At 37.5% G+C, this 72,089-nt stretch overlaps 4 protein-coding genes, 1 non-coding gene and 1 pseudogene across 6 annotated transcripts; 1 reads left to right on the top strand and 5 right to left on the bottom strand.

Moving 5' to 3' along the window:
• Positions 1-9,321: 9,321 nt before the first annotated feature.
• LOC145050945 (cyclin-dependent kinase F-4 pseudogene) lies at positions 9,322-10,266 on the bottom strand (annotated as a pseudogene).
• Positions 10,267-10,731: 465 nt separating this feature from the next.
• TRNAL-UAA (transfer RNA leucine (anticodon UAA)) lies at positions 10,732-10,814 on the bottom strand. The gene has a single exon. It is a non-coding gene; the product is annotated as a tRNA-Leu (tRNA).
• A 22,129-nt stretch (positions 10,815-32,943) lies between these two features.
• On the top strand, positions 32,944-34,260 carry NAGK (N-acetyl-l-glutamate kinase). Its single transcript, XM_079003454.1, has one exon. It carries the CDS (start codon positions 32,996-32,998, stop codon positions 34,001-34,003), a length of 1,008 nt encoding a protein of 335 aa, XP_078859580.1. The 5' UTR covers positions 32,944-32,995; the 3' UTR covers positions 34,004-34,260.
• Positions 34,261-34,378: 118 nt separating this feature from the next.
• LOC145055156 (beta-fructofuranosidase, insoluble isoenzyme 1-like) lies at positions 34,379-36,975 on the bottom strand. 2 transcript variants are annotated; one of them, XM_079003453.1, is made up of 6 exons: positions 36,631-36,975; positions 36,483-36,491; positions 35,521-36,383; positions 35,270-35,428; positions 34,869-35,131; positions 34,379-34,774 (listed from the first exon to the last, which is right to left on the bottom strand). In XM_079003453.1, the coding sequence occupies exons 1-6, from the start codon at positions 36,821-36,823 to the stop codon at positions 34,504-34,506; spliced, it is 1,758 nt and encodes a 585-aa protein (XP_078859579.1). In that variant the 5' UTR covers positions 36,824-36,975; the 3' UTR covers positions 34,379-34,503. The 2 variants fall into 2 exon arrangements, with proteins under 2 accessions (XP_078859579.1, XP_078859578.1); XM_079003452.1 differs by lacking the exon at positions 36,483-36,491.
• Positions 36,976-37,083: 108 nt separating this feature from the next.
• On the bottom strand, positions 37,084-39,964 carry LOC145055158 (beta-fructofuranosidase, insoluble isoenzyme 3-like). The gene is made up of 6 exons (XM_079003455.1): positions 39,585-39,964; positions 39,115-39,123; positions 38,156-39,021; positions 37,893-38,051; positions 37,563-37,825; positions 37,084-37,463 (listed from the first exon to the last, which is right to left on the bottom strand). Exons 1-6 carry the CDS (start codon positions 39,778-39,780, stop codon positions 37,193-37,195), a joined length of 1,764 nt encoding a protein of 587 aa, XP_078859581.1. The 5' UTR covers positions 39,781-39,964; the 3' UTR covers positions 37,084-37,192.
• A 2,329-nt stretch (positions 39,965-42,293) lies between these two features.
• On the bottom strand, positions 42,294-44,421 carry LOC145055159 (beta-fructofuranosidase, insoluble isoenzyme 1-like). Its single transcript, XM_079003456.1, has 4 exons — positions 43,550-44,421; positions 43,325-43,483; positions 42,994-43,253; positions 42,294-42,862 (listed from the first exon to the last, which is right to left on the bottom strand). Exons 1-4 carry the CDS (start codon positions 44,414-44,416, stop codon positions 42,592-42,594), a joined length of 1,557 nt encoding a protein of 518 aa, XP_078859582.1. The 5' UTR covers positions 44,417-44,421; the 3' UTR covers positions 42,294-42,591.
• Between the last annotated feature and the right edge of the window lie 27,668 nt (positions 44,422-72,089).

Genomic DNA, 72,089 nt, shown 5'->3' on the forward strand with positions numbered 1-72,089 from the left:
AAGTTGTCATATTTACCTAAGATATCTAAGAGATGGGAGAGTCAGAACGTATGGCTCTACTTTAGGTAAAATCCACTATCTAACTCCGTTAAGTTCCTATTCATTGATTCTTAATACATGCTGTGATAAGATTGCATTTGAATATTTTGCAGGATCGGTGAAAAGAAAGGAAGCTTGATGCGAGAGCAAGATGAATCTAATGGACTTGAAGATTAGATTTTGAGCTTAGATAGTTATGAAAGAGTTGTTAGAAATTTTCTTCATGAGATACATAGTTTTCAATGGATTTTGCATTGTAAGGACAAATGTTTTCCGCTGCTTTTATAAATAAAATAAATTTTGTTTGACTTATTTATTTATTTGTTTATTTCCTTGCACTGAAATCGTTATGAAAATTGATGTTTGCATATTTCTACAACGAATGGATATGATTCTTATTTATGTTATTTATGGAAATATCGAGAATTTACCAAATAGGGAGAGTTTCTCATCGCCCAAGTTTCAATTGGACAGAAATTTGGAATCACGCAACTTGGTTGCATGATGAATGAGAAATTTCATATTTGGAAATTAGACTAATTCGTTGACAAAGTGTCAAGTGAAGGACTAGGAGATCGAGTACACAAAGTTGTGTGTTGATCAAGTTCACCATAAGAGTAACAAAGATATTCGTCATGATTTACTAAGGTTTAGTAAATATGATTATACTTATAAGATTAAGTATAATTTGGAATTGATTAAAAAAGGTTTAAATCAATAGCAAAACGAATAAGAAGAATCAAGTAGGCAAAAGGATACAAGTTTCTCCATTCTCAGAAGAAGGGATAGTACCTTTTATGCTTTATGATAGGTCTTAATGATTAAGAACCATATATCAATTGATCATCTAAGTAAGTCTTAGTACAATTGTATGTTCAAGAAGAGGAATCAAGGATTGAAGAAATGGTTAAATCAAGAAGTCAATCAAACTTCATTACAATAACAAGTCTTAAAGTTAAGATTGTGACAATGAGTGACAAGTATTAAGAAGGTTTATAACATTCATCAAATGTGGAAAGTTGTGACGTCTTGGATAAGACAAAGACCAACTAGGTCCAATTTATGAAGTGTTTTGATAAAAGCTACACTAACTCTTGAATATTTGTTTGTCAAGAAATGGTTATTGACAAAAGAATATTATATGTCAAGGAGTCAGTGGGAGTTTTAATGGTCTTGAAAAGTTTCAAGAACAAATCAAATAAACCTTACCGATCATCACTAGCACACGAGTTGTGGTTTACAACATGTCGTGTTGACATTTTTTTATTTCTATGCCATTCCAATTGAGTTAATTATGCATGTGAGTTCTATGAGTTCTCATTTTGAACGCATAAAAGGGAAGGCATCTTAATCAATGAAAGGTACATGGACAGGAAAGGGTGAGCTGCTTAACTACTTGGAAGACGTGGTGGGCAGCTGTGCTACCATAAGGCAATAAATCAAGATTAAGAAAGTTCGGTCCATATGAGTTTGAATTTGTCGTAAACTTTGGTTTTAAAAAATTCACATGGATAGGAACACATACACCGCTCAAATCTAAGTGTCATAAGATTTCCTCCTTCATGAAAATGATTGTGAGGAAATGCTTTCACTAAGAAAGATTTTAAGAAGATAGTGATTGTAAAATTGCATTCTCAAATTCGATTATGGTTACGGTATCCCTTTCCATGATTTGAATTGTGAGGTTTGGCAATTAGTCTTAATTGTTTAGACACAAATATGAACTATCTAAGGCAAAGGTGTATAAGTTCAAGAAGCCTTGATAAAAGATTATCAAAGCATTAAGTATTAGAAACATGGATTTAAGAAATTCAATAGGTATTGTTAAGATGTTTATGAATACATGTCGAAGCTAGTGGGAGCATAAGTGTTATGTTTTATAATAATCATCATGATAGTGGGAGCATAAATGTTATGATTGTATGATTATTAAGGCACGTATTGCAAGTTAGCAATATTAATTATAGAAAACAAGAGTTATACCTTGCAAAGTTGTAAGGGTTGTAAAGTTGTTTTGCTATAATTAAGGGAGAGAATATTATGCTTGATTTCAAATCTAAAGGATTAGGTTGAGAAATGTTAATAAATTTAGTCAAGAGTACATAGTGTGTTCTTAAAATTTCGATTATGATTACGGCGTTCCTCTTCACAATTCGAATTTTGAGAACATAACAAATAAAACATTATGCGTCGTGTCCCATACGCTTCGGGTATAGGATCGATTGCTAATGTTTGACCATTCTAAAATTTTCCAAATGTCGAGCGCATTTAGAGGGAAAAGGGACTAGAATTGGTTTTGACTAAAATAATTAAACAACTATCAAAGGACAATCCAAAGTTCGACGAGGATTGGTTGCTTTTGAGTAGTTGGAAGTATAGTATTAGAAAATATGGAAATGTTTCCATATTGGATGGACCATATCGACTCTATTATGAATAGAAAAGATTCTATTAAGAATGAGTTGTCATATGGAACATATGGAAGTGTGTCCATATTGGGAATTGAATATTGAGAAATCTATGACTAGATTAGAAACTTCTATGCAAAAGGATGTTCAAAGAATGTACTTTGAGTGAGAGACATCATGTCTATGGAATTGTCATGTAACAATATTCGATAGAGGACTTTGTAATATCATTGGCAATAGTCTTTGTGACTTTGGTGCAGTGACATTACGAAAGGATAGTTGCATAGAATTTTAGAATCTAGCATATTCTATAAGTAGCAAGAATTTGATATTCTTTAACTTATGAAAAACGGATTTAGAGTTGTGAAATGAGAATGATTGGAAATGTGTTCAATTTGATCTATTTAACAAAGTGAGAACCATAGGTAAACATTGTGTGCATGCTAGGAGCATGGGACAAGTGTAATAATTCAAGTAAGAAGTTGATTACCCGAAACGAAAAATAATGAGTAATCGATATGGTGATAAATAAAAGGTGTTTTATTTATACTCAAAGGTTTGAGGCCATATGGGATTAATATTATTCTTGTGTTTCACATTTGCATGTTTTGACTTCCAGAATAATTGAATTTATTAAGAATAATCGAATTATTCGAACGGGCCACAGTCGTTCATATGTTGGAAGTAGGTATGAATGAAGATTGTCATGAATTGGTGTGTGGATTGTCTAAAAGAGTATTAGACATAAGCAAATGTTTGCTGCAACGTTCGTGAGTGCTTATGAATATGAATTTGAGCATTGGATTAAACCCACGCTCACTTGGATCATTCCATGAACTATATCACGAATGATTGGTGAGACGATAACATCTTATATTCTTGAAACCGAGATGTGTGAGTTGTATCTTGCAAATCGGTTACACATTGATAATATGTAAACGCACTAGTAACTTGGTGTTATAAAACATATTGTTGTGTGTGATTCGGTGAGTAAGTGCAAGCAAGCATTGTATCAAAGTTTATCCGTTCCTTTTATCCAAGTTAGGATAAAAGCGATATCTTTGGGCCCCTCGATGATTTAGTGATGACAAACGTAAATGCTCAGCCGGGCTAGGGCTAATTTGATTTGTTCAATTAGTCAGTCGTCGTAAATCGGAAATCGAGAAACAACACATAGACTGAGAGAATGATTTCAATCCATGTCTCGTGTCTATACGATATCTAGAATGGAGGAATATACGATCCCTTATCTAAAGGACAGCTTACTGATAAGATCAGAGTTCGACAGCGTCTTTGAGAGCTACGATTGCTAATCGGGTTGTACTTACTATTATAGTTACTGGACTTATCCAAGTGGGAGACTGTTGGATTAGTGTCTAAGCCCGTAACCATATTTGTCAAGTACTTGACCTGATTGTGTATGGTCCTTTTGGGTTGCCTTCACCAAAACAACCTGACTAGAGAAATAATAGAGAGAGAGAGAGGTTATTATGATTTATTAATATGTTATAAGAATAATATATTAAAGGAGAAATCATAATTGTTTAATTAATATTGGTCAATAATTAATTAGGAATTAATTTTGTGATCAAGTGTAATTAATTAAACTAGAGGGGATGAATTGTAATTATGTGATAGTTACAAAGTAGGGTAAGGATTATCCTAATATGGGTTGGACGAAATCTAAAGAATTTGTATCCTTGAAATCGTCCAAAGATATGGGTTGTCAAGGCTTATCTTATTGTTACTTGGTGGGCAAGCAACTAGATAAGGATAAGGACTGAAACCCTAATCTCACACCTATATAAAGACCCCTAAGGCTTATGAATTCGTCCATGCCTTGTCTAGGGTTCCTAGAAACGAATTTTATACCTCTTCTCTCTCTCTCTCTCTTGCTTCTCCATTTGCTCTTGGTGTTTGTGAGCCATTAGAGGCACTACACTTGTGGTGCTTGCTTTCAAGACTTTGGGTTTGAAGATTTATGTTGTTATTACAATATAACAACAAGAGGTATGTAATCTAACCTTCTTGGTTAATTTCGAAAATAGCAATCATGATTAGGATTTAATTATGTGTTCATAATGTTGTGTATCTAATAGTGAAAACATAGATCCAATGCTAGGGTTGCATGTACACATAGGATTGTTTGTATAAAACCCAACACTAACATATCACATAATCAAATAACTGTATGGTATTTTGGGGTCTACTTACTGGCTCCGACTGATCGTACGCCATGCATCCTCTGTTACTCATTTTGAAAACCATTTTAGAACTCATTTTGGAAACCTTTCCTTGATTTGAGACTGGATTCACACGAATGTTCCTCCAATTCACTCAAACCAAGGCTCTGATACCAACTTGTAACACCCATAAAAATCAAGCCAATTTTAAACTTTTAAAATGCATTCCAAATTTAATAGTTATTACAAAACAAGTTTCCAAAAGTATTTTATATCAGAGTATCCCAGAACAAATCATCCAAACGAGGAGCGGTACGATCATTTCTTTGCCTTGCCACGATCCCCTGATGTACCTAAAATAATAAACTGAAACTGTAAGCCCGAAAGGTTAGTGAGTTCCCCCAAAATACTGATACACATACAATCCACATACCAAGTAAGCAATATCATAACAAATTAAACATCATGTAATGGGTCCAGAGCTTTACAGATTGGATTACTCCTCCCTGGGCCCACAGTGTGAGTCTGGATTGCTTTCGGCCCACAACTCACATCTGGCTTGCCATCGAGCCCACAATACGAGTCTCCCTCAGCTCGTAACTGGAATGCTCCCGGGTATGTTGGTTTACCACACGAAGCAGTCTCACTTCAACCCATCCTACATAACATATCATCATATAACATAACCACTGAGTATGCAGATAATCATGAACAACACAGGTAGTCCTACAGATCTACCTAACTGGCATAATCATTGGCATGCAACACTAACTTCATAATCAACCTACTAACACTACTAGGATAACATACCCAATGGGCCGGCCTTGGTGCCTTAGACCCCTTAGTATAGTGAAGATAACTCATCTTGCAAATGTCGACTCGGTAGATAAACTCCAACTCTCGATTCACTGCCACGAACTCCACCACGTTTAAGAGAGTGCTTGCTGATGCAGAACTTGAATCCCACGAACTCTTGCTTCAACTATCATGTTTTCCCAAGTGATTCCTTCCCAAAATCCTTCCTCCAAGCTTAAACTCTCCAAAGAACACGCACACACTCGAGTTAGGGTTAAAGAGAGACAAGAGGTTGTAAAGGGGAGGCTGGGGGAGGTCAATGATCCTTTAAATAGGGTGAAATTCCCCGAAATTTAGGGTTTCATCTGCCAGATCCTACTCGTCGAGTCCCTTCTTGGACTCGGCGAGTAGGTCACTAAAACGTGTGGACGATCCCGCTACTACTCGACGAGTAGAGCGGCCAACTCGTCAAGTAGACCCAAAGACCAAAAAGATTCAACATAAATCAATACCTAAGAATCGGGGCGTTACATTGTATGTATGGTATGTGGTATGTTGGGGAACTCATTAAGCTTCATACTTATAATTTTTAGTTTTGGTTTCAGGTACTTTCGGTAGCAAAGGGAAGAGTTCGGGATGACTGCATTGAACACACCAAGATGTTTTAGCCTGTGATGTTTACTCTAATGTTTTGATTTGGAAACTCTGATAATAATGTTTTGAAATACTTTGACTTGTATTTTGATGGAATGGGTTGATAACTATGATTTTATTTAATGATTAAAAATGAAATTTTTGGACCGTATTTTTGGGATATTTCATTTGGTCCTTTTATAAATCCTTTTATACATAGTTTCTTTTCATTTGCTTGGTATATAGTATCTTGATCAATTATGATATCATAGATTTTATGGTAATCAACAGATATATCTTTCCTAATAACATTATTTGAAGCAAAATGTGTATCTGATTCTATGTTGTCAATGTGTATCTAAAACTCATGTTAACATGTTGTTGACGAAAATAGATACATAGAACAATTATAATAGCTTGTTGTTTTATTCATGGTTTGTTTGACTTTGATTTTCTGGTTTAATGAAAGTGATTATAGTTTTAATTCTTTGTAAGTAATACTTCAGTACGAGTCTCGGCTATAATCCCTTTAGAGGTACTTTCGGTAGTTTTTAGTATCTTGATCAATTATGGTATGTGGTATGTTAGGGAACTCATTAAGCTTCATGCTTATAGTTTTTAGTTTTGGTTTCAGGTACTTTCGGTAGCAAAGGGAAGAGTTCGGGACGACTGCATTGAACATACCAAGATGTTTTAGCCTGTGATGTTTACTCTAATGTTTTGATTTGGAAACTCTGATAATAATGTTTTGAAATACTTTGACTTGTATTTTGATGGAATGGTTTGATAACTATGATTTTATTTAATGATTAAAAATGAAATTTTTGGACCGTATTTTTGGGATATTTCATTTGGTCCTTTTATAAATCCTTTTATACATAGTTTCTTTTCATTTGCTTGGTATATAGTATCTTGATCAATTATGATATCATAGATTTTATGGTAATCAACAGATTTATCTTTCCTAATAACATTATTTGAAGCAAAATGTGTATCTGATTCTATATTGTCAATGTGTATCTAAAACTCATGTTAACATGTTGTTGACGAAAATAGATACATAGAACAATTATAATAGCTTGTTGTTTTATCCATGGTTTGTTTGACTTTAGTTTTCTGGTTTAATGAAAGTGATTATAGTTTTAATTCTTTGTAAGTAATACTTCAGTACGAGTCTCGGCTATAATCCCTTTAGAGGTAAACAGATTGGTCTACAACTCATTTCTTTTCTGCTCTTAAGCCTACTGGGTTGTTTATGGTTTGATTCACTTGAAGAAGTGGGTTGCGATTTAAATATTCACATAATCTGATGTTGTATTGGAATTTAGAATCAAGGACAAAATTGTTCATTAAAAATGTTTTTTAGTTTTAATGATTTTAAAATGATAAAAAAAAGATTATAAATCAATAAAAATTGTCTAAAAAAATAGATTTCGACATATATGATATTAAAAAACATTAAGAATGACAAATACAATATTTAAAGTTTAAGTCGGACAAATATGATATTTAGATGTTTAATAAGGATATATACGAAATTTTGCTTACTAAAAGTACAATAAATAATAGAACCAATAAAAAACTAGTTTCAAAAAAGTATAAAACAAAAAACAAAAAACCCAAAAAAATACTACTAGAAAATGAGATTATAATGATGATTTCGTCCTTTTTTAATTTCGCTAACCGACAAAACAACTAATTGAACTATTAAAAAGAAATTATGTAACTACGGTAGGGGGCAAACCTACGAATATACAAAACTCATGTGGTTAAAGTGTGAAAACAAAAAATTATAGATACGAAACATGGCAATATATTTGCGACCTGAGGGGGGAGGGAGTAATTTGTAAATTTTCTATTATATATGAACTATTTTGTAATTTTTTTAAACACATTGATCGTTTATGTAAAAAATAATGCATAAGGACCTTTTTGTAAATTACGGGAAAAATTTTATACTTTATTTTCTACACAGAAAACAAACTTGCCGACATATGAAAATCTTAAATATAGGGATTGTTTTCGTAAAAAAGATCTCACGCGGACCTTTTTGTATAAAAAATTATAGGGATTAAATGTGTCAATAGTGAAAAGATGTGTGACAAAAATCTAAAATGTATAAAATTCATTATTCCTAAGCTCATTTATATTTAATATATAGTATAATATAATTTGTTGTTCGGTAAAGTTACAAAAATATCAAAATTAATTTATAATAACTTATTAAAAACAAAACTTAAATGGGTTAAAACTTAACAGTGCCATAATTAATGAAGTGGGCCCAAAACTATATTTATAAAAAGAAAAATTAAATATTTTATTATATTTTATTCGTAGTTATGTTTCTATCCCATCAAATCTACTCTATCACAATAATGAAATTGATAACCATTTATCACCATTTAATGTGGATAGAAGGATAATAAAAATAAAATATAAAAGAATTTTTAATTTCTCTTGTAAAAAATAAAACTTAAAGGGGTTAAAAATAAAATGTGTAACTTAGGCCCAAAGCCATATTTGTATAAAACAAGTTCAAAATGCTTTATTTCTATAAATAGATTTAGAAACTTTTGCAAAAAAATAATCGAAGATTGTTCTAAGTGATATTATACCTAAATAGTTATTAAGAAATTCGATACTATTGGTTTTAGAATTATTGGTATTATTATATTTTTAAACAAATTATGATCACATTAGAACAGTTATTACTGATTTAAAATAAACAAATGTATTTTGGGTGACCTCCTTCGGGTCAAAATAGGATTAGTAAACGTTGTGAAATAAGTTGCTTGTTTATATCAGAAGCATTCACCATTGAAAAAAATGTAAATAAAATCCTGTTTAGCATGTTGATTTTGGCAACGAAACAAGAATATATATATTCATTTAAGAAAACATGATAAATTTATTAAAAGCCTTCAAATACAGTCATGATATAACAACTTGTATCGAATATAAGGACAATGATATATTATTATCGAAAGAAAAAAAAATGACGAACGATTTTAGATATTTGATAATTGCCAAGCTTTTAATTACCAACAACCATCTTTATGATTGATTAACGAAAAACAAATTGAATCCATGCAAACTAAAACCCATTAACCAAATTAACGCTAAATTTGCAATTAACTCGTCCGATTATCTAATTATATAGAATCTATGCATGCTGCAATTACCAAGTCAAAAACAATTACTTCTCCGATCTCAAAAATCAACTTAATTTTTTTTGGAGCATAAAAGTACGATCATATCTTCAACTAGATCTTCGAACTTCTTGCCGGCTTCAACAACGCTCGCTTCCATGGTAGATCGTTGTTCACGTGTATTGGAGGTGTGACATCATCGAAGAAAGGATGCTCAAGTGCCTCCATAGCAGTTGGCCTCAAACATGGATTCCAAGAAAGAAGTGTAGCAATCAGACACAATGCTTCGCTGCTTGCAGAAGGTAACAAGGACGCAAGAGGCACACCAGGAAGATCTGGGAACTGATAATTCATATTAACTGCAAGTTGAAGTCCCAATTTCCATTTGCTTTCTGTTGGACTTCCGATCACACTGCAAATATTATACAATACTTCTCCGCCATTATCACCTTTAAAAAGTGGTTGACGGGTGAATAACTCCGCCATGATTGCACCCATTGCCCACATATCAACCGCAGGATCATGTACAGAAGAACGGAGAAAAACCTCAGGGGCACGATACCTGCGCGTCGTGACATAATCGGTGTATGGAGGTTCCCCATCTGTCTCTCGAGCTTGACCAAGATCAGCAATCTTTATGATGCCATGATGTTTGGAAAGAAGAAGGTTATCTGGTTTCAGGTCACGATGAAAGTAGCCATTGCCATGCATGTGTGCAAGACCTTGAAAGAGCTGGAAGCACAAGCTTTTGATCTCACTTTCAGAAAAAGACACCATTCTGATATTTTTCAAACGATCGTAGAGACTGCATTCCATGCATTCGAATACCAAGAATACGTTACCGTTTTCTCCATTAATTTCTTTGAGCTTTACGATATTGGGATGCTTTATCCTCCGCAGTGCCTTGACTTCTATCAGATTTTTGCATTCTTCCTCCGAGGTACACTTTCTCTTCAGTTTCTTGATCGCCACTACTTCACCGGTTAGTTTATTCAATGCTTCGTAGACAATCCCATATGATCCTTCCCCAAGTTTCTTGATTTTGACATACTGTTCCATTATGTATGTCACTTTCTTTCTCACGAAAAAACACAAACGAGGAAGAAGAAGTGAAAGAATTTTTTCACTTCGAAAAGATCGAAAAAGAGGCTCAACAATGGGGATGGAAAACGAAGAGATGTGGAGGATATGTCCGGTAGTGCATTGTGATTTGTGAATGTGGATTGTGGAAGTAGATAGTATTATTTATACTAGTTTGTGAGAGATTTCAGATATGGAAAGATTCTGGGTTAATTAGGAGTTTGAGTTATCATAATTAGGATCTATCAATTAATCGATTTACTTTCCTATTATGAGAAGATTGATTGGGCTCCAAGGTAGCTCTTCCAGATATTCATATTCCCAGAAGTAGTTAAGCAATCGTATAAAAATGTACAAACAACGACACAAATTTGGAATTTAAAATTAACCAAATCCCTGAAAATCCTAGGGTTTTGAGATAACAATAAAAAATCATAAAATATTTGCTGGCTATGGGGTTCGAACCCATGCGCACTTATGTGCAGAAGATCTTAAGTCTTCCCCCTTAACCTCTCGGGCAAACCAGCTAATACGTGTTTTATATTGCACATTTGCTAAAGATTCGTTTTAGGAATCCAAATTCTCCGTTTGATACGCTTTAAAGTTCAACCCGGTTCGTTATTTTGTGCACCAGCCATTTTCAACTTAAATCAAGTAGTTTCAATTCCAAGAAAGCCCTTATTATTATTATTATTATTATTATTATTATTATTATTATTATTATTGAAAAACCTTTGATATATATTTATTTTTTGTGATAAAACATTATTATTCTCCAATAACGTTGTTTTAACTAATTATTATTTATGGAGCCACTTGAAATGTTGATATAGGAAAAGGGGAAAATTTTATAAGAAAACCCTATATATTATATATTAATGTTTTAAAAAACTTTTTAATAGTACATTTAACTATTATTTTTTGTGAAACCTCCCAAATTATCTATTTTATCCGGTAACCCTAGGTTAAACCGTTCTCATAAACCAATGTGGCTTGCCCCTTACCTTCAAGCTTCAAGCTTCAACCCCGTTCTTTTAACCTACAAGAGATAACACCTATAGAAAAGATTTTCTAATGTCAAGAAGGGAAAAGGTTTGTGGGATTAGACAGTAAAATCAGTCTAACATACTATCAACAGGAAATCAACTTGAAATTCAGGTTGTTGTCTTTTATAATATAGTTAGCAGGTCTTATTTTGTTGTTTGCATTGATTCTTTAACGAAGCTTTAATTGACACCAATGCCTTCAACATTAAATGTTGAAGTTGAAAGTTGATATGAATGGTTTGAATGGAACGAATGATGAGTCCAGTAAACTTCTGATGTATTTGGTTTTGATAGTTTATAGGTTGTCTTTAGATCCATATGAAGATGAGTATGTTGCTTCTCCAATGGAGAATATAATATGTGATCCTTTTTTAGATGAATGGGTATAATAATATATGAAAGTGCCTGAAATATCATCTAATGACGATGGTTAAGCCCTTCAGATGAAGAGTTTGACAAAACAAAGGACGAAGATCAAGAAATTAGGGTTCAATTCCTTGTATACAACCTTATGATATCTTGGAGTAAATTGGAATCATACTTGGGGAAAAAAGCACAAAATAGTTCAAGTTTTGTTTAACAAATTATATGTGGCTAATGGATACCAATTGAGGTTTTTCAAGTGTAATCATTGTAGGATATTAGTACGCAGTGGAAAAAGAATGATTATAATAAGTGTCTATTTCAATGTTATGCATCCTGAATGGGAAATGAACTAACTTGGCAAGTGACTCCTTGAAAAGTAAAAAAAATTGTGCACAAAATTACAACCTTAGGTCATTGATAACCCCTAGTTGGATTGATAACCATTATTTCAATGACCTAATTCACAAATCCCAAACAAAAATTAAGCAAATGAAAGCTAACTTTTATATAATTCTTTTTAAAGCGTAGTAGAGGTCGACGTCAAAGGGAAATGACATTAATATTTTATACTAACCGATGGCAATTGATTGATCACTATGCTCGAATATGTGACAATCTCGATGAAAATTTTAGATCAAACCTAGGAAGCATTGTCAAAGTTGGAGCCAATGTCAATCCGAATTAAACCCAAATATATATAACAATTTTACATTAACATAAGGGTAAATTACAACAAAGTCACTAAGTCAACTGAAAATTTTGATTTTGATACAACATTTTTTTCCCTCTTAATTAAGTCACTATATTTACATCTTTATTGCAATATAAACCAAATGACGAGTTTTCCTTGTTCTCTCAGTAACTGTTATTCCTAAACTACAATAAAGTCACTAAATTTATCAAATAAATGACATGACAATATTGTGATATAGAACTCACGTCGGATCTTATACGACATGAATGAGTTTAAAATATAGAGTGTACATCGTGTGACATCTCAAAAACCATGACAAAAATTTTCATTTTTAAAAGACATTTTCATAAAACCATAATATAATCAAACATTGTCTTCAAATCAAATCCATAGAAGTTAGAATATCAAATAATCTCTCAAAACATAAATTAGCAGGAGCATGTGTATGATAGGGGTGGAATTAGTACGGTACCGAGTTTTTTTTCTCCAAACCGGGTACCGTACCAACTATAGTTGGTATAAAATTTTTGCTACCAGTACCTACCAATTAATTTGGCTACCAACAATTTTGGTTGGTATATACCAAAGTTTTTAACTAATATGTACTATACATGAATATAAGTTGAATTTGTGAACATTTGGCCATTGCTTCACTCGCTTCTAGTAGTATTTTTTTTTGGAAACCACTAAAAGGATTAAAAGAGATCCACCCCTAGCAAGTTGCTAGAGGAAACAAATGGTAATAGTACAAGTAAAAAGAATGAGAAGTTAATATTCCTTTTTAAGTTTTAGTGTATGTATCACCGATCTCGTGCACATCAAACAATAAGTATCAAGAATTTTGTCGGTCAATGTGTTAGTTTAGTAATTCTAAGACTTGTTAGTTGTTATTCTAATTAAAACATGAAGATATGAGAACTCATATTTCTTTGTATTTATGAATATATATATATATATATATATATATATATATATATATATATATATATATTGGTTGATATGGTACAACCGTGGTATTCAAAATTTCATACCGTTACCGTACCAAGACAACTTAATTTGCATGGTATTACCAGCCAAACATATTGGCTACCAATTTAATTGGTTCGGTTGGTAATATGTTAGTTGGTTCTCTATGGTACATATTTGTCAGCCCTATTGTATGATCATGTCGTCGCCTTGCCCTGATCATCTGAAGTACCTGGAAACATTGAAATTCACAATTGTAAGCCAAATTTTAGTCAATTCCCCCAAAATACCCCACACAAAATATATATATAATGCATGCACACCAGATTCACAGTATAAAACTAGATTGTCCACGGACCCACTATCATAAGATTGGATTGCCCATAGTCATAAGACTGTATTTCCCCCGGTCCCACAACACAAGACTGAATTGTTCTCGGGTTTGTTGGCCTATAGCACAAAGTCGTACCGCCTCAACCCAACTGCATTATATTTAGGGTTGTAAACGAACCGAATGAACACGAACGAGGATTCTTCATGCTCTTTCATTTAAGTTAACCGAATAAATAAACGAACATGAACATATAAACGGATAAGTTTTTTTTATTCATGTTCGTTCATTTAACAAGTTACATTGTTCATGTTCGTGAACATGGTTAACAAACATAAACAAATGAACATAAATGAACAAAGATAAAAAAAAAAAAAAAAAACATAATTGAAGATATATGAACATAAATGAATATATAATACACTAATGTAATCAAACACAATTAAGCATACGTCACCATAAAATGAACTTATATGAACGAACGTAAACGAACAACATAAACAAACATTCATGAACATAATTGAACGAACGAGACCATTGTTCATCTTCGTTCGTTTAGCTAAACGAGCGATAATTTGTGTTCATGTTCATTCGTGTATCAAATAAACGAACATAAATGAACAATGAACAGTTCGCTGAACGTTCGGTTCGTTTACAACCCTAATTATATTAACATATTCACCAAAATAATAACAAGAAAACACATGTAATCATAACAAATCTACCATTATAATCGAACACTAAATGTAACATTCGGGCCTTGTAAGTTTCCTTTTTCAACCTTCCTTAAGCAAAATCTTTACAAAAATGGTCCTTTTGGCTAGTACACGAGGCGTACTAGCTGAATCGTGGTCGCCGACATCTCCCACGTATGCTAGGCATACGTGGGGTTACGCTAAGCATACTGATGGCAGGGGAAAACCCTAAGCCTCCCTCATGGTCTTCATCCTCTCAATCTCCTTTGTCCTTTTAGTGTCAAAATTGAAACCTAACCATGTTGCATGCCCTTTTAAGCTTACCTTGGTGATTTTTGGTGATCTTTGAAGGTTTTGAAGAAGAATGAAGTTTGAGAAGAAGCAAGGGAAAGGAAGGAGCTTGTAGATCCATAAGTTTGGCACCATTTCTAGCTCTTTAAATGTATAAAGTTTGAACCTTGACCATTTCATGCTTATATATACTTTTAGTGTAGAAAATGTCATCTTTTGGTCCCATAGTTTCAATTCTTGGAGTTAAGGAACATCAATCCATTTGAGATGTCCTTTTGAGCTCTTGGAGGTGTTTTGAGCCATAAAAATTGGATCTTTATGGTTAAGCCTTAACCATACAAGTGTTAGGGACCAACCAAGTGTGCTTATGGACTTGATTCATGTTTTGAGCCCCATTCATGCATGCAAAAGCATAAAGTTTGCAACTTTATGGATTAGGACGTTTCTAGGGGATTGGATCTAAGTTTTAGGCATTAGGTCTTAAAAAGAATAAGTCACGTAGGTGTTTTTGGGTTGGCTGACTAGTACGTTGGGCGTACTCCTATGTACGCTGCATGTACTAGGTCAACACCAGCGTATGCTAGGCGTACATGCTAAGTATACCGCGCGTACGTAATCAGTGGGAAAAATGAATTTTTAGGCTCTCGGTTTTGTTGGGCGTTGGACTTGTCTAGATTGGGCCTCAAGCCCGCTTGTTGTACTAATGCATTTGGGGCCTAGGACCATATTAGATGTTTTTGGGCCATATTGGGCCTTAGAAGCCTTTTTGGTTGGGCTTGGGTACTTTTGGGTTGTTAGGGATTTGGGCCTAGTAGGGAGGAGGCCCAATAAGTCAAAGGTAAATGAACCTTTTTTCCTTAAGTCAAAGATTGGGGTTTTGGACCTTCGGGTTAGAATATGACCAAATGGCTAATTTGGATTTTATGCTTGTGCGATAGGGAGTGGAGTGTATGAGTCATCCGTTGAGTACATTTTGACATCCACAGTTTGAGGTGAGTCTTCATACGCAGTAGCCGTGGGTCGAAGGCATGAAGGCCAGACCACTAGTTATGTTATACCATGATGATTATCTCTGTGATGATTGTCAGTCTTGTTTGTATCTGCATGATGACTCGGTGATGTATTGTTATGATAATATGTGGTAGTAGTAGTAGGGGTGAAATAGACCCGATATTCAGTTGAAATCGACCAAAGGGATAGGCTAGCACCCAAATATGTTTGGCAGTATCCGGTTGAGATAGACCAAATGGGTAGGCCATCACCCAGATTTGCTTAGTAGTATCCGGTTGAAATAAACCGAAGGGGCAGGCCAACACCTAAATATGTTTGGCACTATGTTGTTCAGTATGTTTGTGTAGTATGTTTGATTAATATGTGGTATGTTGGGGGAACTCACTAAGCTTTGTGCTTACAGTTTTCAGTTTCTGTTTCAGGTACTTCTAGCTTGAAAGGGAAGGGCCCCGACTTAATCGCACCGCATCACTCCAAATTTCTCCGCACTTACTGATTTTGGGATTTGTATTATGATGTTATGATACAACGCAACTTTTTTGAATATCTTGGTATTAGTTTCTTATGAATGGAATGAATTTAAAAACAAAATTTGTATCCATATTTTTGGGATGTTACACTACAACATAACAACATCCTACCCATAAGGACACATAGTGAAGTATAAATTATAGTGAGAAAACTCACATCATCAGGTATCAGATATCTACATAGTTCCCTAGAAGACAAGAACTGGTACTACGGGTCACCTATTCATCAAATATAGACAATTCCTCAATCTAGGATCCTAATTCCCCCAAGTTGGCCTAAAAGTCAACTTGGTCAAAAATTCAACGGCCAAAGTCAAAGTCAACAGTCAAAAGTCTTACAATTGTCCGTCATCAAGCTTCTGGCATGTTGTGGTGGCCTCAAGACAAAATACTCGTAGAAAACCAAAACACCACCCCTTAGAGGCTATGTCTCCATGTCGTGGGATCTATCATGACTAGCTTAATCCATTAAGCTCTTAATCATTTACTCCACTTATCCATAATTTCTAGAAGGCTTTCTTAATCCTAAAAGATCATAAAAATTAGTTTTATGTAGATGTAACGCCCCATTCTTGGTACGCATCAGTTCATTTAATATTAATTTTGTAAAATCTACTCGACGAGTTGGTATCCCTAACTCATCGAGTAGATGCCAGATTGGACACATGAATTTAAATGGTCTACTCGGCGAGTCAAAGCCTTGACTCGACAAGTAGGTATGTCAGGAGGAAACCCTAATTTCGGGGTTTTGCACCTTATTTAAGCCACTTACCCCCTTTTGGGCCCCCTTTACCAGCCTCCCTGTCCTCCAAAACCCTAATTCGTTGTGAGCTTCATCTTTGAGAGATTATTGAGGTTTTGAGTGTGGTTTTGTGATATAGAAAAGAGTTGGAAGAGCTTGGAGCCATCAAGCTTGTGGAGAAGATCAAGATCCAGGATTTCATCCATCTTTGGCAACCTTCGGAAGTAAAAAGCTCTTAGCTTGATAACCCAGAGCTTAGATCTCTTTTAGTGTTGATTTATTGGTCTTTTTGATCCCTTTGAGAAGGATAAGTTACTCTCCATGGGTTGTATGCCAAGCAATCCATTTTCCTGTGATATTTAGCCTCTAGAACCAAAAAAGAGGTTTTGAACCCGTTTTTGTCCAAGCAATGGTCATGTTTATGGAAGTAGGTTGCTATAACTTGAGTTTGGGTCCATTTGAGGTGTGCAAAGCCATCCAGTCTCCAACTTTAAAGAAATGAACCATGAAAACGATATGGATCTGTATTTTGGAGCCTTATAAGTGTGAAATCAGTTGTTTAGGTTAGATATGCAAGGGACTCGACGAGTTCATAAGGGAACTCGACGAGTCTGGTCAAGGATCCTCAATGATGTTCATGAAACTCGGCGAGTTGTCAAGGAACTCGATGAGTTGGATCATATTTTCCCTTTTCTAAATATGCTAAGACTCGGTGAGTCTGAGGACGACTCGACGAGTTAGTTCGTCTAGTCGTGATAATGGGTAGCCTAGGGACTCGACGAGTCATAGGGTGACTCGGCGAGCCGAGTCACGATTTTAGGGTTTCTGAGTTCTAGAACTCGAGGAGTCAATAGGCTAACTCGGAGAGTTAGGTCAACCTGGAAGGTTGACTTTGACAAAAATGTTGACTTTGACAATGGGTAAAATGGTCATTTTACCCTAAGTAAAATTGTCGGATTTCTGACTAAGTATTAATATATAGTGGTAGCCGAGGAGTTGTGAGAGTAGCCAACAGAGATTCCTCACACACGAGTTCATCATTCAGTTTGAGAGGTAAGTTTCCTTTTAGTAGGAATGGGTCAAAGGCACCAAGGCCGACCTGTATATGTGATATGTTAGTAGCTGAGTGTGGGTAGGGCCCAAATCTCGTAGCAGTCTAGTGTGGGCGGGGCCTGGATCTCATAGTGTTAATTGAGTATAGTTATGTGTTTGTTTGATAGATATACTTGTTGTCTGTATGATACTTGTATGCATGTAAGTAACGGAGTGTGGGCAGGGCCCGAATCTCCTAGAAAACGGAGTGTGGGCGGGGCCTGAATCTCCTTGACAGCGGAGTATGGGCGGGGCCCGAATCTCCTAGACAGCAGAGTGTGGAAGGGGCCCAAATCTCTTAGACAGCGGAGTGTGGACGAGGCCCGAATCTCCATGAGAATGGGTGGGGACCGTATCTCCTAGTTACATGATATTTGTATGGTATGTGGTAGTTTGAAACTCACTAAGCTTCATGTTTACAGTTTTTAGTTTTGGTTTTAGGTACTTCCACTAGCAAGGGGAAGGGCTCGGGATGATCACATGACACACACCGCATTTTTGGCCTGGGATGTCTTAGACTCTGATATTTATCTCACATGATTTTGACATAGTATTTGATATGATGTTTTGAGATACATGATACATGATTTTCTTTATGACTATGGTTGATTTGTGGGTTTACATAAATTTTCATAACAAAATTTTTGGGACCTTATTTTTGTGATGTTTCAGTAGACATGTATATCCAATGCATGTCCTGAACTCCAACTAAGTCAAAATGGAAGAAAATAAGGTCAAAACCTCATGCAAGGATTCAAAATTCAAATATTCTTCATATCCAAGACATATAACCACAACAGGACCTCGATGATCTATAAAGTTTCCAAATTTATGGATTTCTTGATGGGTTTTGGTCATAAGAACATCCTATGTGCTCATACAAACCCTAATGCTTGGATCTAGGTTTCTCTATTATACATGCAATTCATCCAAGACTATAAACCCTAATTCTAGCATACAAGTAATCATATTAACATAAGAATGGGTTTAAGATATTACCTTGATTGTTATGTAGCAATAACAATCCAATTCCTCCTTGTATTGACTTTAGAAAGCTTAGAGTCACAAATGTCACTCCTCTAATGGTTCACAAACACCAAGAGCAAGAGGATGAAGAGGAGAGAGGATGGAGGCTGCCCAAAACGTGTACTAACCCTAGAAGAAAGCTTAGCCATGTTTTTGGGTCATAAGGGATCTATATATATATATATATATATATATATATATATATATATATATATATATATATATATATATATATATAGGAGGCTATTAGGGTTATCTAACAAGGAAACCCTAATTTGGATGTTTAAGCCCTAAGCAACCCATGGATTCCTTTCCTTAAGGGCTTGGACGATTTCCCCATGGGTTTCCCCATAGAATTCGTCCACACCTTAATATAAGGCAATCCATAGCCTAAATTGCAATTATCTTATAATTACAATTTCAGTCCCTTAAGTTTAATTAATCTCTTTTAGTCACAAAACTAATTACCAATTAATTATTGACTAATATTAATTAAACAATATGATTTCTCCTTTAATATATTATTCCCATAATATATTAATAAATCATATTTAATCCTTTATCTCCATAATTCATCCTATTAAGTTGCTTTGGTGAAGGCAAGCCAAAAGGACCATGCACCATCGGGTCAAGTACATACCAAAATAGTTATGGACTTAGACACTAATCCAACAGTCTCCCACTTGGATAAGTCTAATAACTATTATGCGTATGACTTCAGATCCTGATATGCAGTCGTAGCTTTCCAAAGCCGCTGTCAATTCTGATCATATCAGATACGCGTGTCCTTTAGATAAGGGATCATATATTCCTCCATTCTAGATATCATATGAGACATGATTTCAAATCATTCTCTTTGTACTATTTCTCGAATTCTGATTTATGATGACTGACTAATTGAACAAATCAAATTAGCCCTAGTCCGGCCGAGCATTTACGTTTGTCACCACTAAATCATCGAGGGGCCCAAAGATATCGCTTTTATCCTACTTTGGATAAAAGGAACGGATAAACTTTGATTCAATGCTCTCTTGCACTCACTCACCGAATCACACACAACAATATGTTTTATGACACCAAGTTACTAGTGCGTTTACATATTATCAATGTGCAACCGATTTGCAAGATACAACTCACACATATCGGTTTCAAGAATATAAGATGTTATCGTCTCACCAATCACTCGTGATATAATCCATGGAGTGATCTAAGTGAGCGTAGGTTTAATCCAATGCTCAAATTCATATTCATAAGCACTCATGAACGTTGCAGCAAACATTTGCTTATGTCTAATACTCTTTTAGACATTCCACACACCAATTCATGACAGTCTTCATTCATACCTACTTCCAACATATGAACGACTGTGGCCCGTTCAAATAATTTGACTGTTCTTAACCAATTAAATTATTTAGGAAGTCAAAACATGCAAAGTGAAACACAAGAATAATACTAATCCCATATGGCCTCAACCCTTTGAGCATAAATAAAACACCTTTTATTTATCACCATATCGATTACTCATTATTTGTTGTTTCGGGTAATTAACTTCTTACTTGAATTATTACACTTGTCCCATGCTCCTAGCATGCACATAATGTTTACCTATGGTTCTTACTTTGTGAAATAGACCAAATTGAGCACATTTCCAATTATTCTCATTTCACAACTCCAAATCCTTTTTCCATAAGTGAAAGAATATCAAATTCTTGCTACTTATAGAATATGCTAGATTCTAACATTTTATGCAATGATCCTTTCGTAATATCATTGCACCAAAGTCACAAAGACTATTGCCAATGAAATTACAAAGTCCTCTATCGGAGATTGTTACAATACAATTCCTTATATATGATGTCTCTCACTCAAAGTACTTTCCTTTGAACATCCTTTTGCATAAAAGTTTCTAATCTAGACATATATTTTCAATATTCAATTCCCAATATGGACACGTTTCCATATCTTCCAAATGACAACTCATTCTTAATAGAATCTTATCTATTCATAATAATGTCGATATGGTTCATCCAATATCATACTTCTAACTACTCACAAGCGACCGATCCTCGGCGAACTTTGGATTGTCCTTTGATAGTTGTTTAATTATCTTAGTCAAAACCGATTCTCGTCCTTTTTCCCTCTAAATGCGCTAGACATTTGGAAAATTTTAGAATGGTCAAATATTATAGCATTTGCAATCAATCCTATACCCGAAGCGTATGGGACACGATGCATAATGTCTTACATAAAGATTTGATACTTTATCAATCTTTTGCCATAATGTTTTATTTGCTATGTTCTCAAAATTCGAATTCTGAAGAGGAATGCCGTAATCATAATCAAAATTTTAAGAACACACTATGTACCTTTGATTAAATTTATTAACATTTCTCAACCTAAGCCTTTAGATTTGAAATGAAGCATAATATTCTCTCCCTTAATTATAGCAAAACAACTTTACAACCCTTACGACTTTTCAAGGTATAACTCTTGTTTTCTATAATTAATATTGCCAATTTGCAATACGTGCCTTAATAATCATACAATCATAACATTTATGCTCCCACTATCATGATGATTATTATAAACATAACACTTATGCTCCCACTAGCTTTGACATGTATTCATACATCAACTTAACTTCCAGAAAACAATACATATTGAATTTCATAAGTTCATGTTTCTAATACTTAGTGCTTTGATAATCCTTTATCAAGGCTTCTTAAACTCATACACCTTTGCCTTAGATAGTTTATATGCATGTCTTAAACAATTCAGACAACTTGTCAAATCTCACAATTCAAATCATGGAAAGGGATACCGTAACCATAATCGAATTCGAGAATACAATTTCACAATCACTATCTTTTTAAAATCTTTCTTAGTGAAAGCATTTCCTCACAGTCATTTTCATGAAGGAGGGAATCTTATGACACTTAGATTTTAATGGTGTATGTGTTCCTATCCATGTGAATTTGTCAAAATCAAGGTTTACGACAAATTCAAACTCATATGGACCGAAATTTCTTAATCTTGATTTCTTTCCTTATGGTAGCACAGCTGCCCACCATGTCTTCCAAGTAGTCTAGCAGCTCACCTTTTTCTTATCAATGTACTTTCCATTGATCAAGGTCCTTGCCTTTTATGCATTCAAACGAGAACTCACATGCATAATTAACTCAATTGGAATGGCATAGAAACAAAATAGTGTCAACACGATAGGTTGTAAACCTCAACTCGTGTGCTAGTGATGATCGATAAGGTTTATTTGATTTGTTCTTGAAACCTTTCAAGACCATTAAGACTCCCACTGACTCCTTGACATATAAGATTCTCTTGTCAATATTTCTTGACAGACAAATATTCAAGAGTTAGTGTAGTTTTTATCAAAACACTTCATAAATTGGACCTAGTTGGTCTTTGTCTTATCCAAGACATCACAACTTTCCACATTTGATGAATGTTATAAACCTTGTTAATACTTATCACTCAATGTCACAATCTTAACTCTAAGACTTGTTTTGGAACAAAGTATGATTGACTTCTTGATTTAACCATTTCTTCAATTCTTGATTTCTCTTCTTAAACATACAATTGTACTAAGACTCACTTAGAGGATCAATTGAGATATGGTTCTTAATCATTAAGACCTATCATAAAGAATAAAAGGTACTCTCCCTTCTTATTAGAATGGAGAAACTTTTATCTTTCTGCCTACTTGATTCTTCTTATTCGTTCTGCTATTGATCTAAACTTTTTCAATCAATTCATAATTACACTTAATCTTGTAAGTATAATCATATTTACTAAACCTTTAGTAAATCATGACGAATATCATTGTTACTCTTATGGTGGACTTGATCAACACACAACTTTGTGTACTCGATCTCCTAGTCCTTCATTTGACACTTTGTCAATGAATTAGTCTAATTTCCAAACATGAAATTTCTCATTCATCGTGCAACCAATTTGCATGATTCCAAGTTTCTGTCCAATTGAAACTTGGGCGAGGAGAAACTCTCCCTATTTGGTAAATTCTCGACTTCCCATAAATAACATAATAAGAACCAAATCCATTATTGCTAATAATAGAAACATTCAAACATCAATTTTTCATATACGCCATTGCAAGGATAAATAAATAATATAAAATCAAAATTTATTTTATTGCGGACAAATTTGTCCTTACAATGCAATTCATTGAAAAACTATGCTAATACATCTTTCTTAGCAATCTAATTCTAACTCTAAGTAGTAGCTCAAGAATCTAATCTTCGAGAAATGCGATCGAAATCCATTCCTTCACGGTTAGATTCTGCTCACTTCTTCCCTTAAGCTTCCTTTCTTTTCTTCGATCCTACAAAACATCAATTGTGATCTTATCACATTATGTATTAAGAATCTAGAATAGAAGCTTAAAAGAGTTAGTTAATGGATTTTACCTATATTAGAGCCATACGTTTCGACTCTCCCATCTCTTAGATCTCTTAGGTAAATGGGGCAGCTTCGTCTCCAATGCCTTTTCTCTTGGCAATAAAAGCAAATTGACTCTTTTGGAACATGACATGGAACTACTTCAGACATTGCCTTTCTCTTATGATCAAACTTTTTTGATCATAGCATGTCTTTCGTTTCCATTGTCTATATCCATAAAGGTTTTGAAGGCAGATTCACCAATCAACTTTGCTTTTCTATTGCGCCAAACCATTGCTGATTCAACAACAATAAGCATATAGGTGAGATCTATAAGGGTCACGTCGCGGTTCATCATATAGTACTCTCTTACGAACTCACTATATAAGTTAGGAAGTGACTGAAGAACCCAATCAATAGCCATTTCCTCACAGACAACGGATCCCAACATTCTTAACCTATCAATGTGTGACTTCATCCCTAGGACGTGTGCACACACCGGCTTTCTTTCTTTTGTTTACTTGCCAAAAGGGCTTGAGTGAGTTTGAACTTTTCAAGCCTTCAAACTTGTGGGTTAGGGAGAACAATTGGAGGAGGTGGAGGAAGTGAAGCATGATTTCTTGTTCCTCGATCGAATCGTGGAATACCATCTTCATGTGGAATGCTTGTTCCATGGGATTTGGGAAGACCATAGTTGTCGAACTTTGACATCTACAAAACGGGAGAAAATGAATTCAAGTTAGTTGATTGATTGACTACTTAGTAAATCACCCAAATGAGATACTAAGTCTAGGACCCAACACAATATCCTACAACTCGGGAGAGGGATGCCGTAACCCAAATTGCAAAACATTTGAAGGTAAGTGAATGACGATTCACTAATTTCCACCATGAAAAACGAAAAAGAAATTTAAGTATTAAATCTATGAAAAATCCTAGATCCTATGAGATTCATTGAACATTTCAATGGCATGTTTAAATCTCGATATGCCCCTCTTGTTTGTGACTGGGATGCTGAGGATCACAAAGTGGGTGTGAATAACCATGCAAACTTACATGGTGCCCTCACATGTTACAGTCACCTATTCGATGTGCCGGTAAACCACACACGCTCCACCGAACTATGACAACATTGAGTCACCCTTTGCTACTTTTGCTTATAACCATTTAGTGTGTCGGTAAACCACACACGCTCCACTAACGTCTTCGCAAGGGCACAAAGTGTAATTTCATGGAATTGCATCAATTCACTTTTGCCTAAGTAACTAATATTGGGAATTTGTAAAACATTTAGTTACTTTTGTAATTCATTATACTTATAATGGAAGGTTTCGTCCTATCCTACCCATTCGGCTAACGACCCTCCACTAGTCAAGAGTGCGGTGGGTAAGAGTGGAAACCCATTCAATCGCCATTTTATAGGCAATTTCCTTAAACACCCCTTATAGACCAGCTTCGTGAATGAGGCATACTAACGGTAAGACTGACTTTTACTCATACATATATATAATGTTAGACTTTTAATGTTATATATAGTATAGGGTATATTTTGCACTTTTAAAATATTAGGTGGTCAAATTTAACAATTATACTTTTAATTCAATTAAATTGTAAACCAAAACTTTATGGATTTATTAAGCCTCTTTTAATTATACACCTTAATTAATTAATAAAACCATAAGGGTGTGATTTGAATTCTTTTCAAAACAATACTAGGGTTTTAGAATTTAACATTCCTAATTAAACTTTTAATCAACTTTTAAATTCCAAAACTTGAGGGCAAGTTTTGAAACATTTCAAAACATTAGAGTTTAGAATTTAAATATACATCAAAATTAAACAATTAATAAAAATTTAAATTTCAAAACTTGAGGGCAGGTTTTGAAACCTTTTTCAAAACATTAGGGTTTCAACTATTTAAATTTCAAAACAACAAAACTTTTGAGGTCAAATTTAAACTATAAAACCTAAAGGGGAAAATATGAAACATTTCATAACACAAGGATCAAATAACAAATAATCTAAATTAACATTTAATCACATAATTATCCATATTTGATTTATTTAATGATTTCTTGCAAAACAATTTACCAATTTAATCAAAATAATTAATCAATTATCACATAAGGAAACAAATATTTTATTAATTGATAAATATCTTCAATTAGATCAAGAATATAGTCATATATATCAAAAAAATCGGATTTATATTGATCTAATATGATAAGGCAAGTATTCTCAAGCAAAAACAACAAGAAATCCCAGTTTTCCCTCCTTCTGACCAACCGACTCGTCGAGTCAAGCATGGACTCGGCGAGTTCATCTATAGACTCGGCGAGTTCATCTATAGACTCGGCGAGTTCAACAAGCAGAACCACAAAAAACGAATTTTTTCAACATACAAGGCATCAATACAATAGAAACCAATCTAGGCTCTGATACCACTGATGGGTTTTGGTCATAAGAACATCCTATGTGCTCATACAAACCCTAATGTTTGGATCTAGGTTTCTCTATTGTACATGTAATTCATCCAAGACTATAAACCCTAATTCTAGCATACAAGTAATCATATTAACATAAGAATGGGTTTAAGATATTACCTTGATTGTTATGTAGCAATAACAATCCAATTCCTCCTTGTATTGACTTTAGAAAGCTTAGAGTCACAAATGTCACTCCTCTAATGGTTCACAAACACCAAGAGCAAGAGGATGAAGAGGAGATAAGATGGAGGCTTCCCAAAACGTGTACTAACCCTAGAAGAAAGCTTAGCCACGTTTTTGGGTCATAAGGGATCTATATATATAGGAGGCTATTAGGGTTATCTAACAAGGAAACCCTAATTTGGATGCTTAAGCCCTAAGCAACCCATGGATTCCTTTCCTTAAGGGCTTGGACGATTTCCCCATGGGTTTCCCCATAGAATTCGTCCACTCCTTAATATAAGGCAATCCATAGCGTAAATTACAATTATCTTATAATTACAATTTCAGTCCCTTAAGTTTAATTAATCTCTTTTAGTCACAAAACTAATTACCAATTAATTATCGACTAATATTAATTAAACAATATGATTTCTCCTTTAATATATTATTCCCATAATATATTAATAAATCATATTTAATCCTTTCTCTCCATAATTCATCCTATCAAGTTGCTTTGGTGAAGACAACCCAAAAGGACCATGCACCATCGGGTCAAGTACATACCAAAATAGTTATAGAGTTAGACACTAATCCAACATTTCTACCATACCAACCAATTCAAATTAAAAGAATAATAAGATTTTTCTAAGATTTTAGCGTAGCAGTGTGCACACAGAAATCGAGTTTTAGATCGATTGATTTTTGGCCAAAACAATGTAAACGAGAAAAGGAGATCTCGTTAATAGGATTCCAAAACTATAAAAAACCATCGAAAACGGACGCCGGATGCGAGATATATGCATTTTATACGGGCTTTAATAGGATAAGCATGTATAAATAAAATGAAGTCAAAACTAGCTGACAGAGTTTAAAGGAAAGTTGTAGATCTAGTCAGGAGCTTTCTATGGATATAAAGAACGTCGAAAATAGAGCTCGTATGAAGAAGATACGATTTTATTAATTTTTCCAAGAAGCATCATGCGCAGGTGGGTTGCACGGCGCGCACCTTCTAGAAGGTGCGGTGTGTACCACCATATTTGCAACACGTGGCAAAAAATGAGAGGAGCAACGTCTCAGGTGTGCACGACGCTCACACTAGGCGCAACACGCAGTTGTGCTATAAATAGACTTCGACTAATCATTTGCTTCCTCAAGACTTCGACTAATCATTTGTTTCCTCACTCCCCATCCTCCTCTATCTCGAAATTCTCTCGATTTTAACCCATTTCCCTTAGTTTTAGCCTTCCACGAAGCCATGTGATCCCTGCCTCTCAACTGTCCTGCCTGACTGATCCTTGCTTGTTAGATCTTGATGTAGACATTAGGATTAGTGAGGATCTAGACTATAGTTAAGTCACCAGGATCATTAGACTAAAACTTTATATTTATCATACTTAGGTCACGTCAAGGGAATATCTAGGGTGTTTACGAAGCGCTATCTTAATTTTGAGTCGCCTACCTCTGTCATGTGAGTGCATACTTTTAGCTTACATATAGATATCAAGTATTTAAATTGCCTAAATGTTATATGTTCTTATTATCTGAGTTCATGATATCCGTGTTATATGAGATAATGATTTTTTCCTAAAATATAATATATATGAATTTGTATTGTACTCATAATGTATTGGGTAGGACGGGTAGAAAGAGATAAAAGAAATTAGATATTAGTTAGGGTGTAACGTCCCGTTTTCACAACATTTTTTTTTAATTTTTATTAAGTTAAAACTTCCCGATTTATAAATCCATTATTAAGAAAACTGTCTATTCCAAATTACGTTTATTAAAAATATAAGTATCATAGAAAACGTGGAATCCTCGATGCTGCTAATGAGTGGGTACAGTCTCGCCTTCGCCTTCCCATCTACGTCCATGATACTTGAAACAATATACAATTGGATAAACATAAAGATTAGTGAGTTTCCCCCAAAATACCTCATACGATAAACATATAAGCATGCATAACTGTCACGACAATTTTATCGTGAGGCTACCATGATGTGGTCTATGCTTGGCCACAATGTGGTGGTCATCTGAGATTGACTTTGACCATTGAATTTTGACTAATTTAACCTTGGGTCTAACTTAAAGGCTTTGGGTTGATTGATTAAGTTTTGACCTTTTTTGGGTGATAGTCGGTTTGTGGGTTTGTCCAGTACGAGGAGTCGTGAATGTAGCAGTGTTTTCCAGTTCTGCGTATCAGGTGAGTTTCCTCACTATAATATGTGTTATGATGTATATCCTTGCATTGTAGGATATAAGGGGTAGTGATATGTTGGTTAAAGTATCAGTGGGTTGGTGGTCATCCAGTTGAGTGCCCTAGGGGTTATATGTAGTCATGTAGGATAGCTTGAGAACTCTTGATCTAGGCTTTCTTGCATGTTATTTGTTTGTTGTGGCTCTAGAGTGGGATCACATGTTTGACTATCTATCTCACTTCTGTTTATATACAACTATTCATTCATTTGGTGATCTATCAATTGTGGCGTAGTGTGCTGTATGAGACCTTGTATGATGTAGTGGGCTATTAGATAGGTAGACTAGTGTAGTTGCTTGTGTTGGTAGTTTGCTTATTTGTTTGTTTGTTATATATGCCAACATATCTTGTGGTGGATTGAGGCGATCCATATTTATATGGTAGGCCAAGATACCAGGGCGGGTCAGCAGTGTGCTGAAGGCCAGACACGTACCAACTATATGCTACATGCGATTGGGGCAGACTAGTCTTAGACTGAAGGCCATCATATGTATGCTTGTATGTATGTTGTGATATGTGGTATTTTGAGGGAACTCACCAAGATTTGACTTACAATTGTGGATTAAATGTTTCAGGTACTTTTGATAATCGTGGTAAGGCGAATGCGTAACTTTACACACTCATGAGCAATATTGGTGTTCTGCATTTTTGTGATACTCTAGTTCCCGTAAAATTGTATTTTGAACAAATGAGATTCTTGGCTTAACGTTTTTATAAAAAAGTAATTTATCTCAATTAAAAATGGATTTTTTTTGTGAAAAATGGGAGTTACATTTAAACCAAAATTTTCATTTCTAAAAGACATCCTTTATTACTCATAAATCATAAATCATAATATTAAAACATCTAAAACACATCCTTTAAATACACAACATAACAATCATTTGTTTTAGAATCATAAATCATAATGTTAAATTAGATTCAAATCATAAAAACTAGCGGAAGTCTCAAAACAATATCATAATATTAATGCGATTGTATAGTCACACCAAAACCTCCCCTTTATTACTCGAACAACCTAAAAAAATTTAAATACAACGAGTAAGTATAAAGCTTAGTGAGTTCCCAATATACCACATATTTCATCACATATACAATATATACCAATGGTAGGCTCATTATTCGTTGTGACATCATCCTCCTACTGGGTGTGTAGACTCATTATACATTATGACACTATCATCACATATGATTATACAGATTCTAGGCTCACTATACTTTGTGACATCATCATCCTACTGGCATGTAGGATCATTATACGTTTGTGACACATCATCCTATAAGATCTACACCACATCTAGGCTTATTATTCGTGGTGACATCATCCTCATCCTAGGCTTGTAGGCTCACTATACATCGTGACACTATCATCTTATAAGACTTACCAATTACTGTAATATTAGATTATTATAGGCTAATCACACATATATACACTAATAGTAAACAAAAACCATAACATACAAAGGACATATAATGTCACACATAGTATAGTGAGAAAATTCACATGAATTTGACAATCACAAACTCAATAATAGTCTCCTCAAACTAACAACCAACACGAAGCACATAATACCAAACAAAGATCAAACCTCAGTCTAATACCCAAATCCATCAAAGTTTGACCAAAAGTTAAATCGGTAAAATATTTAAAGGTCAATGGGTCATCGCGTCGTGACCTAGCTCTTGGTCACGTCGTAACCACTAGGCGTGAAAAATAGCACAACTGCCTTTCAAGCTTCGCGTCGTGACCCCTACTTGTTTGTGTAATGTTGTTATGGTAAATGCAAATCCTTTATTAAGCATTTAATATCTTAAGACAAAAGCTTATACTTTCCCACACCCTTATACAGATGGTCGTAATAGATAAAGTTTCAAACTTTATCCACATGCATGCCTCTAACATAACAAACTCTAACCCTAGATCCAAAATGAGCCCAAAATGCTAATAACATCATGAATTGTTCAAATATAAGGTTAGCATTCAATTCTTTTCACTACAATGGGTCCAAATAACCATTTCAAATAAACTTTAGACTTGGAGTTTTTCTAAAGACAAAAGTGCAAAATTGGTCCTTGTGGTTTGTAAAAAACTTTGGATGGGGTCCAAAATCTTTTCAACTTGTATGGATGGTCTAAAATCAGAAACTTTCTGTGATTTTAGTCCTAAAATGGTTTAAATGACTATTTTGCCCTTATTATTTCTATTTTACATTTTTTAAATTTGTTTTAGTATTTATATAATCACAAAATAATAGAAAAAATAAATTATCACCATTTTAATAATTATGAAAAAACAAAAAATAAAATAAACTACTCCCCCAACCTCTCTCTCTCTTTCTCTCTCTCTTTCTCTCTCTCTCTCTCTCTCTCTCTCTCTCTCTCTCTCTCTCTCTCCAAACGACACCAACCAGAAAACCACCCCATCCTAATTTCACTTATTCACCACCACCACCACCATTACACCCCTCCATCTCCACCACCCTCATCTTCATCTTTTCCTGTAACCTACCCCCACCATCGGTATTGCTGCCTGCACCGTCCTTCCTATCGACCCATTATCGGCCATAACTTCAGTTTAATGAGCATGAATTTTATCTAGGTTCTCTAAGTTCATCTTCTTCCTCTACCTGCATCTTCTTCTTCCTTTAGCTGTAAATCCGACGACCTCCTTATCGGAGACGCATATCCAAGTAGAACAGATTTGATGACCTTCTTATCACCTTCGACCCTAGCAATTCCAACATCCAATTTGGGGGTTTTATGCACAATCAAGAACAAACATGGTTGTAGGTACTAATTTTCTTTGGCTTTTGCAATGCTAGAAGGTGGATTCAATAAAGATATCATGCCTATTGGAGAATACAAGATTTTACAGAATTTAGATCGATTGAATGGAGAAAGAAGAAGCAGTGATGCTATTAGTTCTGATTTGGGGTATCGAAAATGGTGTTGGTTGATTTCTTGCTAACCTCCATTCATCCACACTGATGTTCAGACATAAATCCCCTCCAGATGAGTTTTGTTGATGCTAGTGTTCTTATCAGTGAAGATGGGTGAGTCTTGAGTTTAGCCCTATTGCAAAAAAATATGATACCCTTTGTAAGGAATCACCAAGAGGGTTAGTTGAGTACCAATTATGGAAGAGAATTGAGTCGACAGGGTAGTTTTTTCACATGAACTGCTCATACTCATACAAGTAATCATCAGAAAATCTTCATTGTGATGATGAGTCTTCATTGTAGATCGATGTTGAAGAAGTTGTCAACAATAAAACTGGAACTTTTCCATGGAATCCTGTAGAAGCAGACGACATTTGTGTGTGTGTGTGTGTATGAAAAAGAGAGAGAGAGAGAGGAAGGGATTAATATAAATATACAAAAAGGAAAAGGAAAAGGAAAAGAAATTAAAAAAGAATCATTGGAAGGGCATATCAGTCATTTTAGGTTGTATGTGGACCAAATTCACAGATAATAGAGTTTGAGAGGACCAAATCCACATAAAGTTTCTGATTTTGGACCATCTATGCAAGTCGAAAAGATTTTGGACTCCATCCAAAGTTTTTTACAAACCACAAGGACCAAATTTGTAGTTTTGTCTTTTCTAAACTCTATAGAATCATCATAGAAGAGACCAAATATGGTCAAAATCCTACATCTAAAAACCAAAAGCCATAAAGGTAGGAACTTGATAACTTGAAGAGCATAAGGAAGTGTCTAGAAGGTAGGAATCTATCTTGCTTCCCTTGACACCAAAATGGCATACTTCTTCTTCAAGTTCCAATAACAAGGCAACAAATCTAAAAATGCAAGGAATGCGGCTAAAGTTTCATGCATAGGAGAATCTGGTGGTTGGATGATGATAAAAGAGGAAACCCTAATTCCTAGTGCCTTTAAATAGGGATCAAGGCTCGAGATTAAGGTTTTAGGTTGATTACGACAACACGTCGCGACTCTTACCTGGTTAGTGGTTAGTTGATCTTCATTTGTAACTTGGTTAGTTAGCAACACTCAAAATACAAATATCCATTTAAAGATGATATAATTATTTCTACATTATTCACTCCATCGATAACTTATTATTTTCTTATGACTTTTTTTTGATATTTACATCTGCACAATATATTCAAATTTACTTATTATAAATTTTATAAACATAACCATTGATGAATTATCTTCTTGTTTGGATGTTTGGTTTCCATGTACCTAGTTCTCCTAACTTGTCACCCCTTAAGATACATATTACCCATTATGACAATATACTTTCATTTACCCAAATATATATGGTTTCTTCATACTTCTTCCTAAAGTTGTACATATATATTCTACATCCACATATAGTATTTAAAATCACAAGCTTTATGAAAACATAAAATAAAAACATTCTTTTTGTCAAAAATGTAAAAAATCATACACGGCTCAAAACAAGAATTTTAAATAGAACAAGGAACAAAATCGTAATGAAATCTTATATGGTGAATATAAATTATTAAAAGATTCTTTTTTGTATGTAAACAAAAAATTGCCAAATATTAAGTCAATGTACTAAAAGGAAGAACCCAAAAGCTCTTGGTCACAACATTGCGAGTGACGCGGAAAAAAAAATGCTGGCAGCTAAAATTATTCCCCGTCCCTCAATCACTCAAACCCTAGCATTCCCGAACCCTAGCATCAAAACCTCGCAAAAACCCTCAATTCTGTCCACTTCATGCCTCAAATCATCCTCTCAATCTGTCCTCACAGAATCCCTATCAACAACCCCTGCCAATGCCCGCGTAAAAATCCTCTCCGAAGCCCTGCCGTTCATCCAGAAGTTCCGTGGGAAGACTGTGGTGGTGAAGTATGGAGGGGCTGCGATGAAATCCGAAGCGCTTCAGAGATCCGTGATCACTGACCTCGTCCTCCTCTCCTGCATCGGACTCCGTATCGTGTTTGTCCATGGCGGAGGACCTGAAATCAATCAATGGCTCAATCGATTGGGCATTAAGCCTAATTTCCTCAACGGTCTACGTGTGACAGACGAATCGACTATGGAGATTGTGTCGATGGTTTTGGTTGGAAAGGTTAATAAGAATTTGGTTGCTTTGATTAACAAAGCCGGTGCGACAGCTGTTGGATTGTGCGGAACAGATGGGAGGATTTTCACTGCTAGTCCTTCTCCGAATGCTGCTCAGTTAGGTTTCGTTGGAGAAATTTCCAGCGTCGACACTTCAGTGCTACGTCCCTTGATTAATGACAACCTCATTCCGGTGATTGCTTCAGTGGCTGCAGATGGGACTGGCCAGTCTTATAATATAAATGCTGATACGGCGGCAGGGGAGCTGGCAGCAGCTTTGGGGGCCGAGAAGTTGCTTTTGTTGACTGATGTAGCTGGGATTCTTGAAAATAAAGATGATCCTGAGAGTTTAGTGAAGGAAATAGATGTGAGAGGAGTGAAGAAGATGATGGACGATGGGAAGATTGCTGGTGGTATGATCCCAAAAGTGAATTGCTGTATAAAGTCACTGGCTCAAGGTGTTAAAACAGCAAGTATTATTGATGGGCGACTGGAACACTCTTTGCTGTTGGAGGTTCTCACGGATGAAGGGGCTGGAACTATGATTACTGGGTAAGAATTAATTTTTTCTTTTTGGGTGTTTACCATTGTTCTTTCTTGTCTGTAGACTGTAGTTAGAAGTTTTGGTAATTTTATCCTATGTTCTTACTAGATTTCTGTTGTGAAATGTTTGATGCCTTGGATAAGTTATTTATATCCTGGATGTTTTTCTTTGTGGAAAGAGGAATGTTGTTCAAAAAAACTAAAAATAGATGGTTTAAGTTGTAGTTTGGATTAAAACCACCGTTGAATAAAGCTACAATCTTCAGCTAATTATTATTTGCTTTCGATGCTCATTTGTTTCTTTTTTAACATTTTGATTTAGATGCTCGTAGATCATATTTAAATCACTTGATAGAATCCAGTCAATCAAACAGATAACAACTAAATCGAATCATATTATTTCTCTTGTAATGCGGTGAATATACATCACTATTAAATTTTATTGATTACCAAAACTTGTAAAAGAACCTCTCCTATTCTAGCTTCTTTTAATTCCCCATAGAAACAACTAGCTTAGTTCATCATAGGATTCTTCATGGACCAAGCATCTAGTCTCTCAATGGTGACAATCTCTGTTCCATTGTTAAATACATGCAAATGTGCATTCTCATTAATCGCCAGTGTTGGATAAACCCTAGATGTTATGACCGTTTTACCCCCTGCTGCAAAGCTTTCCACAACCGAATGATCAATCAAGCTCCTAAGCGAGATCTTGTTGTCAGCTAAATCTAAATCCACAAACCCCCCAAAAGATGGTCTATACTCTTGTTCGTTCAATGTTGACCTTTAAGTTTTCCAAAAAGTAAAAAGAAACGAATGTCAGTTTTTTAAAAACGTGTAATAGAAGAGAAAAAGAAGTAAAGTTAGAGAGAGATTACGGCATAGCATCGGAGCACATGAGAACTCTACGGTTGGTGTTAGGAGTGTTGAAAACCCTAAAAAACACGGGTGTGTATTCTTCGAAACCATTTGATGTCAATGTTAAAAGACCAAACGGCCCTAGCCCACCTTGTTTGGTTGTACCCATGACTTCACATATATTTTCCGCAAGAGTTTCCAGTGGGTATGTTTCATCCCATGCATTATCATACGCCTCTGCTTTATCCAAACTTGGGAACGTAAACACCACGTCCACATCCGCCTGTATTCATAATCATAATAATAATCATAATCAGTAGCGTGGGGCCCACACTTCCCCCTACTATATTCTTGATGTTATGTTTTTATTTAACGTAGATTGTCTATATTGTAAGTATGTTGCAAGAATTGAATTTCGAACCTGGGCAACGGTGATTCCTTCAACTTCAACTTTATCGCCTTGATTGAGCTCCACGTTGCTTAGTTGCACATTCACATCTCTTAGAGTTTCCAGTTCAGCAACCGGCCATAGTAGCAATTGCTTTCCAGATGGATCTAACCAAACGGTTCGTGGAATGCACTACACCATCGCCAAAAAATCAATCAAAACTATATATAGTATAAATCCAAAGGTAGTTACGGTTTTACAAATGTAAGAAATTACGAAATAACCTGGATTCCAGCCCATCCTTTCTTGACATATTCATCTATAGTACTAGACTCATTAGCCCAACCCCAAATAACCCTACGGTTCTTCGAAGGGTCAAAAAATGACTTAGAAGCATAAAAATTCCCCCAATCGTATCTTAAACCAGCCCAACTATCAATCATTCCTTCATCCGGGATGTATATATCTTGTTCAATATCATATTTTCCAATCGTGTAGTAATCATACCTAGTCATATCAAGGCTAACCTTAAAAACATGTTTGATTTCACCTTCGATTACTGTAGTATCCAACCCGTTCTCTCCCGTAATCGATACCGGGTAGAAATCAGGACATTCAAACATACCGACATTTTCTGTCTCGTGCAAAGGGTGATCAACTAGGGTCCAGTTTATAAAATCCGGGCTTCTGTATAGATATGATACACCTACCATATCCCGCTTACTACCTACAGTCATTTCCCATTGACCATTGAGCATCCAAGCGGTTGTGGGGTCACGAAATGCTGAGGCGTTCTCTTGGGTTGGTTTTATGATTGGATTATCATCGGGTTTGATCCATTTTGTTAGGTATGGATCCGAAGTGTCTTCGGGTATTGCGTAGTTTTGGACTTGATAACCGGGTTCGGGCTGCTCGGCCGTTATTCCGGTGTATAAAATGATTGGTTTGTTGTCGGGAAGGACGGTGGCGGACCCAGACCAGCAACCGAACTGATCGAATGGCTTCGATGGTTCGATTGCTGGTTCTAGTGGGGTCCAGTTGATTAGGTCTTCAGATACTGAGTGGGCCCACACTATGTTACCCCATACCGAACCTTTTGGATTGTATTGGTAGAATAAATGGTATATTCCCTTGTAAAACATTGGTGCTGTAAATATCACCAAATTGCAAAACACAAGTTAAATTACATATTATAATTTTTTGTAAATTTGTAGATGAAAGTGAAGTGTGTGAAAGTTTAACTTACCATTGGGATCTTTTAATCGTTTGACCAATTTCGGCGGCAAGTCATGCATTGAAAAGGTAAAATAAAAATATTTAGTAAACGATATTAGAGAAAATTACAATTTCTATTGTTTCTTGTAAAAAACTAAAACGCCATGATTTGACTTTACCATTGATCCAATTTTGCTTAGGTTGAAAGTGGTAGCCAGTTCTGTGAGCTTCCTGGATTTCAGTGGCGCTAATGTTTTGTAAATCTTTAAAAATCTTGTGGAACCCCATCACTCCTCCTTTGAAGTTATTCAATGTATGTGAGAAACATACCAACGCTACCAAACCCCAAACAAACACATTGAAAGACCCCATGTTTTTCCTAATACTTAACGATTCTTAAAGATATCTGTATATATTAAGTTGAAATGGTAGAAGATATTAATGGGATTTTATAGTGTGAAGGAGGGAGAGTAGTTATGCTTTTAGGGAGTTATGAGGGAAGTTATTAGTGGAGTTACGAGGGTGTGGAGTTGAGTTATGACGAATCACTGGTTAAATTAAGTCGCCAGTTATTTATTTATTCCTATTATTATTATGATGAGCCACTATTGTAATGTCATGAATATATGAACTTCTAGTCTTTTATTATTTACGAAAACTCTATTACATATCACAATAAAAGCCTAATTAACAACTTCTATTTTAGCTTCCTCTAATCCGTTATCAAAACAACTACTTTAGTTAGTTCATTTTAGGAGTCTTCATGGACCAAGCGTCGAGTCTCTCAATAGTGACAATCTCCGTTTCATTGTTGAATACATGCAAATGTGCATTCTCGTTAATTGCCAGTGTCGGATAAATCCTAGATGTTATGACCGTTTTACCCCCAGCTGCAAAGCTTTCCGCAACCGAGTGATCAATCAAGCTCCTAAGTGAGATCTTGTTGTCGGCTAAATCCACATCCACAAACCCTCCAAACGATGGCTTGTACTCTTGATTGTTCAATGTTGACCTTTTACATTTTCCAAAAAACAAAAGTAATCAACATTAGTCACGACATTGTGGATCAACGTAATCACACAGAGAATAAAAAAAAGTGCTCAGAGATTACGGCATAGCATCAGAACACATGAGAACTTTATGCTTGGCGTCAGAAGTGTTGAAAACCCTAAAGAAAATCGGTGTGTATTCTTGGAAATCCTTCGAGGTCAATGTTAAAAGACCAAATGGCCCTAGCCCACCTTGTTTGGTTGTACCCATGACTTGACATATGTTTTTCGCAAGAGTTTCCGGTGGGTATATGTCATCCCATTTAGTATCATACGCCTCTGCTTTACCCAAACCAGGGAAACTAAAAACCACATTCACGTCCGCCTGTATTGTCATATTATAATCATAATCATAATCATAATTATATTCATACAACAAAAAATATGAGAACCTGGGCAGCAGTAATTCCTTTAACTTCAACTTTATCTCCCTGTTTGAGTTTCGTATTGCTTAGCTTCACATTCTTATCTCTTAAGGTCTCCAATTCAGCAACAGACCAATTTAACAACTGCTTTCCAGAGGGGTCTAACCAAACAGTTCTTGGTATCAACTACACCATCGCCAAATCTTGATTTGAAGCCTCAATCGAAACTATCAAATGCAAAGGGTAGATATATTATAAGGCTTTACATATGTAAGAAAGAAACTACAAACCTGGATTCCAGCCCATCCTTTCTTGACATTTTCATCTTCAGTACTTGACTCGTTAGCCCAACCCCAAATAACCCTACGGTTCTTCGAAGGATCAAAAAACGACTTAGAAGCATAAAAATTACCCCAATCATATCTTAAACCAGCCCAACCATCGATCATTCCTTCATCCGGGATGTATATGTCTTGTGATGCATCGTATTTTCCGATCGTGTAGTAATCATATTTAGTGATCTCAAGGCTAACCTTAAAAACATGTTTGATATGATCACCATCAATTACCCTAGTGTCCAACCCTTTCTCTCCTTTGGTGGATACCGGGTAGAAATCCACGCATTCCCACATACCCGTGTTCTCTTTCTGATGCAATTGGTGATCGACCCTAGTCCACTTAATGAAATCCGTGCTTCGATACAAATATGACACACCTACCATACCCTGCTTACTACCTATCGTCATTTCCCATTGTCCATTGAGCATCCAAGCTGTTGTTGGGTCACGGAATGCGGATGCGTTCTCTAGGGTTGGCTTGATGATGGGATTGTTGTTAGGTTTGATCCATTTTGTTAGGTATGGATCTGAAGGGTTTTCAGGTATTGCATAGTTTTGGACTTGATAACCGGGTTCAGGCTGCTCGGAGATTAGGCCGGTGTATAAAATGATCGGTTTGTCACCGGGAAGAATGGTGGCAGACCCAGACCAGCAACCGAATTGATCGAATGGCTTCGATGGCTCGATTGCTGGTTCTAGTGGGGTCCAATTGATTAGGTCTTCAGATATCGAGTGGGCCCATGCAATGTTACCCCACACAGAACCTTTTGGATTGTGTTGGTAAAATAAATGGTAGAATCCCTTGAAAAACATTGGTGCTGTAAATATATATGGCCAAATTGCAAATTAAATGTAAGTGATATGGCATTTTTTGTACTTTTTGTAAATGAAAACTTAAGTATATGACTTACCATTAGGATCTTCCCATTGTTTGACCAATTTCAGCATCAAATCATGCAAAACAAAATTAAGTAGAAATCATATCAGTTTGTTATGATAGAAAAAAGAACTCTCATTTGCGTTTTACGAAAGGGTGATTAAAAGCATAGTGCTGGTTCATACAAACAAAACCCATAACAAAGAGAGATCAACAACTGATATCGATAAAAAAAAATATTTCTATTTGCTTTGTTGGTACAATCGGAATTTCTATGAACTTATTCAAAATTATAAAATTGATTGTAGATTTTTTATGTATGAAAATTATTTAATTTATGAACTTATACTAAATTTTGTAAAAACATGCAACATTCAAGAAGAAAAGGAAGCACACGTATTAATGCATGTATGTGCAAACGTGTATTTTGATCTACAATAAGCATTAGATAACATGTGTAATGAGCAAATTAAGATGAGTAGACGACCACCATGGCATATATACCGTTGATCCAATGCTTCTTGGGTTGAAAGTGGTAGCCACTTCTATGAATTTGTTTGATGTCAAAAGCGCTAATGTGTTGTAAATGTTTGGAAACCTTATGGAAGGCCAAGACACCTCCTTTGAAGTAATTCAACATTGGGGATAAGCATACTAACCCTGCCAATCCCCAAACAAACACACTGAAAGACCCCATCATCTTTTTTCAACAGCAAGCGAATTAGTATATGATTAATTAAGCAAAAAATCTAAAAGAAGCTAGAAAAAAAAGGAAACATCCTAGCTAGAGGGCTACAACATCACTTCGCTCATCAATACAAGATCTTTCGTACGATTGCAAAGACCCAATTATTTTATTCTAACAAACATTTAATAATCCTCAATTATATTTCTATATATTAAACTAAAAAGTTCAAAAAAGAGATAAAACAGGTTAATGGAAAATTATTGTATGAAGGCGGAGAGGGAGTTATGAGGTGATGGTAAAGAGAATTTCAAGGAAAACATCACTCACTTACACACAAAGGGTTTTCAATCATGTTCAAATTGGTGGATCATAAAAACTCAACCCGGCTAAGACCGATATGAATATTTGTACTGTCTTGCTCAATTCTAACTCAAAGCCATAAATGAGTCACGACTAGCGAACCCATTTAATTATACGTGTTCACGTGTCAGATTCATGTTCATTGGTTAGAATTGGATTCATGGGTCACACTTGTTTAATTAGGGAAATTTTCAGAAAGATAAACTATTAAGTACATCCAAATTCCAATAAAAAAATTGATAAAGTGGTAAAAATATTCAAATAAAAAGTTAAAAACATTCATGCAAACACAAAAATCCAAATCCAATTACATACCAATAAAAATTCAAAACGTTAACGCAAAAGACATAACCAGAATTTCAATTTCTTCTCCCAAAAACAAATTCCTTTGTTAGTTTCTCCAACATACTTTCTATCGATGCTTTCTTTTTCATAATGAGATTAGTAGAAACAATATGCAAAGTTAAATTTATGACTTCTTAAAAGATATATAAGCAAAAAATCTAAAACCGGTGTTAAAAAAAACTCAATAGATGTCAACTTAACGTTTATTAGAATTCGTTGCTTTTGTTTTATCTTAGGCAAAGTTCATATCCATGATGCTTTCAGTTGAGTTAGTTTTTCAAAAGTAACATGCGTTACCTAGATAAGGAACAAAAAAAATGAATAATCAATACAAACTATTACTTAATATAAGTAAACAATAAATTATAAAATATTACATTTTTCTCCAAACAACCAATTCCTAATGTAAATTAAAGCTTCAAGTTCAACCATTTCAGGGCGTCCTAGAACTTTGATATTTATTTCAAAATTCTTCCACCGAGACTAAAAACCGATTCAAATGCTACTGCTGAAATGAAAATACAAAGTATATTCATTACTAATTTAAGCTAATTCTTGATACCTATAACGTTAAGGATTTTCAAAACTCAAGCATGTTAATGGAAGAAGTTCTTTAGCTCTTGGCTTAAGAAGGTATTATTGCAATTCACTTTTTAGTCGAATCCAAAGTACTCTTCTATAAGACGATCGTGTCCGGCTTTACAGCATATATAGATGACGTCATCTGCAAAGTAGTCTTCTATAAAACGATCGTGTCCGGCTACGTGATTTCTACGCAACAGCAGGTTTCTTGTTTTAATCGTGCACGTGATGTTTTGCCTTGTCGGTTTTGAAAGTATGCAACCGTTTTCGCCATGATGGAACCGATAAACATAGCCGTTAGAACCGTCGAATCGGATGATGAAGATGATGACATACTGATTAATATTTTTGAAGAGAGTAAGAATGTATGGGTTAAAAAAATGTTGGATGTTGGTATTTATAGTGGGGGAATAGAAAAAAATTATATATATATATATATATATATATATATATATATATATATATATATATATATAACCGTTAGAACCATAAAAAAAATCTATAACCAATCACTTGTGGAGTGAGAATGCGGCAAGTCTTCCCCTCGGTTCCCGCACATCGCTTCCCACACCCCTGGTGCGGTGTTCATCGGAATGGGAAACCCCCTGCCCCTCCTTCCCGCACCGGCTCCGTCCGGTCTAATAGGAAGCGTCAAAGATGGTCATATCATCACCAACACCACTCCACCAATAACAGGAAATGGTGTTCACAACTGACTTGCTAGTAACTTGGAGAGAGAAAGAGAGAGAGAGGTTTATGCATTGACTTGGTTGTGTATATAAAAATATGTGTGATGCTAATAAGACACTCCTTAAACACCCGATTGACCTCTTTATAAAAAGTCAACATATAATTAACTAATAATCAGTTTTTCCAGAAAAAAATACAATTTCATCTAATAAAAATATTTTAAAATTTAATTATGATGTCTATAAGATAAAAGTGGATGTCTTTTTACCCAACCTAAAAATATACTCTCTATAATAAGGATGTACTGATGATGTGAAGCTCACTTGAAACCTAATGGAGTATACCTATAAGAGCATCCACACCTCATTCAACTAATGAGAGTTGAATAGGTTGCCAAGTAGGAGAGAAAATTTATATTTTCAAAGTCAATTCTTAAAAAGTCAGTAAATTTGTATTAGAAATCCATTCAACGGGTTCAATGAACTTGATACTCTCTCTTTTCCATATTATATTGAAATATAATTCATTCAATTTTTATTGTACTCCCATTACAGATGCCCTAATGATGAAGGGAGAGAGAAGGAACGATTTTTAACTGGCCACGTCTGCAAGAATGAACAGCTCGAGTCCGGTTTAAACTTCACATTTTTAGACAACTTCCAATTGTTCAAAAGCAAACAAGATATTTTGAACCAGGAAGCGCATTTCCTACATTTACATATTGTTCAATCAATCATGACCAAGTTCCATAGATTTTATTCGAAATTTCTGATCCATGGATAATTTCATAAAATTGTAATTTTAATTTATTTCTATCCTCTGTGATTTAATGATATGAAAATTATATCAGTTCATGAGAGCTCTTTTCATGGACCATGCATGTAGTTTCTCAACCACTATGGTCTCAGTACCATTGTTAAACACATGTAAATGTGCATCACCCGCCACTGCTAGTTTCGGATAAACCCTAGATGTGATTACAGTCTTTCCACCCTCTCCAAAGCTTTCCACAACCGAATGATCGATCAAGCTCCTAAGTGAAAGCCTCTTGTCGGCTAAATCCACGTCCACAAACCCTCCAAATGATGGCTTATATTCATTCATGTTCGTCGAGGAACTGTATTCATCAGAAAGTGAAGAAAACCAACAATGTTAATTAATAAAGCTTCAACTCATCTTACACTCTTTAAGTCACATAGGGGTTAAATGAACATTGTGTTTAAATAAGATAGATATAATTTGACTTACAGAGTAGCATCTGAGCACATGAGGACTTTATATGTCTTGACATAGGTCTTGAAAACCCTAAAGAAGACCGGAGTGTATTCTTCAAGATTCTTGGAAGCAAGTGCTAGAATCCCAAAAGGTCCAAGTCCACCTTGTGCGGTTGCACCCTTGATTCCACATATGTCTTTAGCGATATCTTCTCTTGGAAATTTGTCCCAGTTTCTATCGTACGCCTCAGCTTTACTCAGGCTTGAAAAAGTAAAACTAACATCCACATCGACCTGTATCATATCAGTATTACATCGTTAACGTTGTTACATGCATATATATTATTACCTCGATGTTTACAAACCTGAGCAGCAGTAATTCCTTTTATTTCCATGGAATCTCCTTTGTTTAGCTTCACATTCCTTATATTCTTCTTCTGACCTCTTAGGGTTTCTAGCTCATGTATTGGCCATTGTAGCAATTGTTTTCCACTAGGGTCCAACCACACCATACGTGGAATCAACTACATAATTAGAAACCAAAATCAAAATAGATATGATAAGAAAGAAGCCATATATATAGTTGATACCTCAATTCCTGCCCACCCCTTTGCAATATCTTCTTCTGTTGTGCTCGACTCATTACACCAACCCCACAAAATTCTTCGTTTCTTGACAGGGTCGAAGAAAGTTTTGGACGCATACAAGTTTCCATAATCATATCTTAACCCAGCCCAACCATCAACAGTAATGTTATCTGGATGATAGCGTTCGTTCACCACGTCATACTCTCCGATCGTATAATAATCATACCTTGTTTCATCAAGGCTCACCTTAAAAACATATTTAGTATGATCTTTGCCCAATGTGTAAGTCTCCAACCCGTTTCTAACACCAGGAGATGATAACGGGTAAAAATCTGGACATTCCCACATACCCGTACCCGGTTTGTCGTGAAACGGGTGTTTGGCCCTCGTCCACTTAACAAAATCCTTGCTTTTGTACATATACGCAATGCCTCGATCGTTGTGTCTGCTACCAACTAACATTTTCCAGTAACCATTGATGAACCAAGCAGTTGAAGGGTCACGGAAAGACGAAACGTTCTCTTGAGTGGGATTGAGGATCGGGTTGTTGATGTTGGGTTTGACCCAGTTTTGGAGATATGGATCGGAATAATTGGTAGGTATTGCGTAGTTTTGGACTTGATAACCTGGTTCCGGGTTTTCCTTTATCACTCCGGTGTACAAAATGACTGGTTTATCACCTGGGAGGATTGTGGCGGATCCGGACCAACACCCGTATTTATCAAACCATTTTGATGGTGTGAGTGCTGGTTTTAACCATTTCCAGTTGATCATATCAGTTGATACAGAATGAGCCCATACAATGTTTCCCCACACTGCACCTTTGGGATTGTATTGACAGAAGAAATGGTAGTATCCTTTGTAATACATTGGTGCTGTTAGATAACATGAAAACAATATATAAACCATTTGGCATTTGTCATTTATGGTTGGATATAATATATGACTTATACATGAAAACTATATATAAACGACTTTGTCATTTGTCATTTATGGTTGTAACTTATAATAACGTATGCGCTATGTAATTGGATCGTGTTTTATGATTTATATATGTAATTGTTCAAAAGATCGACTCACCATTTGGATCTACGAGCGTTTGTTGAATTTGAGCACCACATCATGCAAAGACGTCGCAAAAGGAAAAATATTAGCTCAAATGAACAAATAAATAGGGATTACTGGTGAAATCATTAATTAATATATATATGAAAACATATAATCAACGCAATGTTGTTGGTAGTCTTCAACTGTTTTTTTTTTAATAAATGAACGAAGACTACCAATTTCGATCATGCGGGATTCTTTAAGGTTAGCCTATATATATGCGCATGCCATCTCTTTCTTTTCCAGAAGAAAAGCAATACACAAAAGTATCAGAACCCTCTCAGAATAAATGCATATTACAAGAAGAGGATGGAGTACTACCATTGATCCAATGTTTCTTGGGTTGAAAATGGTAGGAAGTTCTATAAACCTGCTTGACTTTCACAGTACTATTAGAAGGATAACCTGGATAAACCTTATGGGAGGCCATGGCTCCTCCGAGAGTGGTGAAAATAATTGGTAAGTAACATAACAAAGCTCTAATAAATTTGCAACAAATCTCCATATCATTCCAATGAAGTCTATATCAGATCTTTTTTCGAAAGACGTGAATTGAATATTTAGGAGGCGCGTAGGGGTTTTGTGAAAGATTAAGACAGGTAATGAAGGTTACGGGGTGAAATGGCGTAAGCCTGTAAAGGGGTATTTATCGATAGAAAACTTGGCAGCTTCCGGATAATGTCAAATTTACCAGAGTTAAAGGCAGAAAGAAAAATAAAACGTTGTATTAATATAAAGACGTTGATGGCAATAACACCGTATGCAAGAAAATCTCGATAGTTTTGTCAGTGTACCATACTTCCAGGTGTATTGGAGAATTATGATGGTAAAAATATGGATATATGTATTCTGTAAAAAATAATTTTGCAATATAAAAATTCTAATAGCTAAATTGTGCGTGTTCGGCACGGAATGTTTGGGAGCTTCTAGCTTCTAGCGTTTGACAAAAAGTTCCGTTTTGAACAGAAAGTCTCGTTTGATATTACAAGCTTCTAGCGTTTAGTTTAAACAAAACGCTCAAAATCCAAATGATACTTCATGTAGCGTTTAACAAAACACTACAAGCTACCCGTTACCAGCTAGTTTTGCCGAACACGCCTATACATGAGTAAATTATTGAAATGGTACCTATGGTTTAGGTAAAATTGTATGTTTAGTCCCTAACTATTTTTTGCAGTCAGACCATCCTCAATGTTTCATTTTATTACCCGCCTTGTCATGATGACTTTTTCCGCCACTCATGTCCGTTAAATATATCATGTGCCTAGCAAGATAAGGGTATGTTCGTCCTTATCTTTGAAAACCCTTTTTGAACGTTTGTATTTAAAGGTGTGTTTATCTTTCGTCTAATCAGTTTCACTTCATCTCTTATCCAACTTTTTTTTTCTTCTCTGCAACAACGATAAGAAAACGTAATGGCACCAAACTGTAGTTGTGGTAAACCAACTGTAATACGAACATCAACGACCAAGAAGAACCCCAAATGACAAATCTATGCTTGTACTAACAAGGTAATTTTTTTTAACTCAACCCCTTAATTTGAAAAATCCTCAACGAAGACCAGTTTCTGAAAATTAAAAGGAACAACTTGTGGTTTTGTTGGTTGGGTTGACGGAGATAAGTCTGATCATGATCATGCAAGACCTGACCTTTCTCTTGTACAAAACCTTGAAGATCAGAATATGGAGTTGAGGATGTTACTACTCTTCAGTTGGGCTTTTTTGTGGCGATTCCAATTCACAAGTTGTAATTGTGTTTAGTCAATGTACTCATCTTTCATAAATAATCAATTGGAAAAACCCAGATTTATGTTGATGTTTATTTTGTGGGAATTGACAATTATGTTGATGTTTATTGAGTAGGAATTGACAATTATACCAAAATCATCAGTTATCTTGATGTATTAAGTGCTTAACATAACTGGTAAGACTTACATGTTTATTAAGTTCTTATAGAATTGGTTGTACCTATATTGTACAAGAAATTATGCACCTGTAATGAATTTAAATACCAAAAAGGGTTAATTGCCTTAAAAGGTAATTGCAAGAAATTATACACAATTGATAATTATTCACAAGTGGTAACAATCATATCCAGGTAATTACATCAACTGGTATGAATTCAAATACCAAAAAGAAACATTAAGCACAACAAAAGATACAACTTTAGAAACAACCATCATATCCAAGTATCATACAATTATGCCCTAACAAAAGATACAAGTTCTAAAAGCTACAAAGTACTTGAAGTAATTGGTAACATGGGGATTGGACATTAAGCAAAAAAAGATACAAGTTCCAACACCAACTATGGGGATTGGACATTAAGCAAAAAAAGATACAAGTTCCAACACCAACTGCCTTCCCTTTATTGCTTGGTCCACCATCACTTGTACTTCCCCTAGCAATCTGACCTTTGCAACTTCTTGCAGTATTATCATCATTTTTTGTATTTTGAACATGTCACGGAATTGTTTTTCCTTAAAGCCCTATTTCCCCTCCGTATCTTCTAATTCAACATCAGTCTTCTTTCGTTTCTTTTTTGGTCTTCCGATAGGGACATGATGTTTAGGACAAATCAATGTCTTTGGGCAAGAATATTTTCCCACATTCTTCTTCAATTGATAGGATCAATCTTGAAGGAATACAATTCCTTCCATGTTTTTAACCAATAAGTGGGATGAACCAATGATTCAGGCAACCCCACATCTTTATTGTTTTTCCTCATATCCCATATTGCAACAAGTGCATGCTTACATGGTATACTCTTACTCTATTTTTCATTTAATTTATCTCGATCTCTCTTCTAGTGTCGACATCATGTTTTATTTTATTTTCCAACTCTTCGGATGAACCAAAAGTCTAATACATGTAAAATGGATCACTAACACGTGCTTTACTACTTTTATGTGCCTTCAGTATTTCTCTAATTGAATTTCTTCTAGTTTTATCCCCCCTCATCAGATGACAACTCAGATATCAGTATGTCAATGTAAGCATCTTAATTTCTTCATCTTCCATACTTTCTTCTGCATTCACACTTAGCCCTCCATTATCATCCGGACATTCCATATTTTTGTCAATGTGTAAGAAAAACTCTTTCATATCTATTTTAGGTTCCTCAAAGATGTTATCTGCGTCTACTATGGAATTATTATTGTCATTATCAGTCAACTCCTCACCATGCCCTCCAATGTTCTCACTTTGATTGGCCTCATTTTGTACAAATGCAGTAAAATCTTAATCAAGTCTTGTGTTTCAAATTGAGGCTCATTTAGGGATGGAGGTTCATAAGGAACAACTTCTTGTACATGCAATAAAGTCTTGATTAAAACCATGTGTTTCCAATTGAGGCTCTAGTCGTTTGAGCACGTAAAGGTACTTTACTTGTGATAGTTAGTAACATTTGTAAGAATCCTTTTTACAAATTTCTATGTATATAACACCTGATTTATGTATTCAATCTTTTATGTTTTTGATTCAATTAAAGATGTAAAACCTCAAATTATAGGTGGTCACAACGTGAGGAAGGGAGCCTCACGACGTGCCCATCGATTGCGGGTCACGATGTGACCCATAGGTGGTCACACATGACGACGAGTTAACCCTAATTCAGTGTTCTGACCCCTATTTATAGGAAGTGAGGGACTAGGATTTGAACACACTCAACCTCCATCACCTCCCTCTTGCCCAAATTGAAGTTAGTTCCTTTGTGACCTTAAAGATCACTTTTGGTGGTTTTTAGCTCATTGCTGAAGAAGAAGGCTCCTTTGGTGTATTATATTGGCAAGAAAGTCTCCTCCTCACCACCTTCTTTTGTTTCTGGACCTTTGTAAGTCCTAAAGATCTTACTTTTCTCATTTAAGCATTCTAGATCCAAGTTTTATTCACTTTTCTTATGGTTAGGTTGGGTAGCATGCATGGGATCCATAAAGTTAGCAACTTTATGGATCATTAAGGCCTTCTATTTGATGGGTTTTGGCCATAAGAACATCCTATGTGCTCATGCAAACCCTAAAGCTTGGATCTAAGTTTCTCTATTATATATGCAATTCATCCAAGACTTACAAACCCTAGATCTAGTGATATATTTCGAAACAGACATAAGAATACAGATCTAAATGATTACCTCTTCTTCAATGGCTTGAATCTTCTTGTCTTTGGAGCTTAGAGTCATAAGTCTCACTCCTCTAATGGCTTACAAACACCATAAGCAAGAGAATGACTTATGAGAAGGAGGAGGAGGCACCAAAAACATCTAGGGTTCTCTTAGAAGTGTTAGCCACATTTTTGGGCCTTAGGGGTTCTTTATATAGGTAGGCTATTAGGGTTTTCAACTAGGAAACCCTAATTTGACTGCTTAGGCCCTAAGCAGCCCATGGACTCACTTTAGAACACCCCTTACACGATTTCTTTATGGGCTTCCCAAAGAATTCGTCCAACCTATGTTCCAAGGTGATCCATAGCCCAATTGCAATTATCTTATAATTACAATTCCAGTCCCCCTAAGTTTAATTAATGTTTTTTAGTCACAAAACTAATTCTTAATTAATTCTTGACTAATATTAGTTAAACAATATGATTTCTCCTTTAATATATTATTCATATAATATATTAATAAATCATAATTAATCCTCTTTCTCCATAAATCATCCTATCAAGTTGCTTTGGTGAAGGTAACCTAAAAGGACAAAGCACAACAGGGTCAAGTACATACCAAATATAGTTACGAGCTTAGACACTAATCCAACAGTCTCCCACTTGGATAAGTCTAGAAACTATAATGTAAGTACAATCCGATTAGCAATCGTAGCTCTCAAAGACGTTGTCGAACTCTGATCTTATTAGCAACCTGTCCTTTAGATAAGGGATCATATATTCCTCCATTCTAGATATCGTATAGACGTGAGACATGGATTGAAATCATTCTCTCAGTCTATGTGTTGTTTCCCGATTTCCAATTTACGACGACTGTCAACAGACTACAATTGAACACATCAACTTAGTCTCGGCTTGGCCAAGCGCTTAGGTGTCATCACTAAATCGTCAAAGGGCCCACATATATCACTTTTATCCCACTTTGGGTAAAAGGAACGGATAAACTTTGACACAATGCTCACTTGTACTCACTCACCAAATCACACACAACAATACGTTTTATAACACCATGTTACTGGTGTGTTTACATATTATCAATGTGTAACCGACTCGCAAGATACAACTTACACATCTCAGTTTCAAGAATATAAGATATTATCGTCTCACCAATCAGTCGTGATAAAATCCATGAAGCGATCCAAATGAGCGTGGGTTTAATCCAATACTCTAATCTTATAGCAGCACTCATGAACCCTGCAACAAACTTTTACTATGTCTAAAACACTTTAGACAATCTACAGTCAGATTCATGATAGTCTTCTTTCATTCCTACTTCCTAAGAATGAACGAGTGTGGAGGGTTTGAATAATCTTATTATTCGGGAAGTCAAAACATGCAAAGTGAAACACAAGAATAATACTAATCCTATATGGCCCCAAACTTTTGAGTATAAATAAAACATTTTATTTAATCACCATATTGATTAATCATTATTTGTTGTTTCAGGTAATCAACTTCTTACTTGAATTATAACAACTGTTGTCCTATGCTCTCAGCATGCATACTATGTTTACCTATGGTCTTTACTTTGTGAAATAGATCAAATGAACACATTTCCAATGATGCTCATTTCACAATTCCTAACCCATTAGTGAAAGAATACAAAATTCTTGCTACTACTAAAAAATGTTAGATTCTAACATTTTATGCAACAGTCCTTTCTTAATATCACAGCACCAAAGTCACCAAGACTTTGCCAATGAAATTACAAAGTACTCTATTGGATATTGTTACAAGACAATTCCGTAGTCATGAAGTCTCATATTCAAAGTACATTCCTTTGAACATCCTTCTTGCATAAAAGTTTCTAATCTAGACATTGATTCTTGATATCCAACTCCCAATATGGAAACATTTCCATATTTTCCATATGACAACTTATTCCAAATAGAATCTTATCTATTCATAATAGTGTCAATATGTTCCATCTATGACTATATGTAACATCCCAAAAATACGAGTCAAAAATTTCATTTTTAAAACAAGTACACGGCAAAACATTAGAAATATCAGGTTCAACGGTGATATCATTTCACAAAAGGTACTGCATGTCTAGAAACATTTTTATAAAACATTAAAGTGTCAGAGTACAATTTCCCAGGAGGATCTCATGATGCGGAAAGCAAAGCATGTGTGTGATGTACCGCTACCGCGCCGGCTCCTTCCCCTTCGAAGAAGAGGTACCTGAAACCAAAACTGAAACTGTAAGCACGAAGCTTAGTGAGTTCCCCCACTGTACCACATACCATATAACCACATAACATACATATATTGTCAGGCATATCTGGGTGCCCAACCTACCCCTTCGGTCCTCTCGACCGGATGTTGCCTAGCATACCTGGGTGCTGGCCTCCCCTTCGGTCCTCTTGACCGGGTACTGCCTAACATATCTGGGTGTTGGCCTCCTCTTCGGTCCTCTCGACCGGATACTGCCTAGCATATCTAGGTGCTGGCCTCCCCTTCGGTCCTCTCGACCGGATACTGGGGACTATTTCTACCCTCTACTACTACCACACAACAGGTATCACAATATCAGAATCTATCTAGCAGGGCTGGGTATGACTACCCCTTCGGCCCTATCGACCGGATATCTTGGGGACTATATCCCCCTACTGTCACTAGCACATAGCATCATATCATGCTAGCACATAAACATAACACAAGTAGTAGAAATCCCTAGATGAATATCATAGAGACAATCATCTACATACAACTCATACTGATGGACCGACATTGTGGCCGTAGACCCACCGCTACTGGAAGGTAACTAACCTCAAAAGTAACTGCAGAAGTCTGCTTGCTAAGCGCCTGACTGCTGAATCAGAAATCTTCCGGCTATAAATCATAAACATAGGTTAGCCTCTCATTCACACCCTTAGGTCAAATGACTGACCCTCCCTTCGACCCATGTCAACTCCTTAGTCAAGGTCAACTTCCAGTTGACTGGACTCGCCGAGTCATGGCACAGACTCGCCGAGTCCCTCTCCACTAACCCGGTCCCACTCTACAAGCCCCTTCTTTCCACTCACTGAATCGTCCTTAACTCACCACTCAGGACGATGGGACCGGCTCGCGATCCGACTCGCCGAGTCCATGAACAACTCGCCGAGTCTATGAACAACTCGCCGAGTCCATGAACAACTCGTCGAGTACCAAGCAATCTTCATAGGACTCGCCAAGTGGTTCATCCAACTCGCCGAGTCTAAGGCCATATTCATAGAACTCGCCGAGTTCCACCTTGGGACTCGCTGAGTCCCTTGACCCATTTCCCATATGAGCCAAATCTGAGACATGCAACTCTTCAAAACCACAGATCTATGATCCTAGGGCATGCTTAACACGTAAAGTTGCAAACTTTACGTGCATGCATGGCCCTATAAGCTCAAAATGCAATTCCAAGCTCTTTAAGAGGTCATGCACTCCATGGGGGTCCTCAATCACTTCAACCACAACAACTTTATGCTTCTAACACGTCCATAAAGTCTAGATCTGAAGTCCTTTCGGATTATTAAGCACAACACATGGAGTTTGGTGTTTTAGGGCTTGAAAACCACCAAATTGAGACAAAATGGGATCTAATGAACTAAAGATCAAGGTAGAGACTTTACTACCTGAATGGAAGCTTCCCAAAGTAGATTTCGGATCTACTCCCTCTCTTGCACTCTTCAAACTCTTCTTTTCTCCTTCTAAGCTCCAATGTGCCCCAAAAATCCTTCACAAGGCAACAAATCACTCAAACTTACAAATGGAGGCTAGAGTTTCGACAAGGAACGTTCTGAGGATGATAGAGGCTGAGATGGGGCTATAAGGAAATTTAAATAGGGTGCAAACCCTAAGGATTGGGGTCTCCTCCTGATTGGCCTACTCGCCGAGTCCAGGCGTGGACTCGCCAAGTAGATCACTTAAAGCCCGCACCCATCTCGACATCTACTCGGCGAGTTAGGGCTACAACTCGCCGAGTAACTCTTCCAAAATGAACCTTTAATCAAAACAAATACATACCAGGAACTGGGCGTTACAAATCTCCCCGACTTATCTTAGACTTCGTCCTCGAAGTCTGCTGACTCCAGAAACAACTCTAGGTAGTTCCCTCTCATCTCCTCCTCCGCCTCCCATGTCCACTCTAAACCCCTCCGGTGCTACCACTGCACCTTCACCAACTGGACCACCTTGTTCCTCAAGGTCTTCGTCTTTCGATCTAAGATCGTAACTGGTCTCTCGATATAATTCAGGTTGCTATCAACCTGAATATCCTCCAAGGGTACAACTGCCGACTCGTCCACCAAACACTTTTTCAACTGGGAAACATGAAAAGTGTTGTGGATCTGGCTAAGCTCTGCTGGAAGATCCAACCTATAGGCGGCCCGAACCACCCGGGCCAAAACCCTAAAAGGACCAATGAACCTGGGGCCCAACTTGCCCCTCTTCCGGAACCTAATGACACCCTTACAGGGTGATACCTTCAGGAGGACCATGTCACCCACCTTAAACTCCAAGTCTGAACGCCTTTTGTCGGCGTAACTCTTCTGCCGACTCTGCGCAGTCTGCAGCCTGCTACGAACCTGCTGGATCAACTCTGTCGTCTTGAGCACCACTTCGGTGCTCCCGATGACGCGCTTACCGACCTCGCCCCAACAAATCAGGGTCCTGCACTTTCTCCCGTAGAGCATCTCGAAAGGAGGATGGTTAATACTTGCATGGTAGCTGTTGTTATACGAAAACTCAGCCAAGGGAAGATAGGTATCCCAACTGCCACCAAAGTCTATCACGCACGCTCGCAACATATCCTCCAGAGTCTGGATGGTCGGCTCGCTCTGTCCATCTGTCTGCGGGTGAAAGGCGGTGCTAAAATGCAAACGAGTGCCCAGCTCGTCATGAAATCTCTTCCAAAACCTGGAAGTAAAACGCACATCCCTGTCCGAGATAACCGATACTGGCACCCCGTGCCGCGCCACGATTTACCTAATATAGATGTCGGCCAATTTCTCGGCCGATATGCTTTCCTGAATCGGAATAAAATAGGCGCTCTTGGTCAATCGATCCACGATGACCCAAATCGAATCTACTCCACGCGCAGTCCTGGGAAGCTTTGTGATAAAATCCATCGTGATATCTTCCCATTTCCACAACGGGATGTCCAACGGCTGCATCTTGCCACATCCCGCTTCATGCAGGGCCACCAATAATCTAGACGAAGATCCCTATACATCTTCGTCGCCCCTGGATGAATAGAGAATCAGGATTTGTGCGCCTCCTCCATCAAGATCTGGCGCACGCCCTCGTGATACGGCACCCACACCCTACGGTGTAATGTCAATAGTCCTCGACTATCATAATCGAAGGAGGAAACCTGACCCACTACACGCTCGCTCTTCCGATGTTCCTCCTTACTAGCCTCCCGCTGAGCCTCCCGAATCTGCTCTAACAGTGGAGTTACCACTGTCATCCTCAAACAGATATCCCTGAGTGGCGTTGCCTTGCGGCTAAGCGCGTCGGCCACCACATTGGCCTTCCCCGGATGGTAAAGGATCTCGCAATCATAATCCTTCACCACGTCTAACCATCGACGCTGCCTCATGTTCAGATTCGGCTGATCCATAAGGTACCTCAAACTCTTATGGTCCATGTATATGGTACACCGGACTCCATAAAGGTAATGTCGCCAAATCTTGAGGGCGAAAACAACTTCCCCCAACTCCAAATCATGCGTCGGTTAGTTCGCCTCATGAGGCTTGAGCTGCCTCGAAGCGTAGGCAATGACATGCCCCTTCTGCATCAATACTGCGCCCAACCCTGAAATGGGCGCGTCGCAGTAAACCACAAAATCCTCTACGCCTTCTAGACGGGCTAAGATTGGCGCCTTGCACAATCTCTGTCTCAGCGTCTCAAAGGCAGCCTGCTGCTCAGGTCCCCACCGAAAGACTGCGACCTTCTTCGTCAGCCGTGTCAGGGGTACGACTATCTTGGAGAAATCCTGAATGAATCTCCGATAATAGCCTGCTAATCCCAGGAAGCTCCGAATCTCGGATGGAGACTTTGGAACCTCCCATCTCATCACGGCCTCGACCTTGGCCTGGTCGACCAGAATCCCATTCTGGTTGACAAGGTGTCCGAGAAATTGCACCTCGTGCAACCAAAAATCACACTTGGAGAACTTGGCATACAAGCTCTCCCTCCTCAGGGTCTCCAAAACCTCTCTCAGATGCTCCTCATGCTCTTCCTGTGTCTTGGAATAAACCAAGATGTCATCGATGAAAACTATCATAGACCGATCCAGCATCGGTCTGCATACGCGGTTCATGAGGTCCATGAACGTGGCAGGAGCATTGGTGAGCCCAAACGGCATCACCACGAACTCATAATGTCCACAGTGCGTCCGAAACGCGGTCTTCTGCGCATCCTCCTCTCTGACCCTCATCTGATGATAACCCGAGCACAAGTCAATCTTGGAGAACCAAGATGCTCCCTGAAGCTGGTCAAAGAGGTCATCAATTCTCGGGAGTGGGTAACGGTTCTTCACCGTTACCTTGTTCAGCTCCCGATAATCTATACACATCCGATGCGACCCGTCCTTCTTCTTCACAAACAGAATCGGGGCTCCCCAGGGTGAACTGCTCGGTCTAATGAATCCCTTGTCTAGCAGCTCCTGTAGCTGCGTAGACAACTCCTGCATCTCAGGAGGAGCCAACCGATACGGTGCCTTGGCTATCGGAGCCGCACCAGGAACGAGGTCAATCCTGAACTCCACCTGTCGCTCCGGAGGTTTCCTAGGAAGCTCCTCTGGGAAAACATCTGCGAAATCTTGCACCACCGGAACCTCGCTCACTGTCGCCTTGCCCGCCTGCCGGGTATCCATCGCGTACGCGACATATCCTGCGCATCTCTGCTGAAGGTAGCGTCTAGCCCTCGCTGCTGAACATATTGCGGGTCCACACTGCGGCCTCTCGCCATGAATCACTAACTCTCCCCCACCTGGGGTCCTGACTCGCACTAGCTGCTGCGCGCAATCTATCACCGCCCCATTAGGGCTCAACCAATCCATGCCTATAATCACTTTGTTCCCACGCAACGGAATGGGAACCAGATTCACCAAATAGCGCTCCTCGAATAACCTCAGAACACAATCTCTGAGCACTGATGACGCTCGCACTGATCAATCGTCGACAATCTCCACCTCCAAAGGGAAATCCAACATGCCCGGAGACTCAGTGAACTTCTTGCTAAGCGCAAGGGAAACAAACGATCGGGTAGCACCCGAGTCGAACAATACCTGGACTGGGATACCGTTCACATGGAACGATCCTAGCACATATATATACATATACCGAGCACATATCAATATCATAACATCATATAAATAAATGAGAGGGAAAGAATCATACCCGTCACCACATCGGGTGTTGCGCGTGCCTCCTCGGCGGTTAGCTGAAATGCCCGGCTCCTCACCACTGGACCCTCTGCCTTGCCCTGCCGGCCATCTGTGATCCGCAGGGTTGCTGGAGCTGGCACCTTCACTGGCGCTGTAACTGTTAACTGGGGGCAATTGGCCTTCTTGTGGCCCCTCTGGTTGCAGTGGAAACATAGCAACTCAGACATCTGAATAACTGCTGCCGGAGCAGTGCAATCCCTGCTATAGTGCCCAGACTTGCCGCACTTATAACATCCTGATGATCCCAACCTGCACGCCCCCTCGTGCGTCTTGCCGCATTTCCTGCAGCGGCCCCGTCCCTGTTGGCCTTTCGGCCCCAAATCTGATCCGTTGGGCTTCTTCCCCGAAGCCCCTCCTGACTGTCCCTCTTATGCCTTCCGTTTCCGGATGTGCTCCAAATCTATCTTCCTCTCCCTCGCCCTGGAAATCATAGAGTCCAAGGTGGGGCAAGTTAAAAAACTAACGTGCTCCCGTATATCATCTCGTAGCATGTAATGATAGCGGGTCCTCCTCATGTCCTCATCACCTGCATATTGGGGCACCAACAACGCCCTCTCCCAGAACTTGGCGGTGATCTTCGCCACAGTCTCTGTCGTCTGCCTCATGTCCAAAAACTCCCTGGCCAGCTGCTGAAGCTCGACAGCCGGCGCACACTCTGCCCTGAATCTGGTCACAAAGTCCAACCAGGTCATAGCCTCGACCGCTGAGGCTCCCAACGAGTCACCCACTGACTCCCACTAGTCTCGAGCCCGGTCTCGTAAACACCCTGCTGCATACCTCACCTTCAACCCCTCGGGGCAGAAGCTAGTCAACTGTGCAGACTCGATGTCTGCAATCCATCGTCTGGCGGCAATGGGGTCTTTCGCCCCATGAAAATCCGGCGCACCACTGCCCCAAAAGTCCTTAAAGGACGGTGTGCGAGATCCCGACTGGCCAGATGCCATGTCGCTCCTGAATGTCCGAAGGCGATCTTCCATCAACTCGATGATCTCCTCCTTGATCGACCCGAAGATAATGGGGGTCGACTCAAGGATACCCCTGGTGATCTCTGACGCGATGAACTCGCGTAGTCCCTCATCCACTGGCTCGGAACCTGATCCCGAACCTGACCCCTCTCCTGAACCGCCATCTATCGGCCTCGATCGTAGTACCATCATTCTGCAATACATAATAACAATCATTAGTGATACTGATACTTCTTGAGGGATCACAACTACTTACAAGTTCCCTGGTCTTATCTTGGCCTTCCTCAGTTCGGGTACGGATCCTCTGCTTTCAGTAGTACGGGCCCATACTACCTTCCACATCTATCCGTACCTTTTTCAAGGACTGCCTCGACTCCACCAGATCCCTTCCACTACTGCTGATCACTGCTATACTCATCCTAGGCTTGCCCTAGGGAAATCTCAGGCTCCACCCTACCAGGTCCTCAGCTGCTGAAGGCCTCCTAGTAATGCTAATTAACCATTACCTGAATACCATCACATGTGGTGAGGCTCGGATAATCCTTCGAGTAACAGACTCGTCCCTACAACGGTTAGACTCAAACGAGAGCTGCACAATAGGGCCAAATCCAACACTCTAAGACTATTCAACCCTGATCACATGTGACATGACGTATTCACCTAATGGCTAACTCCCACCACTCAGATTCCCACAAAGCACAAAGCAAGCAACATTCGAACCAAGGGAACAATCTCAAGCAAATCCGCCCTCATAGAGAGAAACTAAACTAGCATACAGAGGTAAACTCATACTATCAGGCATAACCTAACAGGCTATCCTACTGCCGTCTACTCAATTCTAGCATGCAATTTCCATACACTGAAGCACATAAAGCAGGCACATAAGGCATCACTCCTAGATCCTTAGTCCTATTCTAGCATGATGTTCTACTGAAACTGATAAACACAACATAAGCTTGTATGGGTACTTTGGGGAATACTTACTTGAGCTTGGCCGGTTGCGCACATCATACACTTCATTCTTTCTCAAAACCCTTTTCTCAATTCTTAGAAAACATTTCTTTTTGGAAAATCTTTTAATCCCTTGATTTGAGTTTAGACACCCCCGAAGGTGAGTCCGAATCCCTCAAACCAGGGCTCTGATACCAACTTGTAACATCCCAAAAATACGAGTCAAAATTTTCATTTTTAAAACAAGTACACGACAAAACATTAGAAATATCAGGTTCAACGGTGATATCATTTCACAACAGGTACTGCATGTCTAGAAACATTTTTATAAAACATTAAAGTGTCAGAGTACAATTTCCCAGGAGGATCTCATGATGCGGAAAGCAAAGCATGTGTGTGATGTACCGCTACCGCGCCGGCTCCTTCCCCTTCGAAGAAGAGGTACCTGAAACCAAAACTGAAACTGTAAGCACGAAGCTTAGTGAGTTCCCCCACTGTACCACATACCATATAACCACATAACATACATATATTGTCAGGCATATCTGGGTGCCCAACCTACCCCTTCGGTCCTCTCGACCGGATGTTGCCTAGCATACCTGGGTGCTGGCCTCCCCTTCGGTCCTCTCGACCGGGTACTGCCTAACATATCTGGGTGCTGGCCTCCTCTTCGATCCTCTCGACCGGATACTGCCTAGCATATCTGGGTGCTGGCCTCCCCTTCGGTCCTCTCGACCGGATACTGGGGACTATTTCTCCCCTCTACTACTACCACATAACAGGTATCACAATATCAGAATCTATCTAGCAGGGCTGGGTATGACTACCCCTTCGTCCCTATCGACCGGATATCTTGGGGACTATATCCCCCTACTGTCACTAGCACATAGCATCATATCATGCTAGCACATAAACATAACACAAGTAGTAGAAATCCCTAGATGAATATCATAGAGACAATCATCTACATACAACTCATACTGATGGGCCGATATTGTGGCCGTAGACCCACCGCTACTGGAAGGTAACTCACCTCGAAAGTAACTGCGGAAGTCTGCTTGCTAAGCGCCTGACTGTTGAATCAGAAATCTTCCGGCTATAAATCATAAACATAGGTTAGCCTCTCATTCACACCCTTAGGTCAGATGACTGACCCTCCCTTCGACCCATGTCAACTCCTTAGTCAAGGTCAACTTCCAGTTGACTGGACTCGCCGAGTCATGGCACCGACTCGACGAGTCCTTCTCCACTAACCCGGTCCCACTCTACAAGCCCCTTCTTCCCACTCACTGAATCGTCCTTAACTCACCACTCAGGACGATGGGACCGGCTCGCGATCCGACTCGCTGAGTCCATGAACAACTCGCCGAGTCTATGAACAACTCACCGAGTCCATGAACAACTCGTCGAGTACCAGGCAATCTTCATAGGACTCGCCGAGTGGTTCATCCGACTCGCCGAGTCTAAGGCCATATTCATAGAACTCGCCGAGTCCCTTGACCCATTTCTCATATGAGCCAAGTCTGAGACATGCAACTTTTCAAAACCACAGATCTATGATCCTAGGGCATGCTTAACACGTAAAGTTGCAAACTTTACGTGCATGCATGGCCCTATAAGCTCAAAATGCAATTCCAAGCTCTTTAAGAGGTCATGCACTCCATGGGGGTCCTCAATCACTTCAACCACAACAACTTTATGCTTCTAACAAGTCCATAAAGTCTAGATCTGAAGTCCTTTCGGATTATTAAGCACAACACATGGAGTTTGGTGTTTTAGGGCTTGAAAACCACCAAATTGGGACAAAATGGGATCTAATGAACTAAAGATCAAGGTAGAGACTTTACTACCTGAATGGAAGCTTCTCCCAAAGTAGATTTCGGATCTACTCCCTCTCTTGCACTCTTCAAACTCTTCTTTTCTCCTTCTAAGCTCCAATGTGCCCCAAAAATCCTTCACAAGGCAACAAATCACTCAAACTTACAAATGGAGGCTAGGGTTTCGACAAGGAACGCTCTGAGGATGATAGAGGCTGAGATGGGGCTATAAGGACATTTAAATAGGGTGCAAACCCTAAGGATTCGGGTCTCCTCCTGATTGGCCTACTCGCCGAGTCCAGGCGTGGACTCGCCGAGTAGATCACTTAAAGCCCGCACCCATATCGACATCTACTCGGCGAGTTAGGGCTACAACTCGCTAAGTAGCTCTTCCAAAAAGAACCTTTAATCAAAACAAATACGTACCAGGAACTAGGCGTTACACTATACTTCCAATTGTCCGCAAGCAACCAATCCTTGGCGAACCTTAGATTGTCCTTGACAGTTGTTTAATTATTTTAGTCAAATCCGGTTCTATTCCCTTTTTCCCTCTAAATGCCATTGGCAATTGGAAAATTTTAGAACGGTTGAATATTACAACATATGCAATCGATCCTATACCTGAAGCATGTGGGATACGATTCATAATGAAAAACATGATACTTTACCAGTTTCTTGCTATAATATTGCCATAATATTTCTCTTTGCCGTGTTTTCAAAATTTGAACTATGAAGAGCGATGCCGTAATCATAATCGAACTTTGAGAATGCAAATAGTAAATATACCCTTGACTAAATTCAATCAAAATTTCTTGATCTAAGCTTTTAGATTGGAAACGAAGTATAACATTCTCTCCCTTAATTATAGCAAAAACATCTTTTCAACCCCTGCAACTTTGCAAAGTGAAACTTTTGTTTTTCTATAATTAATATTGCCAACTTGCAATACTTAAAATAATAATCATGCTCCCACTAACATGATGATTATATCCATTCCAGCATAACATTTATGCTCCCACTAGCTTTGACACGTATTCGGAAAACAGTTGGACTTCTAGAAGACAATACTTATTGACTTCCAAAGTTCATTTTTCCAATACGACGTGCTTCGATAAGCCTTTATCTAAGGTTCTCAAACTCATACACATTTCCTTATACAACTCACATGTGTGTCTAAACTAATTCAAAACTTATATTACTAAGTCCCAAATGTTCAGACTAATTTCCAAATCTTACAATTCGAACTATGAAGAGGGATGCCGTAATCATAATCAAATTTGAGAATGCAATTTACATAATCTCTATCTCCTTAAAATCTATCTTAGTGAAAGCATTTCCTCACAATCATTTTCATGAAGGAGAGAAACCTTATGACACTTAGATTTTATGGTGCATGTGTTCCTTTCCATGTGAATTTGTCATAAGCATAATCATAAGATAATGTTTGTGACGAATTCAAACTCTTATGGACAAAACTTGTTCATTTTTAATTTCTTGCCATCAAGGGTCCCACCATTGCTTCCAAGTTATTTAGCTGCTCGCCTATTCCAGTCAATGTACTTTCATTGAACAAGGTGTTTACCATTATGCAGTCAATTTAGAACTCGTAGAACTCATATGCATAAGTAACTTTACTGGAATGGCATAGAAATAAAATTTTATCAACACGATAGGCTATAAACCTCAGGTCGTGTGCTAGTGTTTAATAGGTTGTGACATCCCCATTTTTTCACGGCTAGAAAAGACCGGTTTTGTTTATGCTTTGTAAAAATCAGAGTACTTCTTTTCATAAAAATGTTGCGGAATTTGTTCCCAGAAAAACACAATAAATACGTTATCAAAACATTTTCGAAGAGATGTATTTTATTCATTTTAAAACGTTTGGGATGTCGTCGTCAATACATAAACATAAGCATAAACGGAACTTACATTTATTTACACTAGTGATCTACATCTATTTAATCTCTCAGTGTAATGTGACTTCATATCAACACCTGTGATATAAATAAACTGAGTGGGTCAGGTTGGGAAACCTGGTGAGTACATAGGGTTTTCAACCCACAATAATATAATTATTATGTTTAAACAATCAAACAATCAACCCAATTACCCATCCCCATTATCTTCTTTAGTCTTAAGGATCTACCCTAAGAATAAGTTATTCCTCGTTTATTTATTCCTAAGGATCATCCTAAGGAATCGGCACAAATTCCATCGTTACCAAGGCTAATAGATTATAACTGGTGAACACGTAGTCCAAAACATCTGGTAAACACTTAGTTCAAAAATAACCAATGAACACACTTAGTTCAAAATACCTAGTGAACACACTTAGTTCAAATACCTAGTGAACACAATCAGTTCAAATACCTAGTGAGCACACTTAGTTCAAAAATATATAGTGAACACACTTAGTTCAAAAATACCTAATGAGCACCTAGTTCAAAAACACCTACAGATTACGAGCCTGCTAGTGTTCCACTGGACTGTCTAGTATCGTTTGTGGTCGTCATCTATACTCCACTAGATGATTGGATCACTGTCAACGTTGATGTCTTTCATCGTGTTATCACAACTATTTCATCTACCCATGTTTTACCCAACACATTTTGTAGATATAAAATACATATACAGTTTAAATCATTTAAAACATGTATAAAAATATTTCACCCAACATAGACAGCAAGTATTCAGAAAATATGCACACATAGCACATAATTTATATTAAAATACTTCGTATCTATGTGTAAGATGAAAGGGACTATGCACTCACCTGATAAGGTGATGACTCGGTACTCGGACAACACTTCGTTACTGTTAAAACAATTTCCCTCGGACAAAACCTAGTATCATTACCACCAGAGTTTAGTCTGACATTAACCGCGACTAATTAATAGTCTAGATATTATTACTATTATATAAGCGTTAAGAAACACTCTTATATAACTCATAATAATAGCCCAAATACTCGTTATAAGTTCCTAATAACGTTACTATATTAAAACATAAGCTATACTAAAGATAGGGTAGGCATAGCTCACTTACAGCGGGTTTTTCTCAAAACCGGGCGCCGCTGGAGCAGCGTTCCCGAGCCGAAAGGCTCTTCTTCTCGGAGCCGTTGAGCACTCCGAGGCTTCCGCCTCGTGCTAGGGAGGTTCCCTAGGCTTTTCGGGGGGTTTCAGGGGATAGAGAGAAGTTCTAGAGAGAGAGAGAGGGGGAAGTTATGGGAGGTGTGATGAATGAATGGAGGCCTCACCACTTATTTATAGGGGCTGTAGGAAGGTTCACGTCGTGAGCTGTAGGTGCTGACACGTGGCATCGCACATAGGGTGGAAATCAGCCGATTTGCAAAAATTCACAACTTTCGCATACGAACTCCGTTTTCGACGTTCTTTATATCCACGCGTAGGTAAAAACAAGATCTACAACTTTCATTTAGACTTCGTCAGCTAATTCTCGACCGATCTTAAATTTAATAGTAGGAGGAGATTAGACTGCTAAATGACCGCGAAGAATTCGTAACTCCTTCATACAGAATCCGTTTTCGTCTATCTTTTTACCGTTGAGTTCCTATTAATGAGATCTTCATCTCTCATTAAGGTTGCGTAAGCCAAAAACCGCTCAAACTAAAATTCGAGTTTCGGGCCGTGCACTACTATGCCAAATCTTAGAAAAATCATAACTTTCTCATACGAAGTCAGATTTGGGCGTTCTTTTTTTTGTATGTTCTCGGTTTAATGTATACTACAACTTTTGTTTAGATCACTAAGGCTAAAAATTCCTCTATCTTAAATTCACTATTTACGTCTCCCGGTGCCGTGTCGATTTTGCCGAAAAACTTCGACGGGCCATAACTTCTTCGTTATAACTCGGATTTCGGCGTTCTTTATATGTACGGAACCCTTGAGACATATTCTACAACTTGGTTAATATTATTTATTACAAATAATCATTTTTCGAAAAGTCATTTTCGACCCCTATTATCTCTAAATTGACTAGCCCGGATCTACGGGCGTTACATAGATTTACTTTTTGATTTGTTCTTGAAACTTTTCAAGATCTTCAGACTCCCACTGACCTCTTAACATATTAGATTCTCTTATCAAGAAAATTTTCTTGACAAAAACGAATATCCAAGAGTTAGTGTTTTTCTATTGTTGGATAAGGTGTCTAAGTCCATTACTATTTCCGGTATGTACTTGACCCGACCCGACATGGTCCATTTGGGTTGCATGGCACCATGCAATTGGATAGACTAAATGAGAGAAATAACACTTGTGGTTTATTAATATACTATAAGTTCTAATATATTAATAGTATTATTTAATTAGTATTGATCAAGAATTAATTTGGAATTAATTAAGTGATCAAAAGATAACTAATTAAATATATGGGTTGATTATGTAAATCATCCATAACTTGTATAGTGGGCTAAGAGGCTCCATGGATTATCAAGTTCGGTTAAACCCATAGGATGCTCCATGGATGCTCCATGGGAGTTACAAATCCATGGGTCATGGAAGTGAAGAGTCATGACACATTAGGGTTTACATGGTGTAACCCTAGATGTGTCAACACTATATAAGGAACCTATTCTCCACCAAAATCGGCTACACATGAACAAGTGAGAGCTAGGCCAATTTTTGCAAGTGTAAGATTCTTTCAAAATTTACTCCTTTGCATTTGGTGTTGTGTGAAGCATTTGAGGCATCACACTTGGGGTGCTAGGCTCACAAGGTTTCAAGGATCATAAGCAACAACAAGGTAAGTTATTCTATCTTTCATTCAAGTTAAAAATTGTTCCCCATGTATGCTAGATAGGAATATAACCTTGGAATTCAACTTTGCATGATAATTCGACAAACATAGATCCAAGGTTATTAGGGTTGCATGTACACTTAGGAAGTGTTAGAATGCTCAAAACCTATCAGTGGTATCATAACCTAGGCTTGTTTGTTTGTTATTTGTGCAAAATTGTTGAAAAAAAGTCGATTTTGTGCTGTCTGCCTGCTAAACTCGCCGAGTTCATGTGTAAATTCATCCTACTCGCCAAGTAGGTTCGTGCACTCGACGAGTAGGAGCCTCAGAATGCAGATTTTCGACTTTTGTTGCTGGAAATGGACTAGAAACATTACGCTAAACTATTTTGGTACTTGAAAACTTTTTTTAGATGGTGTAATGTTTATGCTAATCCATTTGCAATGACAATTATCAAAATTACAAAGTTTTAAGTGTAATTTTTGATTCTTGAAAGTGTTCATATTCATGTTCTTGAACTTATAAAGATTAGATGATCATAGGAATTGCTTGTAACCTTCATGGTAGTTTAATTCATGATCATAATGTGTTTTAATGGAGTCCATAACTTGTCCTCAAGTTATGGAAAATCAAAAGTCACACTATTATTAAAGCCAATAAAAGAACAAAATAGTTATAAAAATGAAGAGTTTTAAAAGTTTACAAAACTTGCCCTCAAGTTTTGGAACAAGTAAAGTCTTGATTAAAACTTTAGTTCCAACCCTTAGAATTTTAAAAGTTAAAATTCAACCCTTATACTTTATAATATTATAAGTTAATAATATATATATATATATATATATATATATATATATATATATATATAAGATCAAGTCGTCTTACCGCTAGTACGCCTCATTCACGAAGCCGGTCTATAGGGGGGGGGGGTATAAGGTTGTTGCCTATAAAATGGCAACTTAATGGGTGTCCAGTCTCACCCACCGCTTCCTTGATCGGTGGAGGGTCGTTAGCCGAACGGGTAAGACAAGGACTTATAAATTCTCATTAAAAGTATGATGAATATTATAAAGTAACTAAATGATTTTATTAAATTCCCAATCTTAGTTACTTTAGGAAAAATGTGAATAAGGTGCTAATCCATGAAATTACACTTTACACTTTGTTTAAGTCGTTGGTGGAGCGTGTGTCGTTAACCGGCACACTAACCTGGACTTAACAAGGTAGGTAAAAGGTGACTTAAGGTTTACCATAGTATCGGTGGAGCGTGTGTGGTTTACCGGCACATCGATTGAGTGATAAACTTTAAGGGTACCAAGTGATTTGCATGGTTACTTCACACCTCGTTTTGTGATCCTCGATATCCCAGTCACAAAACTTGGAGGGCACACTCGAGATTGAAACATGCCTTTGAAAAGTTCATTGAATCTCAAAAGAATCTAGGAATTTCCCAGAACCGATTAAAAACCTAATATTTATATTTCGTTTTTCATGGTGGAAATTGGTGAATCGTCATTCACCTACCTTTCAAATATGTTATAGCTTGGATTACGGCATACCTCTTCTAAGTTATAATATATTGTGATTGGATCCTAGCCTTAATATTACATTTGGGTGTTTTATTAAGGACTCTCTTAATATCTAAACTAATCTTGTTCTCTTCTTTCAGATGTCTTCAAACAATGTTGCTTCTGGCTCTAATCCTAATAGCTCCTTTACCCTTATGAATTTGTTTGGGAAAGTCACTTTTGATGGATCCAACTTTAATGAATGGATCAGAAACATCAGGATGATTACCCGCTACGAGGACAAAGAATATGTCCTTGACAAGGAGCTTAAGGAGATTGATGAGACCACTGCAACTCCCCAGGAGATCGCTGACTTCCAGGAACATGAAAGGGATGCTACAAAAGTGGCATGATGTTGGCCACCATGATAGCGGAACTCCAAAAGTCCTATGAGGGCTTCTACCCTTTTGAAATGCACCAAGATCTGATGGAAAGATACCATCAAAGTGCACGACAAGAGAGGTATGAAATCATTTTCTCCATGATAACAACCATGATGAAGGACGGGGAATCCGTCACGAGCCACATGCAAAAAATGCAAAGGTATGTGGATCGGTTGCTGAAGCTTAATGTGAACTTCCCCGAGGAGCTTGCAATAGATATCATTTTGCACTCCTTACCATCGTGCTATGATCAATTCCGCATGACATATCACATGAATAAGGAAGAGGTCACACTCAGCAAACTTCAGGGACTCCTCAAGACCGCAGAAAAAGGTCTTAAGGGTAAGTCGGTTGTTAACACTCCTACTCCAAACTCCACCCCGGTTTTGGCAATCGGGAAAGGTCAAGGGAAGAAGAGAAAGAGCTCTTCGAAGGGTACCAAGGCTAGGACCCTTGATGGCTCGTCTTCAAGTGGAACCAAGAAAGGTTTCATCACTCCTTCTTCTGACCCAAAAGAGGCCGAATGCTTCTATTGCCATGAAAAATCACATTGGAAGCAAAATTGCCCAAAATACCAGCAAGATGTGAAGGATGGGAAAGTTAAACCCAACCATGCAGGTATTTACACTATTTTATCTAATAACTCACCCCATTCTAACTCTTGGGTCCTTGATACCGGTTGTGGCATTCATATATGTTCTGATTTGCAGGGACTAAGAAGAAGTAAGAATGTGGAGCATGGAAGAATAAACTTAATCATGGGGAATAGGAAAGCTTTACCTGTCACCAAGATTGGAGTTTATACTTTATCGCTAAGTAGTGGGTTTAATTTAGATTTGAATAAATGTTGTTATTCGCCAGAGATGGCAAGAAACATTATTTCCTTTCATGCATTGTATAAACAAGGTTTCACCTTTTCATTTGATAATGAAGTTGGTTCGATTAATGCTTTCTTTAATAATGTTGTTTATTTTAAAGCATTACCTTGTGATGGTGTGTATGAAACTGTATCTGTGATTGATAACTAAGGAAATAATGTATTGTGTATTGATTCTGTTAATGATAATAACTTGGATAAAGCATCATTATAGCATTGTCGTCCTGGACATATAAGCAAGAAACGCATAGGCCAACTCCAAAAGGATGGAGTCTTGGAGTCATTTGACCTAAAGTCAGATGATAATTGCGAATCATGCTTACTTGGAAAAATGACAAAGTCACCCTTCACAGGTTCTAGTGAGAGGGGTGAAGGTTTTTTGGATCTTATACACACGGATTGTAACACCCAAGTTTTGAAGGCCAAGAAAGGAAAGAAAAACCCTAATTTTAAGGGGAGACTCGGCGAGTTCAAGGAGGAACTCGGCGAGTCCGAGCGGGATCCGGGTCGAGGTGTAAGTGACCAACTTGGCGAGTCGGCCAAGTAGACTCGGCGAGTCTGGTCTGTGCGAGGAAAACCCTAATTCCGGGAGTTGTATCCTATATAAAGGGTGTTATGTCCCTCCCTCAGCCTCCATATCATCCTACAGAACCTGTAAACCCTATATTTCGTGTGAGCTTCCACCATTTGAGAGATATAGCTTTGGAGGAAGGAAATTGTGGAAGGGAACTTGAAGATCAAGAAGGTTGCTTCAAAGGAGAGGTGTATATCCGAGATCTACTTCAGTTTGTGTTCATCTTGGAGGTATTAAGCTGCCATTTTCCCTTCTTTGCATCTAGATCTATTTTGTTATGAGATTTGGGGGTTTTATGGTTGATTGAGACCCAATTCGAGTTAGGGGCTTAGATATGTTGTTGCCACTTCAGATCTAGTGTTGGGATGGTCCAATATGTCATAAAGCATCAGGAGATGAGTAGTTGGTAAAGCCCTTTTGTCCTTAAACCAAACCCTAGTATGTTTTGAGCCTAGATCTCTTTGGTTATACGTAAAGTTTGCAACTTTACGTGGGGATTGAGCCTTGGAAGTATGGATCTATGGTTTAGAGTCCCTGCATGACTCAAAAGTCCTCTGCATGTTTGGAGAGCTGAATGGACTCGGCGAGTCCTTTGAGTGGCCTCGGCGAGTAGCATGAAGATTTGGAGAAACTCGACGAGTAGGATGAACAGCTCGTCGAGTCAGATGAAGTTGGGCAGGAACTCGGCGAGTTAGATGAACAACTCGGCGAGTCTTTTCTTGGACTCGAAAGTCAGGTCGCGAAACCCCAAACCCTTCGAGTTTAGACTCGAATCAGTGAGTCGATTAGAGACTCGATGAGTTGGACAGGTCAGGACTCGGAAATCGGTAGACTCGGCGAGTCATGGACTAACTCAATGAGTAGAGTCGCGAGTGGAAGGACTCTGAACTTATGAACTCGGCGAGTCAGTAGGGTGACTCGACGAGTAGGGTTGACTTGGAAGGTTGACTTTGACCGGGACTTTGACTTTGTCCAGAGTTGACTTGGTTGTCTTTCGGGGGTCAGTTAGACTCAGTGTTGCATTGATATTGGTAGCTCGGGGAGCGAGTGGAGCAGGAGTTCAGAGAGTTGTCGGGCAGCAGCTAGTGGGTTCTGTTGGATAAGGTGTCTAAGTCCATAACTTATTTGGTACATACTTGACCCGACCCGGCATGGTCCATTTGGGTTGCACTTCACCCGAACTATTTATGGATAATTTTATGAGAGTTATACACATATGTTTATTAATATATTGTAAGTTATAATATATTAATATGAAGTTATTTAATTAGTCTTAGTCTTAAATTAATTATGAATTAATTTAGAGATTAAAAGGAAGACTAATTAAATTGTGGGCTATTGTTTTATATGGTGTGGGCTAACACTCATTTGTTAATGGGCTAGGCTTATATGGAAGTCCATGGATGATCCATGGAGCTTTTAACCCATGGATCCTTGGAAAAGGAAAGGTCATGGGTTATTAGGGTTTCACCCTAACCATGCACACTATATAAGCATGCTTATGTTACATGAAATAGCCACTAGTGTGGTTTTGTGTGTGTGGCCGATTTTCTATGTGTGTATACACTCTCTCAAAGTTTTCCAAGTGTTTGTGGTGATTTGTGATTCCATTTGAGGCATTCACACTATTGGTGCTTGGCTCTCAAACTCCAAACAATCAACAATCATCAAAAGGTATGTATTTCTACTAGTACTTTTATGATTCATAATCCTTATGCTATGCTAGTTAGGAAGAAACCTTGGAAATTGTTATTTGCATGTATTTTAGAAGAAAACATAGATCCAAGGTTTATTAGGGTTGCATGCACACTTAGGAAGTGTTAGATTGCTCAAAACCCAACAGTGGTATCAGAGCCTAGGCTTGTTTTCTTGAATACTTGATGCAAATTGCTGAAAATCGAAGTTTATGTGCTGTCTGCACAGCAGACTCGCCGAGTCCATGAAGGGAATCGACGAGTCCAAGACTAAATTCATCCAACTCGGCGAGTTGGTTCATGCACTCGACGAGTTGGAACCCCAGACAGCATATCTTCGAGTTTTGGTGCTGGAATTGGTCTAGAATCATTACCTTAAACTGTTTTGGACTCATAAAAGCTGTTTTTGATGTGGTAATGATGATGGTGGACCAATTTCAAAGTTATAATCAAAATTTCAAGTTTATATGTGTTCATATGATTCTTGAAATTGTTGATGTGGATGTTCATGTTCATATGAGTTTTGTTAGATCATAGGAATTATTTGCAAATTGTTTGTTAGTTAATTCTTGATCTTAATGTGTTTTAATGGAATTCATAATTTGTCCTCAAGTTATGGAATTCCAAAAGTTTTTTCTTTTAAATGTTTTTTTAAGAAGTCATAAGTTACACTTTAGAAGAGTTTGTCTAATAAATGCTTTTATGGACTTCATAACTTGTCCTCAAGTTATGGATCGATTTCCAAGAGACTCTTCATTAAAAGTATTAAACACTTAATTAAAACTCATAAGTTATGAATATCCAAAAGTTTATGAATTGTTCAAAACTTGCCCTCAAGTTTTGGAATTTGTAAAGTCTCACACAAACTTTAATTCCATACCTTAGAAGTTTTAAAAGTTAAAATTCTACCCTTATACTATTATAAGATTAATGGTTAATTATTATATATATGTATAAGAACAAGTCGTTTTACCATTAGTAGGCCTCATTCACGAAGCCGGTCTATAAGGTGGGTATAAGGTTGTTGCCTATAAAATGACAACTTAATGGGTGTCCACTCTCACCCACCGCTTGCTTGACTGGTGGAGGGTCGTTAGCCGAACGGGTAGGACAATGACTTTAAATTCTCATTAAAAGTATAATGATTATTATAAAGTAACTAAATGTTTTATTTAATTCCCAATCTTAGTTACTTTAGGAAAAATGTGAATTTGGTGCTAGCCCATGGAATTCACACTTTGTACCTTACCAAGTCGTTGGTGGAGCGTGTGTGGTTAACCGGCGCACTAACTTGGACTAGTTAGGATCACGAAGGGTGACTTAATGTTTGTCATATATCAATGGAGCGTGTGTGGTTAACCGGCACATTGATTGGGTGATAATATTAAGGGTACCAAGTGAATTGGTATGGTTATTCACACCTTTTTTTGTGATCCTCGGCATCCCAGTCACAAAATTTGAGAGGGCACACTCGAGATTGAAACATGCCATTGAAAAGTTCAATGAATCTCAAAAGATATAGGAATTTCAAATCCAATTAAAACCTAATAAATTATTTCGTTTTTCATGGTGGAAATTGGTGAATCGTCATTCGCCTACCTTCAAATATTTTATAGCTTGGATTACGGCATCCCTCTTCCAAATTATAAAATATTGGATTGGGTTCTAGCCTTAATATTTCATATTAGGTGATATATTAAGGACTTTGAATCAACTAACTTGATTTTCTCCCATTATAGATGTCTGGTTCAGACAACTATGATCTTCCCAAATCTCTTGAAGATGGTGTCCCTCAACATCATGCTTCACTTCCTCCACCTCCTCCAATTATTCTCCCTCACCCACAAGTTCTTGAAAAGTTTAAAGTCACTCAATCCATATTGGCAAGCATAGTCTATGTGTGCTCACATCTTGGAGATAAAGTCACATATTGACAAGCCGGGAGAGTTGGGTGTCAAAGTCTCGTGAAAGTTGGATGTTCAATCACTTTCTTAGTAACATAGTGAGTCTCTTTGGGACTACTATGAGACAGACTATGACATGACGCTCCATGATGTTATCTATTTGCTTGGTGTTGTGGAATCAGCAATGATTTGGAACACCAGTAAAGCAAATTTGATTAAAAGAACAACTTGCCAAGTCTTAAATGGACATTGACAATGGTAGCATTGGATATCTAGAAAAGCATTTCTCTTCCCAATGGAAAGGGGTCGGCCATAGTCAACTCGGTTGACCAAATGGTAAAGAGAAAGGCTAAGTCTGAGAT

Source organism: Lactuca serriola, chromosome 5 (genome assembly GCF_051521515.1).
Source record: "Lactuca serriola cultivar US96UC23 chromosome 5, Lser_US96UC23_V15, whole genome shotgun sequence".
NCBI classification, from domain to species: Eukaryota; Viridiplantae; Streptophyta; class Magnoliopsida; order Asterales; family Asteraceae; genus Lactuca; species Lactuca serriola.

What these genes read in the sequence shown, in the direction of transcription:
- NAGK (XM_079003454.1), top strand. Translation starts at nt 32,996, where the DNA reads ATGCTGGCAGCTAAAATTATTCCCCGTCCCTCAATCACTCAAACCCTA.
- LOC145055158 (XM_079003455.1), bottom strand. Translation starts at nt 39,780, where the DNA reads ATGATGGGGTCTTTCAGTGTGTTTGTTTGGGGATTGGCAGGGTTAGTA. An exon ending in AAGGATGGGCTGGAATCCAG is followed by an intron (nt 38,052 to 38,155) that starts GTTTGTAGTTTC and finishes GCGATGGTGTAG; the next exon opens with TTGATACCAAGAACTGTTTG. An exon ending in ATGTGTTCTGATGCTATGCC is followed by an intron (nt 37,464 to 37,562) that starts GTAATCTCTGAG and finishes AAAATGTAAAAG; the next exon opens with GTCAACATTGAACAATCAAG.
- LOC145055159 (XM_079003456.1), bottom strand. Translation starts at nt 44,416, where the DNA reads ATGTATTACAAAGGATACTACCATTTCTTCTGTCAATACAATCCCAAA. An exon ending in AGGGGTGGGCAGGAATTGAG is followed by an intron (nt 43,484 to 43,549) that starts GTATCAACTATA and finishes CTAATTATGTAG; the next exon opens with TTGATTCCACGTATGGTGTG. An exon ending in ATGTGCTCAGATGCTACTCT is followed by an intron (nt 42,863 to 42,993) that starts GTAAGTCAAATT and finishes TGATGAATACAG; the next exon opens with TTCCTCGACGAACATGAATG.
- LOC145055156 (XM_079003453.1), bottom strand. Translation starts at nt 36,823, where the DNA reads ATGGGGTCTTTCAATGTGTTTGTTTGGGGTTTGGTAGCGTTGGTATGT. An exon ending in AAGGATGGGCTGGAATCCAG is followed by an intron (nt 35,429 to 35,520) that starts GTTATTTCGTAA and finishes GCGATGGTGTAG; the next exon opens with TGCATTCCACGAACCGTTTG. An exon ending in AAGGAATCACCGTTGCCCAG is followed by an intron (nt 35,132 to 35,269) that starts GTTCGAAATTCA and finishes TTATGAATACAG; the next exon opens with GCGGATGTGGACGTGGTGTT.